This window comes from Strix aluco, chromosome 3 (assembly GCF_031877795.1).
Source record: "Strix aluco isolate bStrAlu1 chromosome 3, bStrAlu1.hap1, whole genome shotgun sequence".
In the NCBI taxonomy this organism is placed as follows: Eukaryota; Metazoa; Chordata; class Aves; order Strigiformes; family Strigidae; genus Strix; species Strix aluco.
Window position 1 is genome coordinate 116599274 of NC_133933.1, and position 71688 is coordinate 116670961.

General features: G+C 42.9%; 2 protein-coding genes across 3 annotated transcripts; one reads left to right on the forward strand and one right to left on the reverse strand.

Annotated features, from left to right (window-relative positions):
• Nucleotides 1–924: 924 nt before the first annotated feature.
• ATP6V1C2 (ATPase H+ transporting V1 subunit C2) lies at nt 925–21780 on the forward strand. Of its 2 annotated transcripts, none has more exons than XM_074820063.1 (13): nt 925–1028; nt 1934–2092; nt 3663–3730; nt 8894–8979; nt 13745–13839; nt 14533–14624; nt 16868–16966; nt 18052–18120; nt 19036–19128; nt 19554–19647; nt 19957–20054; nt 20441–20570; nt 21393–21780. In XM_074820063.1, exons 2-13 carry the CDS (start codon nt 1964–1966, stop codon nt 21486–21488), a joined length of 1149 nt encoding a protein of 382 aa, XP_074676164.1. In that variant the 5' UTR covers nt 925–1028; nt 1934–1963; the 3' UTR covers nt 21489–21780. The 2 variants fall into 2 exon arrangements, with proteins under 2 accessions (XP_074676164.1, XP_074676165.1); XM_074820064.1 differs by lacking the exon at nt 925–1028 and adding an exon at nt 1761–1779.
• Nucleotides 21781–22796: 1016 nt separating this feature from the next.
• On the reverse strand, nt 22797–37786 carry PDIA6 (protein disulfide isomerase family A member 6). Its single transcript, XM_074820062.1, has 13 exons — nt 37714–37786; nt 34713–34854; nt 33490–33547; nt 32649–32775; nt 31846–31952; nt 30430–30563; nt 29903–30017; nt 28812–28952; nt 27570–27654; nt 27405–27477; nt 26171–26329; nt 23973–24069; nt 22797–23271 (listed from the first exon to the last, which is right to left on the reverse strand). The coding sequence occupies exons 1-13, from the start codon at nt 37745–37747 to the stop codon at nt 23203–23205; spliced, it is 1341 nt and encodes a 446-aa protein (XP_074676163.1). The 5' UTR covers nt 37748–37786; the 3' UTR covers nt 22797–23202.
• Nucleotides 37787–71688: the final 33902 nt, after the last annotated feature.

Genomic DNA, 71688 nt, shown 5'->3' on the forward strand with positions numbered 1-71688 from the left:
CTATGATTCAGGGCGTCTTCCATCAGCTGCTTCTACCTAGTGCTGGAAATATTTAAACCCATTAGGGGTCTTCGTTTAAGGTTCTTGGAAGTGTCAAGATCTCTGCTTCTGTGCATGACCAGACCTGCCTGGCCCCAGCATCTCAAACCCTCTCAATTTAGGACAGATCATGTGGAAAACCAAGAGCATCCTTCTGTTTAATTTCATGCTGGGCTTCATTTACATTTGATACATAGAAACATGAGCAAAAATGCACTGCCTTTTGAAGAAAATAAAACACCAGTAATAGGAGAGATTGCCCAAGTGCTGTATGACAGCACAGTGATTAGACCACTCAATTGGAAAAGCAGAACTGGATGCACCATGTACTCTGGGGGGGTTAAATTCCTGCGCGCAGAGATGCCACTCAAAGACATGTGCTTAGACCCCTGTTTCCTTCAGAGCTTGTCTGGTTCAGAAGCCTCTGGGCAACATTACTCCCCACTCCCGATATCTTATAGCCAGGCTTAAGGCAGCCTGATCCAACTCAAGACTTAGTAAGGACTAAAAGCCCCAGCTATATTCTACCAAGGAAGCCGCATGGCCAGGGGAGGAGGCATCGCTCCCTTGCAGACTCCTGCACCGCGTCAGTATTTGTTAAATCCAGCACCCAGGGAAGTCCCAGAAACAAGAGTTTCCTAAAAGTTTCTTTAAAGAGCCCAAAACTTCCACACTTGCTAGAGGCAGTGGCTGTTTAATAAAAACAAATGTCCTCTGCGTTACTTTTGCTAGTTTACAAGACGGCAACAGGATGAAAAGCCGCAAGTCAGAGCTGCTCTGGCGTTAGGGACGGGGTGGTGCCACCAGGCGGCACAGCCCCCCCCTAAGCCGGGAGGGACCCGCGGCCCCGCTCCCCCCGCGCCTCTTCGCCGGGGCTGCAGCGGCCGCCCCGCCCCGGCCCGCCCCGGCCGCCTCACCGAGCATGTCCGCGCCGCCCCGCCGGGAGCCGCCGCCGCCGCCGGGCGGGCAGCGACAGGCAGCTCGCGCAGGTGAGGGAGGCAGCGGGCAGGGAGCGGGCAGGGCCGCCGCGCTGGCAGCATCCCGGCGCGTAGCGAGTAGGGGGCAGCGGCCGACCCGCGCCCCGCTCGGCGCCGCTGGGGGCGGAGGAGGGGCCGGGGCGGGCAGCGCCGGGCGCCGCGGGGTGCGGGAGGGGCGAGGGTCAAATCTTCCCCGTCGCACGTGCCTGGGGGCAAAGGCGGAGGGGCTCCGGGGGGGCTGCGGAGAGGAATGGGGGAGTTCTGGGTGGCTGCTACTGCCGCCCCCTGCCCTGCCCGGCTCGGCCGGCGCCAGCGCGGTTGCCCCGCGTGGATCCTCGCGGCGGTTGTATCGCTGTTGTTCTGGTACCGTCTCCGAGCACCGCGCCTCGCCCTCCTCCAGCTCCTGCCAATCCAGCCCGGGAAGAAAACCACAGGGGAAAGCAATATTCCATCTTGCCAGTGGCATCTTTTGCTGCCTATGCGTTCCGCAGAGGTCTTTTTACATCTTGCTTTCCCTTTTGCCCGCAAGTGTCCCAAAATTTGAGAGATGGTATTTATTAAACAGAAATCCTTAATTACGTTTGGCTGGTTTGGTGAAGTCCCCATACTCCCCAACGGGGACTGGATGTACAGTGCAAGGCGAACGGAACAGGCTGGGAGGGAGAAGGGGAGGAGGAAGTTTCGTTTTTTCATTCAGAAACTGGATGGAACGACCCTGAGAGAGGAGGAACGCCCGCACTCTTTCTGTGTCATTCGGGAGAAGGTCATGTTCCACTTCAGTCTGAGACACAGGACTGACTCACTCTCCTGGTGTTTCTGAAAAAAACCTGGTGATCGGTTCTAACTCGGTGTTCTTAGGGAAGAGCACATTTTGTGCTGTGCTCATTGAGCCACTTACCTGCTTTGTGTTTTTACAGTGACCAGGAGCGAAGGGAAAATATTAGATCATGTCGGAGTTCTGGCTAATTTCTGCTCCGGGAGATAAAACAAATCTGCAGGCATGGGAGAGAATGAACACGGTGACGTGCAAATCCAACCTGTCCAGCAACAGCAAATTCCATATTCCAGACTTAAAGGTAAATGAAGAAGGGGTTTGTGTATGGGTGATACAGCAGCATTAACTAGTGCTAAAGACTTTTGGGATAAATGTGGGATTTATCTTTTGGGATTATATGCAGAAAGTAGCAGAAGGTTGCAGCTGGGGGATGAGTTGTGTTCAGCCAACTGAAAATTGATCAAAGAGAAAAGAAGGCATTGTGCTTGAAGCTGACCTTCACATTGGAAGGATATATGTATAAGGAGCGAAGATGAGTGAGATAAGTTAAATAATCTGTTGCATTCAATGTACTATTTGCTCCCACTCATGGAAGTCATACAACACTGTACATCTTGGATTGCTGATGCAAAGGCAGTAGCTAAGTATCTAGAACCATGCCAGTAAGACTGCTGACAGAGAAAACAGTGCTCTAATGTACATTACTCCTTGGGATATGGATGTGTGTGTATATTCAGCTATATTATCCAGCTTCATATCATCATGTAAATGGGAAGAGTATTAATCCATGATTTTTTAAATATCTTTGCATTATTTAATCCTTATTTTATAAGATCTGCACCTTATTTTTATTTCACTTGTGGCTATGAAAAATCCAAATAGACTGCATTAAAGTCAATGGAGCTACCACAGATGTAGAACTGGGTTCCTTGGGGAGTTGCCATCACCCATCACTTAAGGAAGTTACACTTAGTGCATCCAGGATCTGGCTTTAATCCAAAAAGATTGTTAACAGTTACAACTTGAGCTATTCCAGTTACATAAGGATGCAAGTAAAAGGGGAGTGTGGCCTGTTCTGGAGTAATAACCTACTGAATCATTGCATGAATGTTTCAGACTGGGAATGTTGCTTTTTGCATGTGAACCTGAGATTGGTATGATTTTTACCATCTATGGGCCTTACCCAGCCGGTGTTGGTGTGAGTCTGCTAATGTTAAAGGAAATAAACCATTTGCAGTATCTGAAGATGCAACCAGTCCATTAATATTCTGCTAATTGTTCTATGTAAAATTTGTTTCTTCTCCTTCAGCTTGACCCTTCATAAAGCTGAGCTGACAACCTTACAAGAAAAGGTTAGGCAATATATTGCAATACCATAAACATGGGATTATGACTGTGACAGTCATACAAAAAGCAGATGTTGGTTTTGGAGGAAATGGCTTTGTGAGAGGCTTAGTCTTTGGTAATGGCAAAGAATGCAGACAGAGACCCCCTTTTGAATAAGTGCTACTTCCCTTGGTTCTCTCAGTACATCCGATTTGTTTATATGTATATTGTGTGCATGTCTAGTCACTATTTTATCAGGTTAAAGACTAGTCTATGAAATTTGATGATACAAGAATAAAAACAGGAAGGAAGACACTGACATGTAATCTTGAGACTACACATACTTTTTTCCTTTATTGGAAAAGACTTTTTATGCCCAAGGTCTTTGGTAAAGGAACTGCTACTATTTTCCACCAAGTAAATAAAGTTCTGCCAAACTGTTGAATACACAAGTGCTAAACACAAGTCAATGTCCCTAAGACTCTGCCAACAGAAGCCTTAGACAGAATTGTACATCTTTCACCTACTTCTCATCTTTTGCACAGGTGGGGACACTGGATGCTCTTGTTGGTCTGTCAGATGACTTGGGAAAACTTGATAGCTTTGCTGAAAGGTAAAATAGATCTTATTTACTACCTACAAATGAGAAGCAGACATTGTTTTTATGGGACGGTATGTCCTTGTGTTCACCTCAGTCTGACTCAGTTCAGCCTGGGCTACAACTGGACTAAAGTGGATAGGCTTTGTTTAGCCCTTGTGTTGATTGTCATGGAGTCTTCATGAAGAAAGAATCATTCCTTAAAATTCAGCTGAATTAAGTCCATGATAGTTTGGTCTGCACAGCAATCCCTCTGAGTGGCAGTGCTAGGGAAGGTGTTTCTTGAAAGGAAACTGCTTTTTTTTTTTTTTTTAAAGAACATCCTGCCACCCCATCCAGAAACTTAAATTAATAAAAAAGCATTTAGAGAATATGAAGCCCTCCCTGATCTTGTTTTCCCACAATATTTCTGTTGACACTCTGCCCCTTTTCAACCAGATATAGCAGTTCTGAGGAATAAGTTCTCCTGATTGAAATCTGGAGCTCTCCCTCTCAGGGTTTTAAACTCCCTGAAAACCAGAATATTGACTCAGATTGTATCAAACCTACTCACATGATCTCCTTGCTGATCATTGCCCAGTTTGCCTTTTGGGCCAAACTGACGTGGGTGTGCAAAGAATAATACAGTACAGCAAGGTGAGAAAACGACAGCTTGTAAGATACTTCATGGCACAAAGTAGACTTTGTTGTAGAGGCAATGAAAGTATAAGCTGCTGGGGTTTTTTGGGGGCTGCTGCTTTGCTTTGGAAGCATACCTCACTTAGAGTTGTGGCCTTGGTCACAGAGGCATGTGTTAGCTCTGGGGGCTTTTTGCCTTATTTTCCCCCAGCCAGGACTGATAAGGATTTCCTTGGCTAAATATGCTTGATACTTTCACAGATTTGGCTGGCAGTTGCAAACCCATACAAGAACACTGATATAAACTGTTTACATCTATGCTAGGCAGTTGAGGTAAAACTAAGACTGCTAGAATACATTTCTCAGTAGGATTTTTTTTTTTTTACTTGTCCTACATCAGGGCTGTGTTAGGATGATTACATTGATCACTCTGAGTTGCACACAACATTGATGTTTTTAGAATCATAGAATACCTCAAGTTGGAAGGGACCCATAAGGATCATTGAGGCCAACTCCCTGCTCCCCACAGGACTACCTAAAACTAAACCATATAACACTTGTCAGGATTTTTAGCAGGACAGAGCAATTTATTTCATCAAGAAAACCTTCTCCATTGTGACCCTGCCAAAAAAACTGCCCAAATTCTTTGTAAACATGTTCAGGCCTCTGGTTCATACTGCAGAGATTCTTCATGAAGTGAGAATGGGGCAAATTTGGGGAGAGACAGTGCCAATACCTGCTGTCTGTTGTACTGGAAGGTATCTCTAGTCAGGGCAGCAGATAGATAGGCAAGCAACTGTGTCATCTGGGTTTGAGGGCTGCCAAAAATCATGCAGAACTGATTTTCAGAAGGGCTTAACTAATTCCCAGCTTTGTGAAGAATTAGGACTTCTGAAAAGCTGAGTGTAGGATTCATGTAGGATCACAGAGGATAGTTTTAAGTGAAATGTCAGTATGAGCTCCCTAGGCTCACTGGCTCCTCCTGTTACCTTTGTCTTAACTCAGCAACATGGTACAGCTCCTTGTTCAGGCTGAAGGCCACTTTACTCCACTAATTGTCCCTTTAATGCCAGTAATGACTCTTACTGTATGACAAGCTATAGGCACCGAGCAAAGGGGTCAGTGAGGCCCTTCCACTGTAACCTGCTAGGGTAAGGACTCTTCCTATTTGTCTCATTTGTCTATCGAGCTAGGTAACCAAGAAGGATCAACAAGATTTAAAAATAAGAAAAATGTGTTGAAAAATAAGAAAAATGCATCGGAGTAGAGTAATAACAGATATAATCAACACAAATGCATTAGATCAAGTCTCACAAGGACATACAACAGCATTTTGTGTTAAATAAATGGGTTTTGAGTCTAAATTGTGATTCAAGGGTTAAAATGCCAAGCACTTGCACTTCGTTGAAGTAAATGCCAGCCAGAGGGTTACAAGCCTGTTCAAGTGACCAGAGCATTTAGTTCCTGCTCCTCTGAAACAGCTACCTGCTGAACTGTTGCTAGATAAACACAACTGCCAGTGAAGCCAGGCAGTGCAAACCTGTCAGCGCTGCCTCCTGCCAGGACAGCAGAGAAGGGGCAAGAGTTTGCAGGATCTATTGTTTCCACATACTTTTATTATTTATTTACACAGGGAGGTGGAGTGTTTTTCTGTGTCACCGTGTGGTAGCGTGGAGCTCCCTCAAGCTGACAGTCCCCTCGGTCACTCTTACCCAGGGGTTCTCCTGGGTCCTCGGTCGGTGGAGCATTCTGCAGTGGCCTCAGATGGCAGGGCTTCTGCTCCCCACGGTATTTTGGAGACCTAGCTGTTAGCACCCTTTAGTACACAGTATCATTTAGAGAGTGTTAGACTCTTTTTTGGGTTTTTTTGAAAGTAATGATATTGCAGCAATTTCAGAAGCAAAATGTGAGAGTCTTTCAAGCCATAATAATAGGCTAAATGGAGTTATTCTCTTTACAGGCTTTTATTACTACTTCTCTCCTTTTATAATGCATCATTTGAGCATGGTACTTGCTCAAGGTGGGATTCATCTCATCTAAAGGCAGAGTTATAAGGGTTAGATGTGAAAGCTGCTCACTGTTGGATGTTACTATAGTTGATAGGGCTCCCCTGGGGCTCTGATTCCTCTTGCCTGCCTCGGACATCAGTGGTGCGCAGGATACGTGTTCTGTCTTTGCATGGGGAAGGTATTGGATGAGTGAATCCCACTTGCATTTCACAGGATGGAAGGCACAGAGACTAAGCCAGGACTGGAAAACATTTCTTTGGCCCAGTGTGTATACATACATTCTGGCTGTATCCTGCCACAGGGACCGTGGGGTGTGTGGGCTGGAAGGGAGCCAAGCCTTGCCTGGGCAGCTAGGACTGTCGGGTGCATAAGAGCACATACCTGTCCCACCGTCTATACCCGTGGAGTTAACTGTCTCCCAGCTATCAGGTTAGCTGCCAGTTGCACTCAACAGTAATGAAAGCAGCTCAGGCTTCTTGGAAAAGCTACTGTTTTGTACATGTTGTCTGCTTTCTTTGTAATGTCTTTAGCATCCTGCTATACTGTTCTTATCAACTGTGCTGGAGTCCTGTCTTGTTCCTTTGGGCTCCCTAAGCATTGTGAAGCTGAAAATTGCAGAACTACTTGACAAGGTCACAGCTGACAGGGAACCACTGTGTGGACCCCTGCACCCTCCCCACAGCACGAGTGTCGGCAACACGCACCGTCCTCCAGCAATGCTCGGCTGTCACCGGGTCCCTAAGCGGCTGCAGCCAGATGGTGAAAATCTGCGGCAGCCCTGAGAGAGGGATGTGAACTAGGGCAAAATGGTGTACATTCCTCCTACAGGCACTCTGAACTGCACCTGTCCAGGGTCATGAGAAGAATGGTTTGGGTTGGAAAGATACCTTTAAAGATCATCTAGTTCCAACCCCCTGCCATGGGCAGGGACACCTTCCACTAGCCCAGGTTGCTCAAAGCCCCGTCCAACCTGGCCTTGAACACTTCCAGGGAGGGGACATCCACAGCTTCTCTGGGTAACCTGTTCCAATGCCTCACCACCCTCACAATAAAGAATTTCTTCCTTATGTCCAGTCTAAATCTACCCTCTTTCAGTTTAAAACTGTTGCCTCTTGTCCTGTCACTATGGGCCCTGGTAAAAAGTCTCTCTCCATCTTTCTTATAAGCCCCCTTTTTATACTGAAAGGCTGCAATAAGGTCTTATCTTGTCCAGGCTGAATGACCCCAGCCAGCAGAAATTCTGACTCCTGCATTCTTGGTAGCATCAGCAATCTCAGATTTCTTTCTCCCTATCACAAGACTGGAAAACCTTTCCTAAGACTGTTTCTTCACAGGGATGGCGATAGAGGGAATCTTTACCTCTATGAATTACTGCTTTTAAATGGCCCATATAACTGCTTTGCAGCACATCAAAGAAAATCCTTTTCTTTGATGCTTTTATGGTATCTGTACCTGACCTGAAGTCCCTTTCCTAAACTCTTGAAAGCCACAGGATGTCGGAAGACTCATTGTCCAAACACTGTAGGTGCCCTTTCAGTCTCCAGCTCATCTGCACCTGTAGTAGTCTCCTCTCTGTAAGGAAAGAAAGGGAGAAGCAGCCTACCATTATGCTCTACTCCCTGTCACCATGCCAAGGATTAGGTCCAGTTCATGTCTCTGCCAATTTCACTATCAGGCAGTTACTTTTTAGCTGTTGCTTTTTTTTGCAAGGTGTAGTCAGTCTGGAATGGTTAGGGAACTGAAGGTCAAATTCTGTGAATATTTCTGAGTACAGAAGTATACTAGAACAACCAGAAAGGCTCTTAAGGCTCTTGGCCTGTATGAGATAGGTACTTTGAGTAGAGCCAGGGGGATCTACTGCTGGAGGGACCTGATGAATCCATTTTTTAAAATAAGCAAAGAATAAGTAACTGTGAAGAGACAATGTTGTCCAGGAGGGGCTCTGTTCAAACCACTGCCCTGAATTAGGCAGAAGGAAGATTTGAATCTAGTTCTCCCACACCTGAAAGCAGTGTCTTGTCCACCATGCTAAAGAGAAGAGTTCCCTAAAGAAGAGGAATAAGAAGAAAATAAGGAAATTTTCCCTGTCAAACAAGAGAACACTGACATTTTTCTCCTAAGTACTTTGTAAGAACCTTATCTCAGCAAGCCCTAAGGGTTTATTTAGCATCCCATGGAACAGATTTTCAGGCAGTGTTGTCTGTATGTAGCCTCCTTGTTCCTCCATCACCTTTGGAGATTTAGACGTGAGTTTTTTGCCTTCTGGTTTCTGCTGTGAGTATCATGAGTGTACAGAAGACTGAATCTTGATTTTCTGGAAGTCTAGAGCACTAGGGAGATGGTACTACCTATGTGTTTGTGGAGATCAGTGTATTTAGAAATAAGGCATTATCATGGAGATGATTGTTTATCATTATTTGAATTGCGAATTAACCTGCCTTGTTTCAGAAGTGTTTTGTTTGGGCATCTCCATGTTTATCAGATCGTTGTGGCAACTGTTTTATATTAATTTTGTTTCTTCACTAACAAAGCTTCTCTTGTTACACCTAAGCGTAATAAAGAAAATAGCCCAGTACATAGGAGAAGTTATGGAGGACTCAAAAGATAAAGTCCAGGAAAATCTTCTGGCCAATGGAGGTAGGTACTGTGAATATTTTTTTTTAATGCATTGATGCCGCCTTTGCTTCAGAATATGAACATGTGGAGTTGAAACACTCACACATCAGAAAGGACAACCATCAGCAACATTTTTTAAGAGCACATCTAGCCTGCTTCCATTTTTCTCAGAGTTAACAGAAGCTTTATCCAGTGCCAACTTTGCTTCCAGGACAGTATTCAGCATCTAGTACTGAACCAGTTTCTAACACCAGATCTGAGGAGTGAAGAGGAAAGCAGGAGACATCCTTCTTCCCTCCTAACATGACCTAGCACCTTTCTGTGCCCTCTTAGGGGCAGCTAAATCTCATTCTGTATGGCTGCATGTGATCTGTCAGAGATTTGCCTTCCCTCCTATGGTGCTGGGGTAGATCGTGTTGTTAACTGTGGGTTTCTGACATCACAGGTGAATGTGTGAGGCAGCAGCTCCAAAACATGGAGCCGGGGCTGCACTCACAAGGTCGTGCCGGGGGCCAGCAGGACATGCACATGCTAATCCTGTTGGGAGAAAATTCCCTCCAGTGGGGTCCTGCCCTGGCTGGCAGCGGTTGTGTGGCAGAGAAGAAGAGCGGGCAGTGACAGCAGGGACACTTCTGACATGCCAAAGGGCTGTGGGAGCCCACTACCTTACTGTATGCTCCCCCACATCATCTCTAGTGTTTTTGTAACCTCCATGAACTATTTTTCCCCCTTCATTACCTAGTATGTTACTCAGGGCCCTAGAGGGAATCACAGAATCACAGAAGTGTCTAGGTTGGAAAAGACCTTGAAGACCATCCGGTCCAACCATCAACCCAACATTAACAGTTCCCAACTACACTATATCCCTCAGCGCTACGTCGAAGGACAAAACATTTAGAAACTGATGACTCCTAGATCTCCACATGTTTCATTAGACTCTGAGTGTGTTTCATAGCAAATTCCTCCCCAGCTGTCCTGGAAAAGTACAAAAAAATAGATGTGTTACACATGCTAATTACAGGCTTGTAGAATGATGCTTTTAAATAGACTGAGAGCGCACACTCCATCACCCTTTGACTGTCTGCAATGTTGTACTTCAGATCTGTATGAGTAAAGGATGGGGATAGAAATGTCCTCCTTGCATGTCATAGGACTGACATTTGATAAGTGCAACTGTTTGACAAGTACAATAATCCCACTTATTGTGTTTCAGGGCTAAAGGATAAAATGAAATGTCTCAAAAGTATGTTGAGGATTGATGATTGCAGTGTTGTTACAAGCATGCATTTGTGTGTATTAGTGCTAGAGACAAGTCTTGTTCTGGTTGTAGAGATACAGTGATCAGGTTACGATGGATTTCTCAAGTAACAACCTCGTAGCTTGATCACGATATCCCTATGACTTGAGAAACAACAGGTTTCACTTATTTCCTTCGTTTCCTCTTTTTACACCATTTTCCTTTCCGATCAGCTCTGTCTGTGTTGGAATAGAAGGATGTGGAAATTACTTGTATGTGTTACTACTTTCTGACCTCTGTCTGGATTTAGTCATCCAAACAAATCATATTGAACCAAGACATTAACCTTTCCAAGATTATTCACTGCATCTTAAAAAATTGAGTCAGCTTTAGTATATGAGGATTCCCCTAATATATTCCAGTGCCATTCTTCATAAGCAACAGCAGCTTCGCTGTACGAATTCTTCCTCCTCCCCTTTCTTGTTAGCAAAAGGACCCTAAAGTTGAAGAATTCCTCAAGGTCGTGAAATCAGAAACAAAATTATAAGCCATTACTTCTTGGTCCCATTTCAGACTATTAGAGCATCCCAACTCAATTTTTTTTTTTACATTACACTATACCAAGATTTCTGATTTTAGCTCGGTTGCATATAATCCTGACAACAGTTTGGTCCACAAACTGATGAAGGTGGTGGCTGTGTTTAACAATTGTTTGGTTAGATTTGAGTGAAGAAAAACATGAAGTACTAGAAAATACAGCACTTTTAGTTAAGTGAACACACACACTACTTTCCCATGGGCAACAGTTGGAAGCAGCCACATGGAGATGTCTCTTTTATAGAGGGAAACGTGTGCTTGTGTAATAAAGGGAAGTTTAGTATATCACAACAGCAGGAAATGGTTTCTTGCTTATGACAGAATAAAAAATGTGAAATTTAAGTAAAGTTTTACTTCAAAGATTCGGACCAAATTCTTTTCCATTTATAGTAATGTTAAACCCAAGTGAATTTTAAAATTTGTTAAGTGGTGGAATAACTCCATGATCTCAAAACAAAGCAAAATGGGAAGCATAACAATTTTGAAAATTAAGTGTTTTGAAGGGAGAGTATTTAACATTGCCTCTTAGAACTGGGTGAGTAAATTAGAGTTATGAGAGATTCAGTCTGTGGGGTTCCTGGGCAGCTGTAAGCACGTTGGGGTAGGTAGGAAGCATCTTTCCTGGGTGGGCAGCTATGTGAAGTCTTTTAGAAGTGACCTGACAGTTGCATAAATGAGGGGTGTCATTCTAGGAGCATCAGGGTGCTTGGACTGCTTGGCATTTTAAGCTCAGTTCTGCTAGTGTGTTCACAGTAGTTTGTGCCATCCCCAAGATCAGGCTGCTTAACTAAACTGCACCAGTGCCAGAGCACTGCTCAGGAGGGAACTTGTAAAATTGGCTGAGAACTCATGCTGTACTTAACTCTAACATTTGAATTCTGCTGTGATTCAATGCATATGAGGATAGAAAGGGCACGTGTAGGTCTTCAGGGAACTTTCATATCTCCTCAGCTACAAATAGGTCGGTGTCTGTCTTTAAAGAGCCCGTGAATACACTGTTCCTCTGCACAGCCCAGTAATATCATGCTCTTTTCAGGTTTCATTCGCACTGAATTTAGCAAGGCCTGAGCAAGAAAGCTTGCAAGAGAGGCAGCAGGATGAAATCCTTGTGTTGCATACCCTGTGCTGAAAATTCTCCGTGAACTTTGTTACTCAAGTAGTTTTGACCTCCCTGCTGTCCCCCCAGAGACCATGAGCAAGCACTGCCGGAGAACTGCGCACGCAGGAGCTGCGTGATAGCTCTCCCTGCCTTCTGCAGTTTTGCCTCCTTTCCACACCCTCCCTGCGCAGGAGAATTTGCTGATTCCCGATCAGACCTTAGTAGGAAAGGTTGGATCTTTTCCTCATGACTCCTGTCCGTTGGATGTGGGAGAGGTTTACATAGCTGTGGTTTTAGAAGGTGGGGGAGAACACCATTATGCCAGTGCTCTCTGCCTCCCAGGCAGTTTATCCCTTGATAAGAAGTCTGTTTCCTCCTAACATAGGACTTTCCATGCTTTGGAAATCTAATAGGGTAAACTGACGCTGTTGTGGGGTGAGAGAAGCCCACGGAAAGGATAGTGCTCTCCTGCCAAGGGTATTCGGTATCACACAAGACAGGGTAGTACCCTCAGCCTGGTAGTATGGCAATTACACAACTTTTCACATTCCTTCTTATGCATCTCGGTTCATAAATTTTTCCCCACACCCTGGAAGTCCAGCCCACAAGAAATTGTGCTCAAACCTCACTATGGGACTGAATTAACTCTGGACAAGGCAGCAAAGAGCACCCAGCGTGCCCCTCCTTTTACTTGGCACCTTGAGCTTGTTTTGCTCCCCATCTCCCCAGAGCATCTTCCCAGATATTCTCCATGTTTATCCTCCTGGTCTGGAAGAAAGTCTGCCCTGCAGGTGACAGTGCCTCTTGCTGCCTTCTTCTAGCCTCCCTAACTGCAGGGGACAGTCGCAGCCCCTCTGTTTGTTGTGGCAGGATTTGTGACTTTATCCCATCCCATAAAGTTGCCCAAGAACACTATGTAGAGGTGTCTTTGGTATCCTAAGGCCTCTCAGGACTCAGGCAAAGAGCTGTCTGATTTCATGAGCCCCTAGAGAATTCCTTATTTTGTACCATTATGTACCGAGCTTTAAAGTTTTCTAATGTTAAGGAGCTTTACTCTTCAGAGTGGAACAGCATGATCCTGTTCTAGGAGCTGGGTGTCATATGCGTCTTCTTCCCTCGATTATGGGAAGAAACCACGGCTCCCTGTGGTCTGAGGGTGCCTGGTTTTGAGGGGCTGCATGCACCAGGCCTTGCTGTGAATTTCTGTTGTTGAATGCTGTGGCTAGTTTTATCCATTTAGAGAAATACCATATAGCTTTGTGCGAGATGGGGAGCTCTGTGTGCAAAGTCAACGAGGATTTCCTTGTTGCACCTGAATTTGTTCTCTAGTGAGTGCTTGACTGAATCACAGAGAAGTAACATCAGCTATTATTTTAATACCTTTGGTCAAACTCTCAACAACCCTGAATATTACTGCTGGTGCTGGGCACCAAGTATTTTTCTGATAGCTCTTGCTGGGATTAAATTCAGGCATATTTCAATAGTCAAGATTGAGTTTACATGAAGTTGTTTCTACTGTGAAGAAGAGTGGCTGCACGTTGCTGTGTCCTGCTGACACAGCTAATTTTACAGTAATGCTTGTTCTGTACTGTTAACTGTAATGCAGAAAATATTACTGGTTCAACTTCTAACTCTGGGGATGTTTAGAAAGATGATTAGATTGGGCATATGATCTGTGTGGATTTGATCTAGATCAAATTTCTGTGAGGATTCAGAGGTGGGTTTCTGGTTTACTCCCATCAACATTAATGTTAATCAAAGTTATGCCTAGGCTGTAGCTGGGGACTACTACCCAAACTTTGACCTGCCATCTGGTAAGCTATCTGCTTTCATGCACCTCTTTGCATTTTCAGTTGACCTAATTAGCTACCTGACACGGTTTGAGTGGGACATGGCCAAATATCCCATAAAGCAGCCGCTGAAGAATATATCAGAAGCCTTAACAAAGGTAAATTGTACTCCAAATTTTAAGATGTCAGCATGGGGAATCATGTCTTTTGGTAGTTTTTGGTCCCTCCTCTCATCACATCAGTGAGAGCTTTGCCTTTCCTTTGGGCAGGAACAGGCTCAGAAGCCCACACTTTGTACTGAAGCATTGATATTATTTTAATTTCTATTGTAATAATAATGGTATGTATATTTAAACTTAGCAAGTCTGTAAGTATATGGCACTTTATCTGATTTACTAGAGTACATTGTCATGCTTTCTGCACTTTAATCCCCCCTAACTGTAATTTGTTATTGTTTTTATATACTGCCGTATTATTCTCCATTTTGGAGTCCTTTTGTGAAATTGTTGGCCTGACATTAAATCAAAGACATTGCAGGCTGGATGAATTATTTACACTGTCAGTCCATTCAGAAAGGCGTGATACATTGTTCAATACAGATAACAAATGAAACCATGAACTTGCTCCTTAGGTACAGCTGTAACACACAGAGCAACAGCTAACTGAATCATACTTTCTGCAGCAGCCTTTGCCACAGGGGAGCTCTGATTCCGACTCCCTCTTGGCCACAGTCAAGTGGTTTTATGAGGGGCTGACAGCTGTGTCCTTGCATTAAGGTGCAGAGGTAGTGGGAGGGGGGAGGACAATGCCTCAAGCACTGAATTGACTCACTGTTTTTTACTTTGTTTTAGCAAGTGACTCAAATAGAAACAGACCTAAAGACCCGATCAGCTGCATACAACAACATTAAAGGAAATTTGCAAAGCCTGGAGAAAAAAACTGTGTAAGTATAGGATGTGCCTGTTCGCATCTGGAACGCTGCATGGCTGAACTGAGGGCAGTGCACTCTCACACCCATTGCGGTGCAGTGGACCATGTGTGTTCTGGTGGGAACAAATTTTTCTGGCTTTGGGGCATGATGAGCATCCGCAGACCCAGCGAAAGCTGGGGAGGGAGCTGGTGTGATCAGCATGTCTCAAAATCAGCTTGGGGAGACTGCAGTTCCTAACAGAATTTTATTGGCAGTGTGAGCAGTCAGTCTTGGAAAGAGTCAAAACCAAAGGCACTGTATTGTTCTGATGAGATTTCAGGGAGTCAGAAATTAGATGAGCTGGATCAACTGGTGGATTCCTTTGCTAGACAGAGCTGTTTTCTGTGTTCTGAACAGCATTCACAGAGCTCCCATAGGAAACAGCTCTGTCTTGCTTGTTCCCACACCTCACCAGCATCCCACTTACATTTTTCTTTTCTTTGTTTCATTCTGTTGGTCCAGGTAATGCCCTGTCATGGCTTCCCAAATGTTCTCTCTCCTGTCTTCAGCTGCTTATGGTCTTTACCTATGTCAGTGCTGTTACCTGAATTTTTTTCCAGGGTATCACTGGGGAGAATAGTAAATTCCAGTAAGTAGTATATGTAAAGCAACTTAGATGATGCTGTGCAAGCCCTTGCCCAGCACGTGCCACTCTTTATGATTCATACCCCTTGCTCTGGGTGCAGGACACAGGTCCTTGCTTTCCTGGTGCTACAACCAGCCAGGCTGGCAGCCTGCCTAGAAACCAGCCTTTACTCAAGGAAGATACTCACAGAGGCTCAAACCAAACTCCAGGGTGGTTGGAATTTTGTTCTGAATGTGGAGCTAAAATGAGTATGCCTGGCACCAACTCCACTGAATGCAACCAGAAACCAGAGAAAAAAATACTTCTAGGTGGTGGTTCAGAATGAGTTTGTCAAAAAAACTGCTGTCCGCTACAGACACCTGCTCAACATGAGAATTGCAGGGTGCATGAGAGTCAGCAGAGCCATATTACAGTTACATCTCCCTCTCTCTCTCCTGTGTTCCTGTGTCCATGCCTCACTACTGCCAGCCTGCACCACTGGCCTGTGCTTCCAGCTTGGTAGACACATTTGTCTCAGGCTTCGTGCACGTGGATAATCATGGGCGGGAGGGACAAAGGGACATTAGCTCCCATTTCCCTTTTCTTGGCACTGTTTGTATTCCCAGCCCACTCCTGCAGCATCTCTCCGGTTCCACATCAGCTTTAAGCATGTAGAGAGAGGCAGAAGCTCTTTCTAGGGAACATGATCAGTGCCAGGCCTCTAGCAAGGTGATGAGGGAGAAGAACAGAGACCTCGTGGTCCAGGCCTATCTTCCTCTCAGCATCCCATCCACCTTTAAATGCTGGCATCTCTGGCTAGCTTGAGTTGAACAAACATCTAATAAGACATTACTGGGCAGTTAATTAAAGTTTAGACTGGCACAGCAAACCTCAAACCAAAAACTGCTGGATTAGGTCCTTCTTTAGTCCTGGCCAGTGACAGGGAGGGCAGCTGCTCTCTTCCCATACACACCTAGTGCCTACCAGCCATGCCTGTCCAGCCCCAGCCATCCACACTTCCTAGGTGTGCAGCACTAGTGGGACTTAATGTGATCAAGTGGGCTTAGACTGTGAAGAGACCCCCTTCTGCAGGTCCCACCTGTGCACGAGACTGCTGCTCCCACTGTCCTTCAGCTGGAGGTATCGCTGTGTGCTTGTCCACGGCAGTCCAGTATGCCAGGGTTGCTTTGATGGCTTAGGTCCATACTAACATTGCTTACTCTGACTGAAGCATGGTCAGGCAGGCAGCTCAACGGGCAGCCTGAGAAAGCAGGTGCCTCCCGCAAGATGTAGCAATAACGGGAACGGGGTGGTAACTTCAGATGTGCACTTCCCAACATCTACACCCTTACTGTAGAAACAATAGCAGCAGAATGGTGTACTTTAACATAAAGGGCATAAACTAGCCTAGTGCTAGTCACCAATATTCTGCCATTAGTATCTGATGCTTTTGTATTCTTTTTAGTTGCAGTAAAAATAACTAAATGTCCATTTTAGAAGTGTAGATGTGTCCTTCAACCACCTCCTTCCTGGCTGCCTTCTACCCTAGCATACACTGTTAGCAACTATACCCACAGCACAATACCTCCAGTGTGCTGCTGCTGGGTTCCTGCTAGTGTTATTTTTTCATTCTTTGTCTTCTTCACCCTAGGGGAAATCTGCTGACTCGGACCCTAGCAGACATTGTGCATAAAGAAGACTTTGTTCTGAATTCCGAGTATCTTATCACGCTGCTCGTCGTGGTGCCAAAGTAAGGCAGTAGTGCGTGCACACACTCAATGTGGCATTGAGTTTCAGGCCTAAGTACCGGATCCAGGCCATACTGGGTCAGGTTGGGGCAGCTCATCAGCGCTGTGGCTGGGGCACGAGTGGAGCTGTTAGCAAAGAGGAAAGAACAGTTTCTGCCAAGGGTGGTGCCGTCACAAAACAAAGAGACAAAGGCTGCTTCAAACTTGGAGCAGGACAGGATTGGGATGTAGGTTTTTAATGATTACAGAGTGGGTTCTCAAACAGCCTTCTGGTAGGAACAGTACAGGTGAAAAAAAGAAAACCAGATTCTTACTGGAGCTTAGCGAGTTTATAAAGGAATTAGACCTGTCAAACTCACAAGGACTCTGCTGGCTGTGTATTCATAAGTGCCTGCACACAGGATGAGTGCCATCACCATCAGTTGTGAAGTTACATGATGTCCTTCTCAGAAGCCTACACAAAACTTTTCTTCTCTGTATAACCCTGTTCCAACACACACACAGTACCATCACTTTTCTGTCTGTGAAAACCATGTTACAAAAAGCTATCTAAGTTTGTTGAGTTTATTATCTGCATATTCTTTCAGATTCCCCCCATAAACAGACTTCTCGCTTTCCAAACTCTTACCATCCCCTTGACACCCTTCTCCCAGTGCTGGCGCTTGCCACATTTGCAGCATAGCACCAGATCAGCTCTGGGATCACACACAGCAGATGTACCACACCTACCCATGGATCAGGGGCAGCTTGTGCAGGGGTCCTGGAGCATGGGATGCTGTGTGGCAGTCTGGGAGTACGTGCCAAAAGCCACGTTCTTCCCACCATCAGCTTCCTGTTCTGGGCCCTTCCTCGTGCCAAGACCCAAAGTGAGGATTGAGGGTGCAGCATTGAGGGAAACATCTCCCTAGCTGGTGACTAGGAGAGGAAAGGATAGGAGAGGCTTAAGGTATCTTAATCACACAACCCAGCACAACAATCTCCAACCCTTCTACCCTAAGCCATTAGTTTAATTAACTATATTTATCAACACATTTGCTGTCTAGTATATAGTATTTATTTACTGCCCTTTGTTTTGTGTTGCTCAAAGGTCAAGCTATGTGCAGTGGCAGAAGACCTATGAATCCCTCTCCGATATGGTAGTGCCTCGCTCCACCAAGTAAGTGAAATTCCAAATTAAGGTCCCTGTTTGTTTCAGAGATCCCTGACATATTTCAGCCCCTTAAGCTGCTGGATCCTGAAAGGAATCGCTTGTCTAATGCATGGGCTCTGTGTTAACATATAGATTTGCCCAATCTCATTCTCAATTGAAATCAGAAATTACTCTGTTGAAAGAAAGCGTAGATGAAAGAAAAAAAAAATCATCACTTTTTTTTTTTACAATTAGCTTGTTGTTCCTCTTTCTAGTAATGTAGCTCTTTCTACTTTCATTCAGGGCCTTTGCTTTTTGTATAAAACAGACAAACAATTTGTTACAGTAATGCAGACATAATTCAGACACATGAAATCACATACAACTTTATGGAAACTATCTTTGCATCTTTAATTGATTCCTGCTGTACAATAGGATAATTCAGTGTATTGTCATTTGCATTAGCAAATGCCATAGTAACTTACCCTTTCACTTGGAGTAAAAAATCCTTTCTAGGAATTAAATACTCCACCGCTCAGCTCACACAGACCATGAGATCCCACCCAGGGCGCAAGAGGTGTCAGTGCTACTATCTGAAATGCAAGGAGAAGCACAGAGAAAGGAGAAAGCTGTTTGCTACTGCCTGTCTCAAAAACACAAGTGCATGGAAAGTGGGGGAACATCACCAGGAGACAGAAAAATCAGGCAGGCAGAATGTGTGTACTACGATGGGTTCAGGAACTTAACTCATGGGAGTTTTACATTGGAGATAGCATGGCCAGTGCTAGAAAAGTCTTTGTTCCATATTTCAATCACAGCAGTTCTTGAAAAGCAGGGTGTTGTTCAGTATCACAAATGAAGAAAGAACTGTAAAAGAGGAGGGTAAAGAAGGCATGAGGGATTTGCCACGTCGAATCACAGCAGTGGATTTCCCTCCCACAGAATGATTGCTGAGGATGCAGAGGGAGGACTCTTCACTGTGACCCTATTTAGAAAAGTGATGGATGACTTCAAGGCTAAAGCCAGGGAAAACAGGTAAGAGGCACTGATTGCTAGGCAGGGCAGGCTAGCAAGCAGGTAATGAGGATAAGGTGAGGCTTGTTTCATGTGCAGTACAGCTGAATCCATCACTGGTTTTAGGACTTCACTGTCTGGGCTGCTGCTGGCCCTAAAGCCACTGGGAAGGCAAGGTGGGAAGGAGCTGTGGCATCAGATACAGTGATGCTGCACTTCAAGCACCAAACTATAGATCCTGGAATTGCCCTTCCTGCTCTCATGGTACTGACAGCAGGAAGCTTGCTTTCTGAGGGTGACTTCAACTCTCACCCTCCGCATACTTTAACTGGTTAAATGGCTAGCAACTTTGAAACATCCCATACCTGCTTCACCAAAGGCAAAAGAAATGAGCGTGCATGTTGCTTGGACTATGGCTTGTGAGAGCAAATGTCATTCAATTGTAGGTTCATGGTTCGAGAATTTTATTTTGATGAGAAGGAACTGAAATGTGAGAAGGAAGAGTTGATGAAATTAGCTTCTGATAAGAAACAACAATACGTAAGTAACACATCAAGTCAATGGCCCACATAATGACAGTCTTTGCTACCGGTGTGCCTAAATACTTCTCACTCAGAAGTGTCTTTATGGTTCCAACAGACTCCTGTGAGCTCCATTTAGCCCAAAAAACTGAGGCATGGGATAGATAACATAATTTGCTCAGGGTCACTTGAGTTTCTGATAAACAGGGAGCCACTAGCAGCCTGCCTGAGAATTATCTCAGCAGCCCCCAATGGCTTCAATGGTGTTAGCTATGGAGCTGCTTCACACAGCAAGGGGATCACAATGCTGTTGTATCTGTTTTCATAGGGCCCGTTATTGCGCTGGCTGAAAGTGAATTTCAGTGAAGCATTTGTGGCTTGGATTCACGTGAAAGCCTTGAGAGTTTTTGTTGAATCTGTCCTGAGGTAAGTGGGTAAACATGCAGTGCTGGCAATGATTCCTGTAGAAGTCAAAGGTCTCTTCCTGGGGCAGCTCCTTTGTGGGATGGAACATCCCTTACATACCTGGTTCCAGGAGCTCCCAGGAGACAATACAGATTGCCACATTTTTTGTGGCCAAGTTGGTGAAAAACAGTTCTTTGGGGGCTGTTACAGGGAAGTGGAAAACAGAAAGACACTGTTTAGTTGACTTTTGGCTTCGAAAAGAAAATGCTTTCAGACAAGGGGGCAGCACACCACCACTGAGATTGTTTTTGCCGTGCACCACCATCTAGTGTGCCAGGACACTGAGGAGGGAGAAGGGCAGGAGTGAAAAGGTGTGCCCCTTCCCGTGTGTGTTGATGTGTTTCCAGGTATGGCCTCCCAGTGAATTTCCAAGCAATGCTGCTGCAGCCAAATAGGAAGTCTGTGAAACGCCTCAGGGATGTCCTAAACGTGGTCTTCAAACACCTGGATGAAGTTGCAGCAGCAAGTATAATGGATGTATGTGTTTGGAGTGCAAGTGCACATGCTGTAGCTGTTCTCAGTTTAGCCAAATGAACACTGTCACCATCCAGGGGCTAGAGCACCTGTCACCTCCCACCTTGCAGTGCTATGAGCCCTGGGTGCAGCTGTAATCCCTGGAGGCTACAGATGGGATTAAGGTGACAGATAGGCTCAGATTATGGTGCAGATGCATAGAGATTGCTTAAATTTTCTGTTGAAGCACCAGATGTTTACAGCTACTAGACTGAAACAGGTCTGCTCAATTATGGAACTTCCTCTAGGTAAAAAGCTTCAAGTTTTATCTAAGCATTCAGATCAACACAAGCAGGAAAAATGAACTCAGAACTAAATGCTAGGACTGACACCTCTGTCCCCTGTAAAAGGCTGTCATTGACTAAATACCTCAAACCTAGGCCTTCAGCAAGCAGCAGGACTTGCTTTCTCCCTCCTGTATCTTGAGTGCACAAACAATTTAGGATAAACCAGTAGGCGTTAAAACAGCCTTAAAACGAACAAGAATGATTCCCAGTGCATGAAGGCAGGAGAAAGAAAGGATTTGCTCTAGAGCGAAAGCATGCAAAAATATTAGGTGTTCATAAAGTTGCAACCACGCATGAATTCTCACTGGTAACTGCCTTAGGCAGCCTGAAAACACCAAGCAACCACCAGATTCTCAGTGGTGAATTCCCCATCTTACACACAGCACATACAAAACTTCATTCCACCTGTGGAAGAGGAGTGCAAAAACAATCCACTGTAGCTTGGAACTGTGCAACAGTTTGGTTACTGGTACTGAAGTCATATTGTTTCCTTTTGCAGCCTGGCATGGACATCCCTGGTTTACAACTGAGTAATCAAGAATACTATCCTTATGTCTATTTCAAGATTGATCTCAGTCTTCTTGACTGCAGTTAAAGAAAAATTGCTCAAGCTTCATCTATTAACTTTCAAGACCCTAATGTTACAGTAAGACAATCTTTAGCTGCTGAAATTAAAACACAGATGCTGTAGCAGGATAATTGCTAAAGAACTTCCTACCACTTCCAGTAATTTTTACAGTGATTTCAATATAAGTATTCCTTGTTCATAGTTTTACAAAAACATATTTCAGAGGCAGGAGGTACTATAGTAGTATTTATTTTTTTTTTTTGTTAAGTTACAAAGATGGAATACCTATTGGACTTGAAATAAAGCAACTTTAAAGGTGTGGTGGCTAATGGATCTACTAGGTGTATACAGTCCTGTTTTTCTAACAAAAATACTTAAAAAACGCAGAAAAAGTAGAAAGCAGAGCAAAACTCAAAGTTTAATTTAAAAAAAGAAAAATCCTCAAAATTGCTGTGTACTGTAGTACAACTTACAGTCCCCAGTACTCATTAGTTTAGTTTATGCCAAGATATTTCAGTTAGAACAGTTCCATTAGATCTGATCTGCTGGAATGACTTAGGAGTTGGAACACACTTCCTGTACCAAATCAGCAGTCAAGTTACTGTTGGCCAACCAGTGGTTTTTATGCTGCCTTTCACAGGGATGAGCTATGGGTGATCTGTTACAGACACTATCTGACAAATACCCATATTATTTCCTTGAAGGGAAGGGAATCTTTCAGTTCTCACATTCCTTACTTATAAGCAAGCCCATAACATAAGGGTCACTTCACTAGACAGCAATACACAACATGGAGAGCAACAAAATAGTATTTTTATTAAAAAAGCAGCACTAACCATCCCCAGTCCTGATTCCCCTTCCAAGGAAATAGCAGTTTCAAATCAAAGCAATGCCAGATGGGAAGTGAAGAAATATTACCCAATTTGCTGGAGACAGCACCATGGTGTTTTTCTGTTAGCACCTGGAAATCCTCATGCCTTAAAACAGAGATTAGCTTCAGCACTAATCCTGGGGAAAAGACTAACAGCTGCTGGTGTCTCCCATGGCAGCAGCCACCATCTTCCACTGTATGAGTGATCTTAAGGAAGTCTGGCACAAAGAAAGAGAAAGCCCCTGAGAAGGAATAGGAAAAGGAAGACTAAAGAGCATTTAAACTAAGATTGTCAGTCTAATCAGGCTTTAGGCTAAACTGTCAAGATCATTCACAGCAAGCAGGTCATTTAGGAACTCCCCTCTGCACCAGCCTCTCTATCCTACAGCTCGTTTTTCAAGTCATCCAAAATGGGATAGCTTATCATGTGCACCTTTGTTACTCTATACAAGACTAACACTGTGTGTCAAAAATATTTTGGTTTATTCTTTAATTGAAACAGAAGCTGACCAGGTTTCACCTCCATGAAAAAAATATCACATTTAAAATTGGTTACACTAATAGCCTCCAGTAACATTCAAAACAGCACACTATCAACAAAACAAAACCCAAGATGTTCTAAAGAAATACCCATGTTGTCCTCAAAATATTTGTTACACAGAATACAATCAAGTTTACTGGTTATGACAATTCATAGAATTTCTGCAATGTTTTCTTGAGATGTGTACAGTTCACTGCTGCAGTGCATCAAATAGCACAGTGTGGCACGTGCTATTTCTCCATAAAAAGGCCACTGGAATATCCATCTGACTGTGAACCAGGTTAAACTGCTGTGCAAACTCTCTCAAGAAAAGAAGTTTCCTGAAGATCTCACAGCTCATCTTTATCCCAGTCATCCAGATCCACATCGCTGAGATCAATATCATCTTCAACTGGAAGCTGTGAAAAAGAGAAAGTTTTGAGCAGGTGTTACTTAACCCTTATGGTAAAGCTCCCCCCTGTCATCTCTTTTATTCACAAAAACTCAAAGTATTATATAAAGTATATAAACAAGACAAGTGGTCAGAGTTTAGACTAGAAGGTTGTTTTCTACTAATAAAAATACTCCAGATAAAGGCAAATACAGATAAACTCTGTAACAAAACTACTATCATATTCTGTATTTTAATTCCATCTGAAGTAGATCAAAGGATTGTAGCGACTTTTGTTTTTTACAGCAATGTTGAACCTTAAGAACACGCTTAATCACCATGTTATTTATGACACAGGCTCTCCCTTACAAAACTTTCTGACATTAAGACTTTAATGGTAAGGTCAGGGTATCACACAACCGAAGTCTCCACATTTGGGTCCTGAATGCATACACTACCACCTCCCTTGGGTAATAACACATTTCAGCCTCAGGATATAATCTGAAAATTGAATCCCTGAACAGCTAGGCAGGAGTATCTGTCCCCAGTGTCAGACAATGAATCCGGTGTTTGGTCTGGTGGCAGGATTTAGATAGCGGGAAATCATCAACACAGCTTGCCACAATCTTTGAAGAACAAGAAATTCCACATTGCCAGTTCTTAGTTACTCTACCCAGTCACTTCTGAAGCTAGCAAATCATCAGCACTTAGAGATGGAGCACCTCTTACCTCACCATCTTTGCCATCCCAAGGTTCAACTGAATGAATTTTAGGGAAAGCTCCACCACCCACTGGTGCTGTAGAGCCACGACCAACAGATAGTTCCCTGAGGAAAAAAAAGTAGAAGTTAAATTTAAGAAATTTCTCTAGTCTCCATCCACCTGGAACAACGCCTGCTTCAGATAAAAGGAAGTCAACTTTGAGATCTCCTCTCTTGAAGCAAGTCTAAACTGTCTGGAAGCAAAAGCTTTTCAAATTGAGAAGGAGAAAGTGATAAGAGCCCTTAAAGCAGCATTGCAAATTTACAATTGGATCCAAAGAGACCAACTACGTGAGCTACACTATTTTGTATTTCAGCAGTGTAACAGTCACGGACAAATACAGCCCCTTTAACAGTAATGTTGTTTATCACTTAAGGCAACTCCAAGAGGAGTCTATAATTCTAGTTTTGGAAGTCACCTGCAACTGTTACTTGAAATTGCTAGTGATCTTTTTTTTAGTGGAGACTAAGCCTCCACAGGTTACAATGGGTCAGAGGTAACCAGCTTCTGCTTTGACTCTCCATTTTGTACTTGCTAGTTAGGCTTGCTCAAAAAGCCTAACATTAAAATCCTGAAGAGCTAATTGCTTTGCATTCTTTCAGAGGCAAGTAAGACTGTATTCCTCCCTAGGTGGAGTCTACAATTTTTATGGTCTTCTCCGTGTTGATTTCCTTACTTCTGTCAACATGGCTGAGACTGCCTATTAGATTAAAAAAGCTGCATACAGCAAGCTGAGTTAACAGCCAGCTACACCAAATGTGATTGTACTGCTTTCTCTAGGCATAGCTGAGCTGAAGTCTCAAGTAAGAGATTATTCTAGCAAGTAACTGCTCTGTAGTTAGGCAATACCAAACCAATTATCTAATGCAGTATAAGCTGTTAAATTAGCTGTTGTGTCCTGGAAGCACCATCCACCCTCACCAGGAGAGACTTCACCAAGATGAATTTTATAGACTAAGAGAGTTTGCCATGTCAGAGAAAGGCAGGCATTTCTCTCACATGAATTACTATAGACTGCCTGGTATTACTCTTATCTGAATCCTAAATTTTATCTGATGCTCTGAAAATGTTCCCTTTCTGGCATTAAGAAGAAATTCTCATCACTTGCACAGTTAAGAGAATATAGCACTGTTTCCATTAATCCAGCAGAAACAGAGTTCAATTAACGTGCTTCTTACAGCAAGGTGAGGAGAGACTGTTGTGTTTGCTTTTGCAGTTCTGACTGTCCTCACAGAATCATCAAGGTTGGAGAAGACCTTGAAGATCATCTAGTCAAACCATTAATCTGACAGTTCCCAACTACACCATATTCCTAAGCACTACATCAACCCAACTCTTAAACACCTCCAGGGACGGGGACTCCACCACTGCCCCAGGCAGCCCATGCCTCTGCCATCCTCTAAGCAAGGACATGGAAATAACACTGCTAGCATAAGCTCTCAAAGGCTCTTACATACCTTATACCAGTTGGTGTTCTACCCAGAAACAGAGTTGCAACTTCACTTTGACCATGCTTAAATAAAAGCTTAAGTTTAGCTGCTCCATTTCAGTGCTGCTGCTGCCTTCTGTCCTCCTCTCCATTTCCTTTCCCCATTCAATTTTTCACAGCACTGACTCTTGCCAAACTGCACAAAAGGCAGTTTCAGGGAACTTGAGCTGAGCAGAGAGCTACTGACTTTTTGGATGGATTGCTTCAGCTCCCCCAATTAGTTTATCACATGCCAGGAGAATGGGAAGACAGGACTAGACCAAACCAGAAAGATCAACACACAGAACCTCAAGAACCTCAATAACACCCATTTAGATTCCCAAACTGGGAACTTCCCAATCAGAATGCACCATGTGAATTAAATAGTATTGATTACCAAGTCCCATTAATTCCTTGGGTTACCAGAGAACTAGAAGTGAGCTTTGATCTTGAAAAATTCAAGAGCTGTGTTAAAACTACCATTTAAGTCTAAACAGCCAACTTCTTAATTCTGTCCACCACAAAAAGGTAGTGAGTGCTTTATTAGTGTCAATCCCCACTCAAATCATTCCCTTACTCCAGGGAATGCTCTTTGTCTTAACTGTGCAAGTCTCATCTGATCCAGGAGAGCCTGATTTTCATCTAAAGAGTCACAGCCCCAGTTACAGAAAGATTTAAGTCACTTAAGGATTTCATACCTGAGAAACTCATTAATCCCTTGCTCACTGAATGATCCTTTCAGAAGGGCAAATTTCATCTTCCGAGCATTAACAGCTGCCATTGCTGGGTACCCAAAGCCTCCAATCCCTAAAGAGCTCTCAAGATCTGACTGGGAACCTGCTTCTGTCCACAGCCACCTTGAGAAAAAGATAAAATAGAAAATTAATAGTTAGGATAGGCACTACAATCATTTTGAAGTCACACATATCCTGCAACCCTGCAGAGTTCAAGCCAGGCTCTGAACTGCCCTTGACAGTGTCAACTGTTACTGAAGTCAGCAGGGAATAGCAGGGTCCCAATCTTGAACCATGTAACTGAAGAAAGCCCCTCCTCAACAGCACCTCTATGCCAGCCAGCCCCATGCTCACAGACACTGAAAGCCAGATCAGAACAGTCACAAAAGGAAGTCCAGGGAAAGAACTATGTTACCAATCTGAACAAATAAATTGCTATACTTGAGCTTATATTAAGGAAGGCTTAAGATGGCTCAAGTCACAGATTTAAACATGGCAAAGTACTGTCCAAATCCGGCTGTAGAGGATTTCTGACCAAAGACTGCAAGCCCAGTATTTCACTCAGTGTTAGTTCCTCACTGGTGAGGTCTCTGTTCCTCTAATGCTTAGCAAGTCCCCTGAGGAACCTCTGGAATCAGCCAATCTCAGCATTTTGCCCCAGGCTTTCATGCCATTCAGCTCTCTTCACAGCAGTCAGTGTGCCAGAACAATGCTCACTTCCTAGAGAAGCCCCAGAGACCCTAACCTCCACTTGAGAGGAGGAGGAGAAAAGGCAAAGCCTGCCAGCCTGCTTCTTTGAAAGCATCAAACTTGTTAATAAAACTGCACTTTTTTTTGAGACTTCAGCAGTCGTAGTGGCAGACTCACTGACTAGCAAAAGACTCTAAAAGAAACTAGGTAAATACTGCCCTAAAATATTTTAGATTCAGGACAAGAGATGCTTAACCTGATCTTATCAATGCTTAGATATCACTTGTAAAGGCAGGATTTGAGAGGTGGACAAAAAGAAAAAAAAAATCAGCAGTTTTAGAATAAAGCCACAGCATCCCCTCCCACATTAGTGAAATACCAAGGTATGCAATCCTGAACAAGGAGCAACTCTTATCTGCAGATAAATTGCTATCATACAAATTCTATCCTGTTACCTCTAAAAATACTCACATCTTTTCCTAGACAACCAGTCTACAATGACACTTACCCCCACATTTTCTTTTTGTATTTTTCAGCCATTTTTAACATGACATCCAGGTAAGAATTCCTCCCTGAAGCTCCTGTTTGTTAGACAGAATTGGACAAGTTAAAAAACACAACTGCATGTTTGAGTGACAAATTCATACAGAAATCTGCTTGCTTGCATGTCTACCTGTGTCAAGAATATGAGGCAGGACAGAAATGATGCAGAGCTGATGAGCATCACAGGTACTCTTCAGAACATCTTCACTAATTATCTAGAAGAAAGTGGCAGAAAGTCAATGAGTGTAAGAGTTGGTTACCCAGCTGTGACTGCACTTCCCTCCAACAGCATATTAGCTCCACCCCACAAGGTAATAAGCACTGAAACAACCTGACACAAAAGCTTACAAGCCTCTCCTACTTCACTGGTCCCCCAGCACAAGACTAATTACAAAGAGTTCAGGAAGTCTTACTGAGACTTGCAGCAACAGGAAAGTAAGCAGTACCAAATAAGGCTTGCAGAAAGCACAGCAAGATGTCATTTCTTGCTCAAAAATCACTGTCCTTCGACCAAGGAACAGCACACCCAGACCTATGCATATGCCTGTAGGTTTCATTCATGGTACTGCTAGCATAAGGAGAGCCAGCAGGCTGCAGCACTTGAAGATGAGGACATTTAATCGACATTAACAAAAGCAATACCAGTTTTGTGCCATCTACCTTAAAAAGGAATCAGCCAACTTATCTACATCAGTGGTCTGCAAATTTTGACTATGCACCCCTACCAGTAAAAAATGTCTAATCATACAGCCCCAGTTATATACATGTACTACTGTACTAACATTATGTACATTGTAAAGCATACACAAAAATAGAAATTTTAAAAGGATGACAAAGATGAAATTAACACAGTTTAGAAGTATCTTTTCAAAAAAATGTATTAATGGTAGAAATGGTTTTTCCCTCCTGCACCCCCATGGATTGTCTTGCATTCACCCCAGTTTCAAATCTACCAACATCAGCTGAAACTGGAAGTCACCATACAGAGGGTAGAGTTTTTCTGGAAAAGCAAGATTAGTCATCATGCATCTCAACCGACAAAATGAGAAGTGACAAAACCCCGTCCTCTTGTTGTAAGAGAAAAGATGGGGCACAGAACCCAAACTTTTCACTTGTTCCTCAAGAGAGGATTCAGACACCCTGGTATCATCCTGTCACTGTATCAATTCTGATAATCTTTCAGTCAACAACAATTTCATAGTAAAAATTAAATAACAGAAAGCTGAACAATTAGACTTATCTTCCTTGACCTTCTGCTGCAAAACAGTGCCCAAGCAGCGCACTTAAGCTGTTTTATTTACAGTTAATACAGTCCTGTAAAAACTGCTGCAAAGAATATAATGGAAAAGCAATTTGAGCAATGTAGAAGTACCTCCAGGAGCTCAGGTGGTGGTGCATTATCAGAAAACAGATCCAGAGCACGAGCAATGATATCAGATCTAGTTCTCCCACCATCATAATCAACAGGATCTTCTCCTTTCTGGAAGATTTTAATGGTAGGAAATCCACGAATCTGCAAGACAAATTTAAGCCATCAGCTCAAATCTGAGTATTTATGGTGGAAGTTATCTGCTACTCTGATATGTTCTAGATTAAAGGAAGAGATTTAACATCTATGTGAATCAAATCCCACAGCATGTTATGATGTGATTCTGTGACTGAACTTGAACAATTTTGTAGCTTTCTAGTGTGCCATAATTCAAAAAGTTAACATACACCGAAACACTGTTTCAAGTTCAGGCCTGATGAATCAGCAATGGCTTCATCTCAGTTCAGCTGCACCAAGCACTGCAGGTTTCAGTACCATGATGACTATCTGAACTCTTCATATTTATTAGACATTAGTTTCCTGATTTGTCTGTGGGGGGGATAACACTGTGCCTACAGGGCAACAAGTGGACCTTAAGCTCCCTCTGCTACACTTCCAGTAAAACTTGTTCAGTGTTCCTGCTGACTGTCAGCCATGTGCACTAACAGGGAAAACAAGCAGCACACTGTAAGCTCCCTGTACCGTATTAAAAATTAAATAATATCAGTTTACTTTGGGGGCACAGCATAGCTGATCTGGGCAACTAATATTGTGGGAGTGATTCCTGATAACTGGCTTCAGGCTGTACAGATACAAGGGTGGGTTCTGAAGATGCCCAGCCAGCATACAACCAGTCTGACAGGAGAGACCTCTCACTTCAGATGACAATGCTATACAAGATCTTATGGAAATAAACAGCCTTTATCATCACCAACATCCAGATTTATTCCTTTTCTCTCACCCCATTTATTTATATTGTTACTGACATTCAGGAATTAATTATTTGTCAAAAAATGGTATGTGTCACTTAACGTTATCTTCAGCACAAAACATTTGAGTGGTACCAGACCAAGGAACAATTCAGTAAGCATTAAGGGGAAATCTGACTTACTAGATATGGAAAGGAAGTTGTAACCACTGCAGAGCACACTCACCCCATATCGGCCTGCCAGCATCTGATTGACTGTTGCATCTACTGCAGCCAGCTTTACTTTTCCCTTTGTTTGCTCCTTCACCTCGGTGGCAGCAGCTGCCCATTCTGGCTCCAGGCTGAAAAACAATGAGTACAAGTACTTTAAGCTCTCAGAGCTAGCAAAGGTTACCACATTCCAACATTATGTAACGTACTCGGGGGGAAAAAATAAAAGTCTCTGCAGAAAATGACAGCTAGGAGGGTTGTTCCAAGTGAGACTGAAGTCCTGCATCTGAAGGAATGAAAAGGTTAGTGTAACTTCTGGATCTTACTTCCCCAATAACTGGGAATTTTACTGCCGAGGAGCACAGCCAGGACAGCACCAAGGTGTCCTGAGCAGGAGAAGCCCACACACTTTTGTTAAAGCACCTTACAGAAAACCCCACTTCTGATATGCCAGAGATGCAAGGTCTCTTTTAGGGGATTAAGGGTATCACACAAAAACGAGCACTAATGGGAAGCGAATTGTCAAAGAAAAACCTCATTTACTTTTTGCAGTGCCCACACCACGGGGCATAAAACTCCACCATCCACACATTGTCACTATTTATGACGTTCTTATCAAAGCTGTCATCAGTCAGCTCAATCACATCCTTCTTATCTCCACCTCCACTCTCCCGGCTCTGTAAGAAACAAACAGACCCTCACATAAGTAACCAAAATTGGTTTCCCACACAAGCCTTCTCCTGTGTGTCATGTCGTACCAAACGGTCTTTATTTGAATGAGATATAAACCAGGCAGTGTTAGGTCATACAACTCTCCCATTTTAGAGCTGATAATACACACAGCCTACTCCCACAGCACTTTCAAAAAAACCAGCAAGCGAACCTTCTCTTCAAAAAAAAAAAAAAAGAGAGAAAAATCAGGTCAAACAAGAATATGTGGGAACGCTTCCACACTTCATGCTCTGATCTGTCCAAGAACACAGTGCTCTCCAGCCCCCTCACCCCACTGTGCCCTGGTTTCCAGGCAAAACAAATGTGTGAGTGCAATACACACTATGGAGTACAGTCCATCCAGGTCTTCTATCCAGCCAACTCGAGGATGTTGGAGTGTACTTGATCCATAATTTAGAAACAGTAGTAGGAGACAAACTTTTCAATTTACCTTCAGGGAGAAATCCAGCAAGCCAACTTCAGAACACTACCAAATTAAAAAAAACTCAGGGAACTGGGGGTCCTGGTAGACAAGAGGAACATGAGCCAGCACTGCACCCCTGTGGCAAAGGTGGCCAGCAGCCTCCTGAACTGCACTAGGCAGAGTTGCCAGCAGGACTTGGGGAGGTGATCCTTCCCTCTGCTCAGCACTGTGTGAGACACCCAGAGTGCTGGGTCTAGTACTGAGCTCCCCAGTATAAGAGATGTGCACACACTGGAGCAAGTCCAGCCAAAGGTCAAAGCTAGTTAAGGGCTTTGAGCATCTGACACATGATGAGAGGTTGAGAAAGCTGGGATCGTTCAGCTGGAAAAAGAGAAGGCTCACCATGAATCCTGTGAATGTATATAAATATCTGAGTGGAGGGGAATAAAGAAAACAAAGGCAGACTTCTTTCTCTGCAGTGCCCAGTGAAAGAACAAAAAGGGTCTAAGTTGAAACACAAGAATTTAATTTCAACATGAGAGAAAACTTTTCTACTGTGATGGTGATTAAACACTGGGACAGGTTACCCAACGAGTGCAGTCTGTGGGGAGCCTCAGGCCTTGAGGATACTCACAGATTGATGGGACAAAGCCCTGAGCAATCTGCTCTAGCTGACCCTGCACTGGGCAGCTGAACTGGACTAGACAACCTCCAGAGGTCCCTTCCAACTTCAACTATTCTGTGAACTGAGTCAGGACCACAAGCTCTGATCTCCTGTACAGGATAGTCTCCAGTTGAAAACAAACATACATTCCCTCAAATACCTGTTTCCCAGAGCTATATCCTCCACTTCTGCCACTAAGACGCTCTTTCACCAAGGACCGAAGAGCACTTAGAGCAGCATCAACAATAGCATCGCTTGTCCTGCCACCTGTAATGCAGCAAAATGAGTGATTAAAGCATTAAAAATCCAGTTTAAGGTAGGCCCTGACTTAATTACAAACTTAATATTCTCTTACCCTTAGGATTTTTCAGGAAAAGCAAGACTGGGCTATGACTGATATGGTACTAGTGGTGGGACATCACTGACTTAAACACAAACAGCAGGATTGACTTCACTCCGCTTTTCAACTACCCACCTTATCTGATGGGGGCTGACTGTGGCAAGCTCCCAGTAAACAGGAAGAAAGGAATAACATGAGGGTGGTGAGGCACTGGAACAGGTTGCCCAGAGAAGTTGTGGATGCCCCATCGCTGGAAAAGTTCAAGGCCAGGCTGGATGGAGCTTTGAGCAACCTGGTCTAGTGGAAGGTGTCCCTGGCCACAGCAGGGGGGTTGGACTGGATGATCATTAAGATCCTTTCCAACTCAAACCATTGTATGATTCTACAAATAATTCTTTGGATCTGCCTATCAACCCCCATCAGCTACAAACTGCAGGTGGGACTGTTAGCCCATGCTAAGACATGCACAGTTTGGTCAAACAAGTCCCACCCATCTGTCTCTGAGTTACTACAAGCACTAGACAGGAAGGAAATACTACACAAGACAGCATTAACAGCTACCATAATTACTGTATTCAGGGAAGTTTTTAAACATGCAACACGCGAAAGAGCACCACATTTACCCTGGTAATCTTCTGCTTTGTTTTTATTGGCCCCAAATATCTTGATAGTTGGAAACCCTCTGACTCCATACTGTCCACCCAAGGACTGATGTTTGTCTGCATCTACTGCACCTACTTTCACTACACCCTGTGGAAATAAAAACAAAAATTAAGACAAGCCTTCTACAGGGATTTAACACATTTTTATATACTGTGTATGCTGGAGAGAGTTATTAGGAGAGCAAGAAAACAGTCACCAGAAGAGAGGTGTTATGCCCCTAAAAGCACTAAACTACAGAACATCATACATGCTCGTTTCTTTCTTCATCCTCACACACTAGATTTAAAATTGTTTGGAGGTTTTTTTTGTTGTTTTTATTTGTTTTAAAAAGAAGGGGAATATATTTTACATAGGCAAGAGTTCAGCAAATCATGACCAAATTTTCTGTAATTGAAGAAATACTCATCACCAACAGCTTACAAAACTGTTTTCAAATATTCAGTTCATGCTGTTCCTGTACTTCAGAGGCAGGTGACAGGACAGTGAGGAATAAAAGAGAAACATGCTATTTTGGGGGATTGCTGGATTCTAATGTCTTCTGGTGCTGTTGAAAGCAGCCCTGGAAAACAGTAATGGGAATTCAGAGGGACAGAATTGACTTGCTTCCTCTATAATACAATGACTTCTTTTAAAAAAAAGAAAAAACCCACAAAAATCCTGACTGAAGTGCCTCTGACAAGTATGATTAAAAAGTGATATGGTTTTGGGGACCAAACCCCATCTCCATGTTTCCAAGCTATATGACAAACAGCCAAACTCTCCTCAATCCACTGCCACAAGCACATTGGAAAGGTTACTTACTTTTAATGCTGTTGCTGCTTTCTTCCACTCAGGCGTTAGTCTTTGACAATGACCACACCTTTTAGAAAAAAAAATCCCACCAGTAATTGTCATTCAGAACTGACAACTATTTCATAAAGTACAGAGTGGTCTTGCTGGGTTTGCAATTACAGAACAGTAACTCACAGCAAACTGTAGGGGACTTAAGATCTACTCCTAAAGAGGGGAAGAGGCTATGCCACATCACATCATCACTCAGACTTCTGAAGAAAAACCTCCACATGTATTATGTAAGTGCATACACACACACATCTCAAAAGCTACCTGGCTTTCCTAACACAGATGCAAAGATTCGCACACTAGTCTGCTTGTTGCAAGCCAAAATGGACCTGTAATGAGGCCTGAAAAATTATTCTAGAGGTAACTTCTTAAGGAGCAAGAATTTGTGGCAAATTTCCTGTAGGTGCTTGAGGGAGAAGATCAACAGCTGACCTGCAACTAGTGTATAATCACAACATCACAAGTCTGTGGGGAAAGAGGAGCTGCCAATCTACCTGTTCTACACTTTATTGTCATTGTTCAGTAAAGCTTCCTGTTGCCTGTAAAGCTGCAGCAATACTAGAAGAGACACAGCAAGCTTCCCCTAAACCTCTGTCCAAACAGTCAGGCCATTGCAATGAAAGGCCCCTTTCTCCAGAATATAGAGCTTGGGATAGCAGTAGCACAGAGGACTTGTGCAAAGATGGAATATACATCACCAGAATTTACATGGAAGAGACTCCATGCTCTGGACATGAGCAGGATGGGAGATAGAGGTGCTAAATTAAGACACACAAAGGCAGTATTTTTCAATGGAAACTGGAAATTCTAAGTGCAAACTCCAATATGTGTTTTCACATCAGATTCAGGTTCAGAAAGACAGAAGTGAGGGGACTCACTTACCTACTGCACTTTGATCAGCCACTTCTAATACTAATTTTTGCAGAAAAAAATTGAATAGTAGAGTGGCATATAAGGTTCTGCTATTAAATCCTAATTGCCAATTTGAAACCAAATCCTGCCTTTTTCCCTTGTGAGGATATTTAAAATAGGAATCCCAACTACAGCAATTTTGCTAGTCAGGAGGCCGTCGAGCTGATAACTGTACTGCCAACAACCAAATGAAACCCTGGACTGATCAGCAGCAGATTCCTAGGCTGCTCCTCCATGATAAGAGCAAGCAAGTACACAGCTGTAATTCTTACCATGGGGCGTAGAACTCCACGAGCCACAGGCTCTCACTCTGAATGACTTCCTTGTTGAAGTTAGTTGGTGTTAGCTCTATCACGTCATCACTGGCCGAATATAAACCGTTAACTGCCAGGAATAACGTGCAGCTCACTGTGCCTACAAAAAAAAGCAAAGCAATCAGCATTCCTGCAGAACGTTTATGATTCTCTTGTTGCCATGGCTAAATCATCTCTCCGTTCCCTGCAAATTAGCAGGGGGAAAAAAGAAGGGGGGGTGGGGAGGGAAGGGATTCCAGTTTGACCAGGAAAAAAAAGGAAGTTAAGGTGAGATATATGCTTTCCCTCCTCACTTAAATCATGATTCCACAAGATCATATAATATATTATCTGTGCCTAAAGCGAGCTGGAGTTACGCTACTCCTCCTGCGGCTATCCGGAGAGCATTCTGTCAAAGCTACTACCCTAACTATTACTGGTACCAGACCAGAACTTCCACAGGGATCTCCATGATCAGCTACGGTTTTCTTCAGGTCTTTCTCATACAAACTCCTAAGGTAACTGCCCACACCTCTTGCACAGCAGGCACTCAAACACATCTTTCACAGGATCACACATAATGCAGGACTGTCCCAACTAGTCTTAGTACAGTTACACTGATTTTAGGACCACCACTTGATGGACTGGTAGTGTAAGAAGCTCCTTCATTTTTGCTCATGAGGATCTTAGACTACCATTGATTTATCTCTCTAGCAACAGACTGGAAAACAAGAGCTAAATCTCTCTGGTTAACAACTCAAGCACCCTTAGAATGCTAAAAAAAAAAAATCATTAAAAGGTATAAGGAAATTGCTTTCTCTTGAGAAAGACTTCATACTTCTGGTTACTTATGGATCTTATTGCTTGAGACTCTGCACATAAAACCTCGTAATCCTTCCTTCTACCTAGTCAGGGAGATTAAGAGATGACTTGATGAAAGATGACAAGCATCTCTGTAGCAAAACCCACACAGCAAAAGACTTTTCTTAATCCACCGAAGACTGGAGGGAGTAAGAGCTCAGACACTGAAGTTAGAACTGGGCAAAAAATAGTTACCTTTGCTGCAAGTGGTTAATAACTTGCATAGGAAACCACATATTCTCTCTCAATACTGAACATGAGAAAGATACAGTTCAGTGATGCAGAAACTCTACAGCACATGGTACACACTGCACAGCATCACCTACGCATTATCAGTTCTGCTCAAGAAAAGCCAGTTTCATTACACCTATTCTGCAGGTGAGAAAATCTGACAGAAATAACATCTTTCAGGTTACTCAACCAGAGATCAGGACTGAACTGCCACACTGCAACCCAGCACCCCATCCATTGCACCACTCCCCCACTTAACAGCTTCTTCTAGCCTTAGGACCCAACCCTTTTCTTTTGGGGTGATCCTAGTTGGTTTCTACCAACAGATTTACACATTAGATTGGCTCTCTCCCTTCAGAAAGCCCACACACAAGCAGCACTTCATCAGCACTGGAGAACTGACTTCCAAGGCAATCTGTGGCTGTCACAGCATGTTACGGTGACCTACAGTAGCAGCTGCCATTGGGGTAGAGCAAGAAAATAAGGATGGAAAAAGCTATTTGAGTGCTACAGTCACTCTCAAGAGAGAAATTCTCCTCTAGATGGAGTGAGGCCATTAAATTGAAATCAGCCTATTTTGGCATCACTTGAATAGATCTCTGGAAGATTACATTCACAAGCTGAACAGTGTTCACTCGGCCCTTTCTGTCACTTCAAATAAGTAAGTTCTAGTTTATGCAAAATCACCTGCTAAAGAGAACTTATGACAGAAAGCACATGGTGAAATTCACCTAGTCACATATTACTGCCTTTTTTTTAAACTCATGGACTGGTGGCATAATTTTCCTTTCTATAGTGAAATATTCAAGGTTTAATTCATCTTCAGCAAACAAAAAGGCCATTTTCCTACAAACATCTAAGCCAGGAAAATGCAAATCCGTCCTTGATATTAAGGCAAAAAAAAAATCTCAGATAATCTGATTTCAAAAGTTGTTTTCTAATGCAACCAAATTACATAGACAGGAGTATTGTAAAACCAACTAAGGCAGCTCCATGCTGGTAGTACTAGTCCCCATCAAAAAGCTAAGTTGTAACTCTCAGGATCTGCGAAAAAAAGCTTTTGCTACACGATGATGATGATTCTGTGAACCTTCCCCTCGACATACCCACCCCTCCTGCAGCAGAGCTCGGTGTGCTGAAGTTCACACACCCCTGCACATGAGCCTTCCCCTTTCAGCCCCGTGCAGTGTCAGTGCACCTTCAGTATTTCTATAAAAAGGTCCGAGCGGGACTACTTAACAGGTTTACCGATTTATTCAGCACAGAAGACTCAGCAGCAGGGGGAGGGGAAGAGGAAGTACAGTTCCCCACGGACTCCTCCTTTTGTCTTCAGCCATTACTTTCTTACTGCCCTTACAGCACTAGATTCCAGGACAGGGCCGCCAGGCAAGTAAAACATCACCGCTTACTGGAAATCAATGCGGGTTTTTTTTATTAGGGCGACAGACAAGCACTGTTTCCTGCTGTTGTTGCCGGGATCTTTAGGCTGCCTACCTGCGCTCCGGTACCTCACCGAGCACCGTGGGCGGTGCGCCCCGCGGCCCCTCGCCGGCACAGCGGCTCGGACCGGCAACGGCCGGACCGCGACTGCGGGCGCTGCCCCCGCTCCACGAGTGACCCGCCCCACCGCCGGCCACCCCGGAGCGCGGCCCGCACGGCCGACAGCCCTCGCCCCTCCCCGAGCGGCAGACGGGCGCACGGCGGCTCCGAGCCCGTCCCCAGCTCCCACCCGCCGCCACCGGCCCACACCCCCGGCGGGGCCCAGGAGGAGGGAAGCCGCGGCCCGCTGCTGCTGCTGCTGCTGCTGCTGCTGCTGCTGCTGCTGCCGCCGCCGCCCCCCCCACCCCCACCCCCGCAGGCTGCCCCCGCGCCCCTCTGCGGCTCCTACCCCACCAGAGACGGCCCACGGCACGCGCCCCCATGGCTGCCCCCCGCTCCCTCCGCTTGCCGCTACTAGAGCCCGTCCGCCCCGCCCCCCACCCACGCGCCGCGCGTTTCCCGTCGTGGCCGTCGCCCATTGGCCGTGCCGGCGCTCGCGCACTGGGGCAGCCAATGGAGGGCGGCCGCGTCAGGCCGCGGCGGGGCGCGGGCGGGCGGAAGAGGCGCTGAGTGGCGGGGGGGGCCGGGCCGGTCCTGCCCGGGAGCTGCCAGGGGCAGGAGGGCGGCAGAGGTGCGGTGCCTGGTGAGCGCCCTCAGCAGGTTGCCCCGGGGAAGGGGCGCTCCGCTTGCCTCCAGCAGCTTCTCACAGCCAGAATGCCCTCAGCCACTCCCCGCCTCGCAGCGCTGGGGGCGGGTGTCTGGGCCTGGGCTGAAACCCACCCAGGCCTTGAATGGGAAGGAGGGAGGCCAGTGTTTTGTTGGATTGGTGCCCGGGCTGCTTTTGTACGGCCTGGAAATGCGAAACAGAAGTCTCAAGGTCTTAACAGTCTAAAGGGTGTCACTGTGAAAAAGCGACGCAGGCATCTAGATCTGAAAAAAAACCTGTTTGCAAATCACAAGGTTGTATGTAAAAGTAGACATTAGCCCGGCTGCATCTGCTGTAGGCCGGGGAAATAAAAGTAGGGGGAGGGGAGAACTGGTGCATGCTGATACAAGTGCTGTTAAAACCTGGATAACCTGCTTGCATCCAACAGAGACTTGGAAAATTTGGGTCCAGCAGCACAACATGTATTACATAGGCAATTTTGTATGAAAAAATCGGCATCCCAGTTCAAAAGCTCCGGGAGCAACTGACTCAAAAAGCTGGTGGTTTTGTCCCCCTCTTGTAATGGTCACACATTGCAGGAGGGTACTAAGAGCTTGGGGCTGTGTTGTTGGTGGGCATATATCCAGGCAAAGGCTTTTGCAGAGATAAGATTCCATGATTGAGCTGTGAATTTTTTAGTGTACTATTAGTACTAATAGTGTACTACTATTTTTTAGTAGTAGCTGGACTTAATGTACCATTGAAATAGAATTTTTCAGCAGTTGGATTTGAAGTGGTCTAAATTTTACCCCCATTCACACACTCTTTGCTTCATGCTCACAAGTAGCACTTATCAGTATAATTGTCCTGCTTTTTAAGAGTATGAAATGGTTAACATGGTAGTGAGAATAAGCAGCCATTTTCACCCTCAATTTGTTTCAGAAATGGAGGCCCAGGAATGCATGAAATAAAAGTTTTGATCAGAATGGCTACAAAATGCTGACACCTTGGCATTTCCATCCATTAAAATGCAGCCTGCTGAGCAGGCAGGTTCAAGTTTTGTGGCAATTCCTAGATCTTAATATAAAACATACCTCTTATTTTACTGACTCCTAAAGCAAACAGGAGGTGCTTTGCAGACCATTCTTCCTAAGGGAAGGAGTATTTCTCTTAAGTTGCTTTTATGTTCCACCAGTATGATGCATACAGTAAATATGACACCTTGGGGCACTACTGAGTGGTTAGTATGACATTAGCTCCAGGTAAAATCCTCAAAACCAGAAATAATTAAAGGATAGTTTTATGGCATGTACATTGATAAAGGGGAGGAGTGGCTAATAGAAGGAACTGCATAGAGGTAGTGTGTTTTATTTTTCATCAGTGTCATGCAACACTAAGTTGAATGGCAGTGTTTAACGTTTCTATAGCACCAAGAAGCATGTGTTAAAGTACTTATTGCCCAATAAGAAGCTTTTAACACAGATGTTTACTGACTTCCTAGTGACTTTCTACAGGAAGCAATTCTACACCAGGAGCAATTCAACATTTTTATGTGTGTTCTGGAAATACACATAAGATAGTGCTGATAAAACCCACACCAAGACAAATATTAGTGGAGTGATAAATAATGATGAAAACAGGGCAACGATACAGGATATTTGATAAATGAGCTGCCTTCAGACAAAACGCATTCAGGGTTTGAATGAGTTCGCATGGGGCTTTACTACCTCAGTGAAGACAGTACTTGAATGGAGCCTCTGAAAGAGATTTAGATGCTGTTTGTCCATTGCGGCATGAACTTCTGTGATTTTACTGGCAAAAAATCTCATGTGACTCATGGCTACATAAAACGGGAAATAATGGAAAGATACTTTGTCTGTAGAGGTCAGGGAGACAGGTTATTGAGTCTGTATTTAAAAATGCATAGGTAATTGCAGGGACAGGATTAGAAGGGACTTTTCAGATTTCCACGGTCAGCACACTGATACAGCAGACATCGTTCCATGTACGAGTCTGTGGGACCTCATGGATGTGTGCAGGGAGCCGTCTGATACAAAATCTGAAATCAGTTACCAGAGAAAGGAAATACAGTGTTTGAAGAACACTTGTACAGAACAGGCAGCAAGAGGATTAATGTTATAAATGCGAGGAATATTCTTGTATTGCAGGGATAGTGCCTGGTTCCTGCCCTGGCAGATGAGTAGGAGGAGTATGACGGACAGGGATTCTGGCTTTACAAGTTCTGGGTACTTTCTGACACCAAAACTGAGACATGGTTGAGTGTTCCTGGAATGCAGTTCACAGTAAAGCAAGCTTCACCTGAAGGAGCATTTGTCATTTGTGTTATTAACATGCATTTAATCTTAGTGGCTTGTAATTACCAGAAGGCAATGGACAGAAGCTTTTTCTGGAGACAGAAAAAACAGGGGAAGCCTTAGAGCTAGTAAAAAGTGGTGGGGATAAGGATTGCTGCCTGGAACAACTGGCTTTGTTGCTAGCAGAGGGGACCCAGCTGCTGCACGGCCTCAGAAGGAACAATGAATGGAGTTTAAGACAAGCTATTCTCTGCTTAGTGAGTCTTATTATCTGTTTAGGATGAGACTGAGGTGAAGGTTTGGAAGCTGTAAAAAGGCCTTTTGCTGGGCTCATTTCATACACATGACCAGAACTGACCATGTTTGAAGAAGGAGGGGAAGACTTGGAGGCAGCAGAAATTGAGGGGCCTTCACTAACTGGCAGGTGTAGCGCTACAAATATTCCAGGCTCCAGCATCTGCTATTCAGAGATGCAACAGACATCGTCAGCTTCAGAGCCCATTTACCTTGATCAGGATGAGGCTGTCACAAGGAGTGAACTCAGTGTTATCCTAAACTAGATATAATTGTTTTAGCCTTATCCCCACCACAGCTGTAATCAGCTACCTTTCCTCTTCTATTACTTAAATGGAGCATTCCCCTATTCAGGGGAGCCTTTCTCTCCCAAGTCTTTACTGTCATGGTCATTCAGGTCCCCAACATTCCCCTTTTCTGTATCATAAATTATTTGGGATTAGCTTGTTACACAGTCATTTTATAATCACTTCTGGACTCTCAAAATGTCATTGAAAAAACAGTAGTTTTAGATGCACCTAGTCTGACCTGCTCATGTAGCCACATCATGTGGTGCACCAATACGAAGTTTACTCTTTATGCATAACAGCAGAAGGCATTCTGTTTTCCAGTACCAGATGTCTCATTTCTTAAGTTATGTCTTGGTAACAAATGAGCTGGGTAGCAAATGACATACACTGCTGTAGAAAGTGACCTGCCATTCAGCTGGACCACACAAGAGGCAGCATGATTGCAGTATGCTTCAGAAGGATTTTCAGAAGTGGCCTTTTATAAATACTTGTTGGCTGCAGTATACCTTAGAGGTCCCTCCCTTGAGCTGTGAAGCCTCTGTTACTCAGGTGTTCCAGAACACAGGCACACCTTTGAAACAACAGCAAGGGTCTATTTTCTTAGTGCTTACAACCTTAATAGCTGCCAGACCAGTGTTAGCGTTGCCAGTGTAGAAGTTTGGGAGGAGTGGCCAGTGCTGACGGAGACAAAGTTACTAGTCTGGCATCATTTCATTCCGGTGCCTCTGGAAGCAGTGACAGCAGGAATGTGGGGACACCCAGCTGAAAGCTAATTGCTTTATTTTCAACAGTGTTCATTTTCACCTATCTCAATTCCCTGAGCCATTTGCATAAGGGCAGGTGCAGGTTCAGAGGCAGGAGTCTGGCAGGACCCCAAAAGTCCTGACTTTTAGGAGCTTAAGATACCATAGACTGAAGCCTCATATTTCATCATCAAAAGGAAAATGGGTAATAAGGATCTAGTTTGTTGAGGTTGCCTCTGTGCTGACTGGAAACTTGTGAGCAGCAAGAGAGCAGATGATGCAGGAGAGAATCTCTCAGACCAGATACCAGGAGATCAGAGAGGGCACAACCCTTCTCAGGTAACATTATTGATGATCTAGGTGAGGGGATCAAGTGCACCCTCAGTAAGTTTGCAGACAACACCAAGTTGGGTGGGAGTGTTGATCGGCTCGAGGATAGTGAGGCTCTACAGAGGGATCTGGACAGGCTGGAGCGATGGGCTAAAGCCAGCTGCATGAGTTTCAATAAGGCCAAATGCCAGGTTCTGCGCTTTGGCCACAACAACCCCCAGCAGTGCTACAGCCTTGGGGAGGAGTGGCTGGAGAGCTGCCAGTCAGAGAGGGACCTGGGGGTGTTGATTGACAGCCGGCTGAACAGGAGCCAGCAGTGTGCCCAGGTGACCAAGAAGGCCAATGGCATCCTGGCTTGTATCAGAAATAGTACAGCCAGCAGGGACAGGGAAGAGATCTTACCCCTGTACTGGGCACTGGTGAGGCCGCACCTCGATTACTGTGTTCAGTTTTGGGCCCCTCACTACAAAAAGGACATTGAGCGTGTCCAGAGAAGGGCAACGAAGCTGGTGCAGGGTCTGGAGCACTGGGATTGTTTAGTTTGGAGAAGAGGAGGCTGAGGGGAGAGCTCATCGCCCTCTACAACTACCTGAAAGGAGGTTGCAGAGAACTGGGGACGAGTCTCTTTAATGAAGTAACAAGCAATAGGCCAAGAGGGAATGGCCTCAAGTTGCGCCAGGGAAGGTTTAGACTGAATATTAGGAAGCATTTCTTTACAGAACGGGTTGTTAGGCGTTGGAATGGGCTGCCCAGGGAGGTGGTGGAGTCCCCATCCCTGGAGGTGTTTAAGAGCAGGGTCGACATAGCACTTAGGGATATGGTGTAGTTGGGAACGGTCAGTGTTAGGTTAATGGTTGAACTAGATGATCTTCAAGGTCTTTTCCAACCTTGATGATTCTGTGATTCTGTATTGCAAATTCCTTATGGGAGGAAGAGGATTATAGAACATGAGCATCCAGTTTGGAATATCAGAGGCACAAAAGCTTTTCAAAATCACTTAGTTAATGCATGAGAGTATTTCCAAAATTTGTCCAGATGAGTATATGATGACAATACCTCCTGTGCCCAAGTTCCAAACAGGGAGTAGTAACAGAATGGAAAAATTAATTCTTGTTTTGCTGATAAAGATTGAACGTCCTCGTGGGTCCATTTCTCTTGTTTTCTTGAGCTTGACCAAGCTACTTGCAAGCACAGCTAATCTCAAACCTTCTAGCTTGAAGTATCTAACAAGGTTTGGCAGCAAAGAAACAGTATTTTCCGCAGCTAAATAAAATATTTAGCCTCTTCCTGACAGATACACCGGAACATTCTGGATTAAAAGAAAAAATTACACAAAACCATTTCAACTAAACCAATAACTTTTTCAGGAAGCAACATGATGCCTGGTGAGGAGACCATACCCCAGACCACAGGATCCTTTAGGATCCAGGTGATTAACATTACTGCAGTTGGGCCTCACTTTTGTGCTAAATATGCAAGTTCAGTCTCCTCTTGAATCTCAGGGTTGTCTAAATCGTATATAGTTGTATAGAAGGCCAGACTGACTGTTGTTTTGCAAGTCACCTTGGGATTGTCAAGAAAAGACAAGTATAATAGATACCTAATATTATGGAAGGTAAGCTTCTTGTCATTTTTCAGTTTAATGGCTGGCTTGATTTATTTGACCATTATGGCCAAGAAAAAAATTTGTGGTGATAAAGTAAGCATAGCTATCATTTCTTAAGAAAAATAGGTTTGATTTGAGTGTATCACATATAGATTGACCTGTTATATAGAAGGGCCTTGGAGCTCATTGTGAATTTCCCTGAGCACAGCTTGTTCTCCTTGGTGAGGAGAACCTTAGTCCTGCAGCTTGAATTCTGACTATGCCTATCCTGAGAAAGAACCAGAGGAATTGTTGCAACCAAGGGAAATTTCAACAAGGGAAATTCTGGTTAGATGTTGGGAAAACATTTTTCACTTTGAGAGTGACTTGGAACATTGGAGCACAGAGAATTTAGAACCTTCATCCCTGGAGGTGTTAAAACTCAGCTAAGTATGACCCTGAGCAACCAGACTTAACTTTGGCTCTGAAGATCACCTCCAGTGGTCCTAATTAACCCTCAGAAGACCCATCCCTGCCATCTGCCTTATTCAGTGGACACAGCATTACTAGTATAGTTAAAGCTTTATTTTGCATGACAAACTATTTCTGTGCAAGGCTTTCTGATGAGGTAAGCTTTTACCACTCAAGGGGTTTTGCTTAGTAGCTGTGCATAATTCTACACATCTAATCACTGTAACTCTGCTAGACAAGCACTGCATGTATATGCACAGCATCTCTGTGGCCATTTAACATCTTCGCTCAATAAAATCAAAGCATCAGCCCATTGAAAATCTAAGGGCCGGCACCACAGACCTGAATTAAAATTCCTGTCAGATTCTATTACAGGGAATGTAAATAACAAAAAAAATCAGATGATTTCTAGTTGTCCCTGAAGGGCTGAAGCTACATATATCTTGTTACAAACAGGTATCTCTGCAGAAATCTGTGTTCTCAGACATCTCATGTGCATCTCATGAGTCTGCCTCAGCTCCCCCTCTTGGTGTCTTGCTTAATAAGTCATTGAATATAGAAATGCAGTTGCTTTAGCTCTTCCGGGCTATAGTGGTTCTCTTCTACCCCTGAACAGGAGAGTTTGCCTTAAACCACAGCACACATGTCTCATAAGGCCTGACTTTGCCTGTGTTATAGTGGAGCTTTCAGAAGTGTTTATTTTAAAGGTTAATCAAGAAGATTAAAGAATCATGTGGAACAAGACTAAGAGAAGTAGATATTGAGGGAGTTGAAAAATACAGCAGTGTATGTACACCCAGGGAAACTGTAAAAAGAAGGGGAAAATACCAAATGTGGCAGTGGAGTATTTCAGAGGTTTTATAGATGCAAATCTCTGCTAGGTTGTTTGTGTTGGATGGATGGAAGCCCAGTCTGGCTGGAAGAGGGAACCTGCACAACCAGCCAGCTCCAGTGGTCCCTGTGTCCCTGGGGGTGCTGGCTGATGGGGCAGGGTGCTGCAGCCCCATCCTGCTCCTCTCCTTTCACTTCGGTCAGTCCAGGATGGCAGTGCACTCCGCCAGAGTATTTCCATGCAATGGCAGGCTGTATTTTTGACTGGCCATCAGATTGCGTTTCTACTGTGATTGACTGCTCTGCCTTGTCCTAAAGGCACAGGTGTTTCCATGTGGCTCATCTACTGCACTGGTAGGAAAGCATATAGGACACTATAAAAAATGATAAAAGACAGTGAAGGGAAACTCAAGCTCAAAAAAATGGTATCAGGACTAAACTATGTGAGACATCATTTTGAAAGCATAGCCTGAATATTGCCTGTCAGGCTGTAGACAGTACAGGCAAGGTCACACTAAAATAGAAACGTATCCTGTTAGAACCAGGATCAGGAACCCAAGGAAGAAAATGCATCAATGAGATCCACAGACAGTATTATTCTGAAAGAAGTTGTTAAGTATAAAGAGGTAGATCAAAGACTTATGGGAACAATGAGCGAGATTGGTGAGATTGAGTCTGGGGAACTGCAGGCCAGTCTGCCTGGGAGACTGATTTGAACCTCTGGCACTCTGAGCCACTGAAGTCTAGAAATACCTGGAGGTGTAATCCTGACCCCCCTACAAACCATGGCAAGTTTTGCCTGGTTTCAATAGATTTTTGTTCAGTTAGTTCTGGTGAGCAGCAAACATAAAGCAAAGGTAAAGGCACTGTATGGATTGGAAAAGCTGAGCTAGTTTCTGCTTCCACATGACTCCAGGAGAAGGAGACATGACTTAGATGAAGTTATTAAAAATTGTAATTTACTGCCTCACTAGCAGCACATTGATACATTACAGGTTAATGTGGTGGTAAGAATCTGTTCTCTGTAACCTTGTGGAGATTTATTTTAACTTACAGTAAAAGTGAAGGAGTTGATTTGTGAGTGGCATGGAGACAGTGGATAGGGAACAGCTGCTTATTGTGTAATACGTGAACTAGAATTAGTCGTTAGGAAGCAACAAATGAAAACAAAAGGCATTTTGTTCAAATCCAGAAATGCAGATACTTTTTCCTGTGAGTAGTTAAACTATTGAACTCCTTGCTGCAGGATTTTTTGAATGTTAGAAATTTTAATGGATTAAAAAAATGACGGGACAGAGTCATGGAAAGAAAAGCCACTCATGGCTGGTTAGCCATGAACCCTGTCATGGAAAGTCCCTGAACCACAAAATAATGAGGGCTGAGACTGCTGGGAAAATGTAACTGTTTTTTGCTGTTATTAGCTTCTTCCAAGGTACAGTGCTGGATGACTCTTTGGCCTGCTTTCGTATTGCAGTTTTATGTTGTCAAATGCTTATCTTTTATTAAGAAGTTGATTATTTTGGGGATGGAGTTGAATGAAGCTTATATAGGACAGCTACCAGCAAGCTTGTTTGCTCTTCTGTAATTTCTAACCTGAGTTGCTAATGGGCAACAGAAATTTCCTCATTAGTTGAATAATATATAAGCCTGCATCTATTTGCACCATGACAAAAAAATTGAAACTGCTTTGCTAAAAAAAGAATCCAATAACTTAAAATTGTTTTAGAGAAGGGCATCAAGGTGACAGAGGTTTAGAAAGATGAACTGGAATGACCTATTTCACAGAATCACACAGAATCACAGAATCATTCAGGTTGGAAAAGACCCTTGGGATCATCGAGTCCAACCATCAGCCCTACTCTACAAAGTTCTCCCATACACCATATCCCCCAACATCTCATCCAAACGACCCTTAAACACATCCAGGGATGGTGACTCCACCACCTCCCTGGGCAGCCGATTCCACTGTCTGACCACTCTTTCTGTGAAAAATTTTTTCATAATGTCCGGTCTAAACCTCCCCTGTTGCAGTTTAAAACAATTCATTCTTGTTCTGTCGCTAATTACCTGTGAGAAGATACCAGCACCAACCTCTGAACAATGTCCTTTCAGGTAGCTGTAGAGAGTGATGAGGTCTCCCCTCAGCCTTCTCCTCCTCAAACTAAACAGTCCCTAAATAATGAGTACATGCTGAGTAGGTAGGTGAAAATAGATAACAAATATCTGTATAGTACAAATATCCAGGTGATCAAGGAAGTTTTTTACTAGAGTGTGTGGAAGAAGAAGGAGAGGTGGGAAGAAATGTAAGGACGAGTTCATGAAAGGTGTTTGTTGGAAGAGCTACTGATAACGGCCAAGCCTCGGGGGTGGCCCCTGATGCCAGGAGTTTTCTCTGCAGTGGAGAAGGAGGCAGAAGGGTAGACCGCCCAGTTTCCCCTGCCCTTTAGCTGTTTTTATACTCCTCTGTTTCAGCACTGGTGCAGGTTACCGCCCTAATGAATCCAGAATTATTGCTAGGTATCAGCTAATGCAATGAATACCCACTAGATGTCACTGTGCCATTTCTCAGTCTGTTTACGTGCCCTTCACAAAACGGAGCAGAATCTCTTCATTTCAATGGCACCTCTGATGCTTTTAGCTGATGGGAATCTTGGCAGAACATCTGAAGACGAGTGTCAGTAATTTTGTGTGCATATAACCCAACAGACACTTATGGCAACACTATGCTAGAAAACAACAGGATAGGTTATTCATTACTGAGGTAATGCTAAGAAGACTAGTTGCTATTCAACAGAGAGCATCAGTGGCCATTACTTTGTAAGAAGTTTGTAATATTTTCCTACAAGCTCTTCTTTGTGCTCAGCCTGAGTTGCCATGTGTCCGTGTCTGTGAGCTTGGAGACAGTCAGTAAAATCCTCACTCAGGGCTACTGAGTAGGGGCACAAACGCACAAGAGTTCTGTAAAGCACCTAAGCATTATTAAAAAAAATCCTATAGATGGCACCTTCTTCTGTGTTGCAACAAATTGTCACCTATTTAACACTGCTTCATGTTGCCTCCATTGTGACATGTTACCTCCTTGTGATTTTACTGGTGCTGTTGTATGCTACCTCTTTAACCACTATTGAATCAGAAGATTTTAGTGAAGTTTAGAAAGTTCTGATAGGGATAAACCACACTATCCCCAAGCTAAGAGCTTCCCCTGGGCTAATGTTGTGGCTTAACCCCATCTGGCAGCTAAGCCCCACACAGCTGTTTGCTCACTCCCCCACAGCAGGATGGGGGAGAGAATAAGAAAAGTGAGAAAACTCATGGGTTGAGGTAAAGATGGTTTAGTAGGTAAAGCAAAAGCTGTGCACGCAAGCAAAGCAAAACAAGAAATTCATTCACCACTTCCCATTGGCAGGCGGGTATTCAGCCATCTCCAGGAAAGCAGGGCTCCATCATGTGTGACAGTGACTTGGGAAGACAAAACACCATAACTCCGAATGTCCCACTCTTCCTTCTGCTTCTCCCAGCTTTATATATGCTGAGCATGATGTTGTATGGTCTGGGATATCCCTTTGGTCAGTTGGGGTCAGCTGTCCTGGCTGTGCCCCCTCCCAACTTCTTGTGCACCCCCAGCCCACTCGCTGGTGGGGTGATGTGAGAGGCAGAAAAGGCCTTGACTCTGTGTAAGCACTGTAACTAAAGCATCTCGCAGTTATCAACACTGTTTCCAGCACAAATCCAAAACATAGCCCCATACTAGCTACTCTGAAGAAAATTAACTCTACCCCAGCCCAAATCAACACAGCTAAATATTCCTTAGAGAAGATTTAGCGCATTAGCCCTTAGTTTGCTTTGGAATATACTTTTGTGTCCCCCTACAGCTGTAGTTTTGTGCTGACTTTCTCTCAACTTGACCCTAAACCTAATTCTAGAGTGTTCCTCGGACTGGGCACCCCAAACCTTCTCCCAGTTACACCATGTTCAAGTGAGGATACTTTTTGCAGCCCTCTCTGTCTTCTTCCAGCGCTGCTCCAACTGTGGTCTTGTTCTTGCTCTCAGACCTAATGCTGACCCTAGCAATAACCTAAACTGTAGACCAGACACCTTGCTGAATCCAGGGACTAATTATTCCTGGTAAGAGCTCTAGTAAAGCCAATGCTTTACTTCAGTGTTGGGTTGAGAGAAAGTCCAGAGCTGCAGAAGCAGGGCTGATGGCACTCTTCCAAAGTGACTTCTGGCATTAATCGTTAGTTTACTTGGAAAGAGACTTTCCAGCCCTTAATAGCTGTAGCTTTGAGTTTATCTCTTGGCTCTGAACTGAACTGTAACCCTTGGCTGGACCTTAGACAAGGTACCCAAGCTTTTTGTCCAGCTAAACAGTCCCCATGGGAGAGATCTTTCTTGCAGCCCTGAGCTTTCTTTGGCAGCCCTTTTCCAGCTCCACCCCAGCTGCAGCCCTGGGCTGTCTCTGTCTCTCAGCACCCAACACTAGGCTGAGCTGTTGACCAAAGACCACTTAGATATGGGGATGAAATCAGTGCCTCTAATTCACTTAAGCTGGTGGATCTCTGACAAGAAAACTTTGTGGGTGTGCATGTTTGGTGAGTTCCGGAGAATCTGCAAAACTTAGCAAACTTGCAAAAAAAACCCTCACCCAAAACCAAACGGTACAGGTTACTCATTATCAGGGTAATACTAAGAAGATAAGAATATGTAAGTGTTACATTGGAAAACAGAAAAAAAAAAAAAAGGCTTTTATCTTGTAAAGGATCTTGTGACTTTCTCCTATGCACTCAATTTTGCTCTGAGCCTTGTTTGCCACAGGCACATCTTTGTGAGTGTATGGATAGCGAGAGCAACAGTGCAGGCACAGGTCTGTATGGCAGCTCCGTGTATGTTTGATGGCATGACAAAGACAAGATGTGACAGATACAGAATTTTTCAGGAAGGATGCTAAAATGAAACAGCAGCCAGTTTCACTTGAGTCCTTCCAGTACAAAAACATTTAAATATAGTCAATCGGGTGTTAATAACATTGCAATTTGCAGAAGACCCATGGAAAGAGAGGCTGAGCATGAGCTATGCTGCAGCAGAACACAGAGCCACCATGAAAGCTACAGGGGTCCCTTTTGTCCTGCAGCTGGCCAGCCTAGCCAGGCCAGTCGTGTGATGAGCCAAAAGCTATATGACTAGAACCAGCTGGAGTCCTAACTCAGTGCTGCCTACACTTGTTGGTTTAACAGGTGGAATCCAGGCTCTCTCTGGAGTGATGCCCTTTGTTTTTCAAACATTGGTTCAGTTGCCTTGTGAGTTCTGCAGTTTTTCATTTGAGTGACAAATGAGTGACAAGCAAGAAATCAAAGCACCTTATCTCCAGACACCAGCTGGTACTCTGTCTGGACTCAACTGATGTCATTTAGAAGTATGTGAAATCTGTATTAAGCATCTGAAAAGGCATGTGTTTTCCGTTAATGTTTGGATCCTGCTGGATTCTAGTTCTTGCAATACCACAGGTTTTCTGTGCCAGAATTTACAAGTCTAACTTATCTTACAAGACTAACTTATCTTCCTCTCACTCAGTCTGCTATTGTCACTAATTAAAACATGTCATCCATGAGAAGACTAATTATCACTACTGTACTAAGAAGCAGGCTGAGGAAAGGGTGTTGCTAGGAGATCAGAGCTGTGGCACATGTTTATTCTTTGGAAGCTAAAGGTCTGGAGGACTATCTCATTTTTACCTTTTTTTTTTTTTTTTAATTGGGGAGAATGACTTGGATGAAGTCCTCAGAGGAGTCCTGGGGGCTGTTTTCCTAACTAACCTGCTTGTGTACTATCAGAAAATGGTTTGCTTAAGAATATTTGGAAAGTCTCTTGCCATCTGTGCCTGTGCAGGTAGGCATGTTCATTCAGATACTCACACATCTAGAAGGGGATGTGTTGGGGAAAATGGAGGGAGTGAAGGAATAGAAATGGATGGACTAGAGACCCCCGTGCTCTATTGTAGAAATTCTCTGGGAGAGAAATTAGAGGATCATTTGGGACAAGATAATATTGATTTTCTCTGAATGCCTGTGGTCAGGTGGAGGCAGGGTCTCTTACCAGATATCCATCTTGGACCTTAGAAAACTTTCCCCTGTAAGTCTTTAAGTTAAACTAACATATTACTTTGAATACTTTTTGTTGCAGAGAATCAAAATGTTCTGAAAATGTTGTAGTTTTGTGCATTTCAAAAATTCTTGATTAGTTTGAATCATGAACTGAATCGATGGCACATGAACAGATATCTTTACTATAGGACATTGTAGGGAATTGGGGAGTGTGTGGGAAATATGATCTTTCCTTTTCTCACCCACTGCTACCACAGGATTGCCCAAGTTCAGTCTGAGCCTGCTGCTCCTTGCAGTGCTCTTAAAAAGCTGGCAGATGGTGCTGCTTACCTTTGATATACAACATATTTTATCTTTGTACTGTTGGTACTTTCAAGACAGTTTGTTCATACAGGTGTTGTATGCTGGAGAATGGAGATCAAGGGAGGAGGAGAAGAGTAAAAAGGGGTGAACAGGAGTGAGTCTTACAATCCTTAAGATTTTGATCGAAGATAACATAAGTAAGCTAGTTGGAACTACTGCATTAACATGACCAGTTGCATTGTTTGCTAACGTTAAAATTGAAACTCATGCAAAATCAGACATACTGTGTCATATCTTTAACTGAGTACTCATAAATTGATGTAGCCATCAACTTTAGGGCAAGAAGGGTACATTCTTCTAGTCTAGGCTGACCTGGGTTAAAGTAAAGGTTCTTGGGTTTACCCAGATTAATTGCTGTCTGAACTAGTCCATATCTTTTAGACAAGCAGACAACTGCAGTTTAAAAATGAACAAAGGTCAAGAATTAGATCAGTATTAATTTATCCCAGCAGAGGAAATGATACATTACATTTTGTGTACTGAATTTTACAGTGCTTTTGTAGAAGAAAAAGATCACATTGCCTCATACTGCATTGCATCTTTGTAGGAAATAATGCTTCACTGTTGTAGAAATAATATTATAAAGCTCAAAACCAGATGTTATATGGAGAGAAAGGTTATTTTATTTACAAAAAAGCCAGTTTCTCCCATCCTCATGCCTACAAGCACCAAGAACATGTGTCCAAGTAGCCTGCCCAGCATTCAGGCATCTAGAAGGTGATCTGGTGGATCAGGTGGAAAGGTGGTCTGGTCCATATTTCTTGTGGTGAAAAAATGTACAAAGAACTCTGATTACTGAGTACTCATCATGTCTCCTGGGTTCTCCTTAGGTTGATGACCATTTAATAGTTTTGGATAAGCTTTTTTGAACCCATAGAAGCTGATGGTGACTTTGATCTTTTGTCTCACCATCCCACTGCATCTCACTCAGAATTTACGCATGGTCCTTTGTCTCCTTATGAGCATATTTTAAGGATCCAGCCTTGTTGGAATCCCAGAATGGTTGAAGTTGGAAGGGACCTCTGGAGATTGTCTAGTCCAATACCCCTGCTCAAAGCCAGGTTAACCAAAGCAGGTTGTTTAAGACTTTGTCAAGTTGGATTTTGAATATTTCCAAGAGCAGAGACTACTATTTTTAACCACTCCTTTCTTAGGTTTGAACGAAATTTCCTGTTCCTCATCTTCTCACCATCATCTTGTAATGTCTTGAGTCTTTGTTTTAGTCTTGATGTAGGCTGTTCTTTCTTTTCAGGCTCTTCTTTTTTTCCCCAACCTGAGTGTGAAGCATGCAGAAGCTGTTGGCAGATACGCTATGATCTTGATGACATGCTAATCTAGGTGCCATCAACACATGTTATTCTTACACCTCCACTTCTTCCATGCATTCTGGTGCATCCACATCTGGACATTTCCCTTCTTTCTCTGCTGGGACCCATCCTAAAGTTTATGTTACAAATCTATACATCATCAATGTCATATAGAAACACTCACTTTAAATCAGGCAAATGTTAGTGCAGAATCACAAGGTATAAGGGAAATGGATGTAGCAGAGTAAGACATTTTCCTTGTCACCCAACTTAGAGAAATAAGCTTAATTGCAGAGAACAGGGCAATGTTTCAAATTAAAAACCACGAATTCTCCTGTCAGCACAGCCTAAGACAGGGAAATAAGATCTTGAATGTTAATTTAGGAGACTGACAATCTGTTAATGAAGGGGAATGCAAGAACATGTCCTTGTAACATTGCTAAAAGTTGGAATAAGTGGTTTCTTGAATGTTGAAGGACATTTGTTTAATGAGTAGGATCCTGTATGGATGCTAAGACATTCAAAAGGAGGACTCATGAAACCGAGGAGTATATTTGTCAGTGACTGCTTCAGAACATCTTTGCTTTATTCAAAGGGAATAGTACCCATTTAGGAAGGTTCATGTACATGTAATTACCAAAATTGGTCTGTATTCCCATTGTGAAATGTGAAGTTTTAGGAACACAGGATTCTTCATCGCTTATGAGAGTTACTTGTGTGAGATGTAAAGACAATATTTATGTACTTAGCTGATTTTTCTCCAATAGTGATTGAAGCACAGTCTTGAAGGAAACTTACAGGATGTTTCACTACTTGAGACCTGAGTGCCACAGTTGCTCACAAAATGCTGATTTTGTGTTTATTGGCATGTATTCACCTTTGGGCTTCACAGCGCTTTGCAGCTACCACATTGGGCTCTCAGGTGAGCAGCCACCAATATGCTGCCCTTCAACAAGGCAGAAGAGAAAAAGCTGACTGCTTTTACGTGTCATCAGATCTACTGTGCTTGGGTCGAGGTGACTCAGATGCCAAGGAAAGGCCTGTTTTTCACAGCTCTTGCATAGCTAAATCTTCGGAAATCACACTGACAGGCCAGCAATACAATAGACAGATTGGATGGATTTAAATGTCTGCCTTTTATCATCTAAGTTTCAAATGTACATCCTTAGCCTCTGGAGGTGCCTCCTGAGAAATAAACAGTATGATCATACCAGCTGGCCACACATGGCACTGTGATTAGTGAAAGGTCAATATGCAAGTATGCATTACTAGGAGGCAAGGTGTAATTTGGGCAAGTATCACTATTGTTAGAACCTGTGTTTGAACCTCTGAGCCTGTGTAGGTCTGATGTTACATGCTGGCTCTTTGCTCTCACAGTAACCTGCCCAGAATATTTCTGGTAAACCCCTCAAAAAAGCCAGGTGCTTTCCTTACACTGCTGCACATGAAAACAGTAACACCAACAGTGAACGCAAAATACAGAGTCTAGATTTCACAAAGGGGAATAATTTATGGTTAATTTTATGTTATATTTTTAGTCTTAAACATATAAGGCAAATTTTCCTCTTTTTACCACCAAATTGATCAATTTCAATGTAATTACAGCAGAGCTGTTAGGAGAGAATATGACTCTCTTGGCTTCATTGTTTTGGGCAGTTGTACCGCTACTGGTAAACTAAGCAAAACCTGGATTCCTTTTTTGGCCTTGAGTCCAATTGGCCTGGTGTGGCCATTACCACGCTGTGGAGCTCTTTAGCTTCTGAAAAATGTTGTGTGCATCTGGATTGATCCCTGGCTTGCATTAACTCCAGAACTGTACCCGAGGATTGTGTACAAAAGTGCCAGTTGGTCTGGGACAAAATTGTACCATGGATTAGTCTAATGATGTAGCCACTCTAGAAAATCAAATGTCCAGGCCTACACCTCTAGCTTAGTTGATTAGTACAAACATAGCCTTATACGTTTCAGCATAGCTTGTTTTTTCACAGTAGACATAGTTCCTACCTGACTTCTAGAGCCAGGAGAAGAGATGCAAAGCAAAATTTCCATGTGATTCTTTTCCTTCCACAAAACTCAGTAACTTTTCTACTAAAAACACTTAATCCATATTTTTGAAGTGATATATTTGTTAAAGTGAGTTTCTTTCTGATTAGAAAAGCCCAGGGGACAAATGCAGAAAAAGAAGCACCTAGCACGGGAGTCGTCTGCTTGGCTTCCACGTCAAAGCATTACATAGATAATGAAGCAATCTTAGGCTGCCTTTGAGAGATAACTACTAATTTCATACCAAACCAGATATCTAGATAGGTCAGGTGAGTTGCATATTTCTATCCAGGGACTGTACTAAGAACCTGGGTGAATGCAATATCTAACCTTCAGGTAGATAAAACCTGAGCAAGTGGATTCCTGCCCATTATGGCTAGTATTAGTTCCTCCAGATACTTTGCCCACATATGACAAACTCCTCAGTTGTTTCAGAAACCTTCTGTTGCAGAAAACTCAAATGATTTTTGTGGCTGTGAAACATGCTTGTGGAAACATCTACCTCTGCTTCCTCGGGGGTGTTTTAGGCACCACCAGAGCTGTGTGAGACTGTCACTTTCCCCTTTGTTTTACATAAGCCGTGCAAAGAGAGCCCTTAAATTCACTTTAATCATCAGTGATTCATCTCCTCTAGTTTGTGTCAAAAAATAATTAACTTTGGTTTGCTAATCTGCATATCTCATTAATGCAAACTCTAAAGACAAGGAAATAAAGAGCTGTCATTCAAAGCCACTTCATCCTGTTCATGCTGTGAGGAGCTGGGGAACAGAGCTCTCCAGCTGGGACAGATGGGCAAAGGAAGCTGGGCATGGGAGTCAGCGTGGCAGCTTGGCTGCAACCACCACCTCCATCCTCCTACCCTACTCTTATTTTCTGTTCCTTGTTCATACCTCCTAAGACAGGTCAGTGCAAGTCTTGAAGGCTGGTACAGGCTGAGGCTGCACCTGGAATAAGCCACAGAAGCGTAAGAACAAGTTGTTTCTACCGAGGCAGAGGATAAATCCTGACTCTTTGCTCCAAAACCCCCTGAGGACAAGCAGGAGGGCAGCGCAGGACAACTTGTGGATAGAGAGGTCTCAGAATAACAAAGGCTATGAGCTTGCTGCTCTGTTCTGTCAGAAAGGGAATGATTCCCCAGTCTGAGCTTTTCCCTGCAGAGAAAAATTTGTCTAGGATTCATGTCAGGTAAGTATACAGAGGTCACATTCTTGTGGGTGAGTTTTAAGTTGATCTCTATTTGAAGAAGTGGTCTAAAAATGCATGTAGGCTGGGCTGCAGAAGATTAGAAGAAATCCTTAAAGCTGACACTAAAATCCACTATGGAGAGATTTAAATTGTTCCCTAGCAATAGTTGGGGAAAATTTTTCTAAAAATATGATACAGAGAATTTAATAGTCCCCTGAAGAGTTACTGCAGGAGTTATGGAGACAAAATTTAATCATAAAAATATGAACTAAAGGGATTTTAGCTCTGCTTTAATTACTAATTTCAGTGAAACATTTGCTGTGACATTGCTACCACCTCCTTTATCCTCAGCCATGACACCATTCATTCTTTCAGGGCCAAAGCACATCTATTAATTTAACAAAGTACTTCACATAATTTGGAGAGGAATATTACCTTTTCCTAGAACAGATAGCTTTGGGCTTTCATAGTAACAGCAATAAACACCAAATAATGCAATGAATAATTATCAGCTGCTCCTGGCCCAAGATGAGCTTACCTTTCTATGAGTATTGCACTTTGTTAGGACTGCAGGTCACCAACTGGACACTGTCCTGAAGTGAGGCTGCCTGAGTGGGATGTGAAAAACTACAGGATGTGACATGAGAAATAGCTGTATGTGGCAGTTGGCAATGTGAGGGAATGCCAAAAGTTACAGCTTCCACTGTGAGGGAAGGCTGGATTTCACAGGTTGTTACAGGGGAGCTATTTGAGAAATGGCCAAGCTTCACAGATAAATGGAAGGGCATTTTGGGGAGTATTGGGAAATTCTTGGGGAGCAGAATCTTGCAAGTCCAGCAGTGCCTGAAACAGCATGTCAACAACGCTATGTACATCCAAGGCAACCTAAGTGATAGTATCGAAATGCCAAATTTGGGTGCAGATGCAGCAAAACTGGGACAATGAGAAGAAAGCATTTAGGGATGTTTTGAGAAAAGACTGGAGTGAAGAAAGGGAGGTGCAAAGGTGGTGAAAAAGAGTGTCAAGAAATGGGGAAAGGAATAACAGGGGACACCAGTCTTGTGAGTGGAGCTGTCTGGGAGTGCCTGGTGGGCAGCCCTGTGCCTGATCACCACAGCTGGAGCAGAACAATAAACCAGGCATGTTGCTCTAACCACATCACACCAGCCAGTCCTGCCTCTGTGATCAGGGGGAGCAAGATGGGAGAGAGCAGGGTTACTCCCTTGGACAGCAAGAAAAGACCTGGATAGACGGATTGAGCATCCTGGTATCTCCATGTTCCAGACCTGATGGCTTTGACAGCTGTCTGCTGCTTCATAACACATTTACTGTGTTGTCTGGAAGGTGGCATAACTATAATACAGTCCCAACCATAGCAGGGTAAAAGTTGAGTAACTGCCCATTGAAACATGGGTGGGATTCACCTACTCTGAGTAAGAATGGAACATCTTTTAAAATATTTAATACAAGTTCATCATTTCCAGACAAAGCAAGGCAGTAAACCAAAACAGAAGTACAGTTTGTCCAGCCCTGCTTCACTCCTGAGTGTGATCTGGAGAATATGTCTTTCAGGTCAGCTGGTTCTGTTCTTAAATGCACAGTGAAGCTGCAGAAAGTATGTGCAAAGGTGATGGTGAATTTTGATGTCTCTGGCACCATTCCCATATTTCACTGCACTGACTGAGCATCTCCATTAGGATAAGAATGCATCTGGACTCTTGTCAAAAGAGTCTACATATTTTTGAAAGCATGGGAGATATCTCTTACTTTTTTCAACTGCAACCCAGGTTATGGTGCATGGTTACATGACTGGTTTTAATGAATGTTTTTGTTGCATCAGTGTTGCTCTAGAACATGTATGCAACAGTGACTTTTTCTTGAGGCCCTGGAGCCTAGGACTTACAGCAGTGAATTAACTTTACTAACTGTCTCTAAACTCAGGATTTAGCATCGTTTGAGGGGGAAGTATGTCTGCACTGCACATGGCAAATATATGTCATAAGTAGAAATTTGTTTAAAGGAAAATAGGAAAGCTTCTTTGTAGCATATAGCATGCTACTTGCACTAACCAACAAGTAAAGTATGAAGCATACATAAAAGAGAAAAAAAACCCTCAGACAAGAAGAGCCCACCAATAAAAAACATCACAATGACTTTATCTGTACAGAGCTCTGAGGGTACCAGGACACATACTGGTGACTGATACTTCACAACTGAGCCAAGAACCAGAGGTGTCAGTGTAGGTAGGAAGGTTTGAAAATTGAATGGTTTTGAATTAAGAGCACTGATTTTTTTTTTTCCAACCTTAAATATTTGCACCAAGATATCTGGTATGTTCAAATTATCTTGCTTGCAAACATCAAACTATATAAATTGAAAAATCATTGTAAAGATTATTCTAGCATGGGGCTTTCTAAGCAGTGGCCCAAGATCACCTCCACTCTCAAGACATAGCCAAGTAACTTGCTGGCAGGTGGAGACCCCACAGTTATGAATATACCTTTAAGGTTCAGAGTGTCCCTGTGGGCTTTGCACACCACCATGAGGAAACGACACTTCCTGTGTTGGGAAAATGACTTAGACCCTTGAACATGAAAACAACTTCAACTATATCTTGGGAACCAAAGACCTAAATCTTCAAAACTCCTATGTGGTTGCTACCAGAGATGCTTGAGCTCCATAGGCAACTCAGTTCTCTACGATAGTCCCACCAAGTGCTGGGACTTCTCCTTCTGTGCGTGCCAGAATAACCTGGGTTTGTACAGGGCTGTGCAGTTATTTATCTCATCCCCCTGGCCTGCCAAGACCCAGTAATTCTGTAGATTTGACAAATGTCCCACAGAGCTCAGTCCAACCAAAGCAGTAAAATAGGATATGGGGAGATTCTGTTATCTTCTTTGCCTGAGGAGCTTCAAACCTACATCTCATGTAGGGAAACTAAGCATTGAGCTATGTGGTTTTAGATGAAAGAGAGGGTGCTGAACCCCTTCTATTGAAGCTGTACTTCCTTGTAGGAAGGCTGGAAGGCTGGAAGGATTCATTGGTAAATGGGCAGGGTAACCAGGCAGGAAGTTAGCGTGGACAAGGAAGCTCTGGTTCCAGCCCTGGAGAACAGGTAGTATCTGCTGTGGATGGGAGATCTGTAAATGATTTGGTCTTGTATGGAAATATCATTACAGAATAATACATTTTGCCTATGTGTGTGTGTGGGCACGTCATTCCCTCCAGGCATAAATGAACATTTAATGACAGATGGAGACGTGTGTGCAGCCCTTTAAGTTACCAGGTGATCGTATGTGATGGTAAACTGTGATTTGTCTAACAGTAGAGCAGTTCAACAAAACAATACAGTCCGTGAGAAGGTGTTGATTTTGGAAATTCCTAGATGTCCTGAGAAAATAGAGAAATAATACATTTACCAAAATTTCCTGATTATAACTGTTTTAGCACTTAAAGGTGAGGGAGAAACACAATATCAGGATTCTGTTAAAGAGTAGCTATGGCACTCTGGGTACATACATTAAGTAAAGAGTGTCAAGATGTGGACCAAGGGCTGGGAACTTGATTGTTCACACTGTTAACTTGCTAGAAAAGTCCTTAATGTGGTTGTGGTCTTACTCAACTAGCACTCCCCTAAAGTGCTCGTGAGAAGAACTGAGGAATGATCCCAGACTAGGGACTTTTTCCAGTGGGCAGGTCACATATTGCCACCCTTTCTTGGAGGCTGAGAGAGCATTTATCTGGCCGGATACTGCTTACACCATTAGTATAGATGTTACCTCTACAGGGGTTTGATTGATTGAGTATAGATGCCTACAATATAAATTTAAATCACTGTCACTCTCAGCTCTGTGGTGAGAAACAGGCAGTTCTAAGATGTGATTCATGGCATCTTAATGTAGACATCTAAATAAATCAGATGAATCACAGCCTAAGACTTCTACATGCCTCTCCATTGACGATGGCAGCACAGGCGACTGATTCAGATGGAAGACTACCTGCATTAGTTCAGAGAAATTCCTCCCTTGATGAGCAGAGACCCACTGGCCATAGTGTTAAACTGTAAGTAGTGCCACTGAGGTCAAGGTGAAACACAGCACACCTGTGTGAGTATAAGTGGAGCTGGAATCTTGTCCCTACTGCAGAGAGACTCACTGACAGCCGTGAAGAGACTCCTGCTCACGTCAAAAGGTAAAGGTCCTACTTTTTAATGCCTAGATTTGTTTTTATAACCCAGCTGTCCAGTCTTCTTACCATTGACATCTTTTATTAATGTTTTTTCCAGACCTAATATATGAATGCTGCTATTTGCAAATGAGGTCAGACTAGAACCAAATAGGGTGTTATCCCGAAGTTATTAGAGCTGAAAAATTTTGGTAGCCTTCTCAGGCTGAGTGGAAAACACAATCAAATATCCTGTTATATATTGGACTTCAGAGACAATAAGCTGCTTCTCAAGGCTGTGGGCAGCATGGTAAAGTCAATCACAAGCTAATGGGATCGGGCTGTGACAAGATCAGCAGTTACGAGACTGGTTGTGGCTTAAACTATGCCAGATGAAGACAGCAGGCAGGAAGGGGAGTAAATCTGAGTGCTTGGCAGAGGGACATGGAGGATGAAAGCTGCAGGAAAGGTTCTGGTGGGTGCTGTATTGTGTTGTTTGCGGTGTGTTCCAGGAAAACATTAAAACAGACTGGGAAGACTAGGACAGCCTTTTGCACTGCTAACTCGTTAGAAGAAAGGAGTAGGAATATCTTAATTTGTGAATGCAGCATCCACAGCTAATCTTTCTGTAACAGGTAATTGAAGACAAATTCTTTCATTTTTAGTCCTTTAACTGTCCTGGCAAGATGAATGTTAACTTTTGGATAGCTTTGTACTAAATTGCTAATGCTAATTAGGCAGTCACAAAATCTAATATAAATTAAGGTGTTGCACTAATAATAAACCTTTGAAGTTCACTGATAATAAAGGAGAGGGGCAGTAACCAGGGAAAGTGTTGACAGTCCACAGAAGCTTTCAAAATCTTCCTTGTAGCCAAGTCTGGGAGAGGATGTAAAGGACTAAAAGACCAGTCCTTTGACCCATCTGCAGGCCAAAGAAAATGAAGGTTTGGATCTGAAGGCCAAGGGCACAGACTTAAATGACAGGTTAAGAGATGAATTAGCAAAAAGACCAATGCAGGTTTTAACAAGCACAGGAAAGGGAAAGGTTAATTAACAATCTGTTTCAGAAAAGAGCATCTTCAAGTGCTGTTTTAGCCATTTTTGGATCTGTCCTAAAATGAACCTCTGGAGCAAAGAAAAATGATAACCCTTAATTAATTGCAAGAAGTGTTGAATTGTGATGTGCTCAGATCTGCAATACAAAATGGTTCAGGACAGGGTTTTTTTAAATCTGTCTGCTATAAACCCCAAATATTGTGAAAGCCAGATACAAATATTGGTGCATTTCAGTGGTGCTGAAAAGTAAAGGAGAATCGAATGAAGTTCATTTCTGTCAAGTGCTGAGCTCCTGATTGAAGAGGGAGCCTGGAAAATAATTGTGCAGACTTGAAACCCAAACCTGTGATTTCTTACATACTGCAATTTATGTCAATACGTAATAGTATCTTTATGTCATGAATGATAGATGTAAGGTGGCATTCATCACTGCTTAACTATCTGTCTAAAAGGTGGCTAAATCAAAGCTAGTTAACTGAGACACTCTTTATAGTTAATGGACACAACCAGGCTTTTCCAGGAGGCAGTTTCTCTCAGACTAAGATAGCTGCATACATGGGTCATATGAATTGCCCTCTGCAACTGCCTCTTGACTGTGAAGTGACCATGGCTGAGCAGTTGACACAGAGGCAATTGATTTTCCAACATCTACAATTACATCAGTTAAATCCTACCATTTTTACTCTTGCATGGTTTGTCACACTGTGATCCTCTGTAATTGATTTCCTTAATGGTAGGAGACAGGGGAATGGATTTGAGAGGAAGACAGTTGTCATTAGTGTATTTTTAGATGCAAGCTCAAGTTTTGAACATCTTTTCCTAGGAATTACTTGAGTTAAGCCAAGGCAATGACAGGATTTGACAGAGACCACAAAACGTAACTTTTCCCCATTACCCACTTCAGATTTGCAAAGCTAGGTAGAAAAACTGGAAAAGCCACAGAAAAAAAAATCCATTGGATTCAGCTTGATTCAAGTCTTATTAAAAAAAGTGCCATTATAATCTATATTCTCTTGGTAAGGGTGATAAATGCAAACATAGCCTTCAGCTATTATCCCGAGGTTCACAAAGGCAGCATTTGCCTTAAAAATTTCATCATTCACAGGGAGAAACCACTGGCCTCAGTACAACCATGATAGGTGATTTTGAAATAACTAACTTGCTACCTAGGCAGAGAAATTTGATATCGATCTGCCTTTTGTATTTGATGAGTACGGCAGATAAGAGTTGCTCAAATTTGCTTTTGAACCCATCATGTAGAGCGGTAAATCATGAAACATCTACACAAAGCAACTCCTTTGGCTGTCAGAGGAGTCAAACCTGAGTCATGTGGGGAGATTTTGTCCTGTGAAGATAATTGTCCCTTATCATGTAAAGGAGTACAACGATACCCAGTGGAGTTACATCCCCTTGTTCAAGTGCTGAGTACTTTTCTGTCCTTATTTGTGACAGTAAGGAATGTGGTATGGAAATAATCCATGTTATTTTCGAGCAGTGAAGCCCCAGTTAATTAGCAATTACAAGATAAAGCCACCAGTAGATCTTTTGAGAAAATGACCATATACTTGTTCGATTGGACATCATTAGATTACAATTTGATTAGTAGATTATATTTCATCCTCTTTTGTTCATACCTGTTCATTAGAATGACAGGCAACTGCTTAATGAGAGACTGTGGTTAATAATTAGCAGGAACGTCTCTGCTCAATTTAAAGCTTCATTTCTACTTCCTACTGTTTAATGAATTAGGCACTGAGCAATTTTTTAATTGGTGCAAGCTTGACGTATATGTGTAAATCTCCTTTCAGCAGGTCCTTTGACAGTACTTGCTTTGATTACAGGATAATGACAGGCCCTGCTGTGTGGAGGGGGTTGTAGTTTGTTGTGGGGTTTGTTTTTTTTGGTTTTTTTTGGTTTTTTCCAGAAGCTGAGCAACAGGGTACCAGCACCTAGAATTGAAATTTGTGGAAATCCAGAAAGATATGACTATAGCAAACACTAGAGACAGTTCCCAAACCAGGAGGAAAATGGGTTTTGGAGCTGAAAAATTCCCATGAACCAGTGCCCATTGAGGATTATTAGTATAGGATTATGTTTCTACTAGTAAATCAAAAAATGGTATGGCATAGATCCTAACACTGCAACCCAGTCATCTATGCAGTTAAATTGTTAGCATGTCTCCTGATCCAGTTTAACACTGGGAACATTGCAATGCTATTCCAGACAGTTTTGGGGCCAGAGATTGGTCTCTGGCATTATTTAATTTATTAATGCATCCACGGCCATTGGGAGCAGCAGGGAAATGACTCTTTCAGCCATCCTGGCTAAATCTACCTGCAAATATGAGTCAGAGGCTCATGCATTGCTCATGCCTTACTGCTGAGAGAGCTGTCAGTGCTCTCATTGGGGCAAATCTCCTATGCAGTGGAAAAAAAACCCCAGAACATTCTTGGTAAATAATACCTCCCAGTGCACTTTAGAAGGGAAGAGTCTATTTTATCGGTAGTTAGAAATGTTGGGATCAGCCCAACACCAGTGGGTTTGGACTATTTCTGGCTGGCCTTTGAAGTTATGTTAATGCTACACAATCACTTCCAGTGTTCAGTCTGACAGCTCATCACAAGAATGAGTTCTCACCCCTAGCTATACTTTGGAAGGTGGATTTTTTACAATACTGGGAAAATAATCATGTTAAATTGAATAGCTGAAAAACAAGTTCTGGGCCAAAGTTGTCCTTACTGAAGTTGTGGGGCCAGTTTTTAACAAGTATTTAAGTACCTAACAAGGCAGATGGGTGCTGTGAAGCTTGTGTAGGAGCTGTTTGGTACCAAGAATGAACTCCTGACAATTTCAAGCACTTAGATGCTTTTGGAAATCCCAATGAACATCTAAATACCTTTGCATGTACACAATCCACACTCAAAATATGAAAACTGACTCTCATACTACAAGATAATTAAACCATATCCTGGGCGTAAAGCCCATAGTCTAAGGTATGGCTGAAACTCATTTATTCAGAGACTGCAGTGATCCTCTTCTCATAGCAGCATGGAGGGGACATAGGTAATTAGCAAGGACTTATTGCTGTTGAGCTGATGCAACAAGTTCTGGCTATAAATGAGAGAAAATATGGGTGAATATTATTTAAATGCATTTCTGTAGAAGCATCTGGAATAACTACTGCCCAGTTACTTTCCAGTCATTAACACTGGGACTCTATTATTGTGTGCTTTGAGTGTCCTGTATAATCTAGTAATTTAAGTTGCACCTAAAACATAGAAGTCGAGTGAAGTCCTCCAGAAAGTACTTAGTGGAGAGGAGGATGTCTCTGAAGACCTCCAGAGGAAGCCTGTCTGTCTAATTAAATTCAGGGAAGCAATTTCCTTAGATCTCCGGTCTTTTAGTTAGTTCAGCAAATTATTTAGGCGTAGTCAAATGAGATGTACATTAAAAGATTCAATAAAAATAGCTAGAATGTGCTGAAACTAGAGTTTTTTGATTTAAAAGTCTGAAATGAGTAATACTTAAACAAAATGGAAAAATTAAGGAAAAGTGATTTTTTTTTTTTTTTTTTCTGGAAAGAAGTCAAATTAGATTCTGAACAAAAGCAGCCTTTTTGCTTATTCTCATTTTGAACTTTTCTGTATAAATATTTCTATAATGTTATTTAGAATTACAGTCATATAAATTAATCATAATGAGATTAAAAATTTTAGAATGCTTAAATTCAGAGGAATAGAACAGTACTGTGGAAAATCAGAAAGCAGTGCATTACAGCACTGCACCTCTGACCAAAATGAAACCTACTCCTTCACTGTCAACCTCAAAAAGTAAACGAGAAATTCATACAGCACAGACAAATGCTTCTGCAAATGGAACCCTATATATTAAGTACATTATAGTTCTAGTCTTTTTATATTAAAATATGTACACAAAATTACCTTCTAAAGCTGTAACATAGATCAATTACCAAACATTATTCTGAGATCTAGTTAGTATTCCTGATACTTTTACATGCTATATAGGAAAACCCATTTACCAGTGGTCATCAAGACAAAAATGTAGTTAAATTCCTGTGGCTCACACTAAGTACATTTTTCTGTAACAAATGTTTTCTTATATATGGAAAGTATAAAGCTTATTTATGTACCTAGGTATGGGCTATGATCTGTTCACTATTAATTTCCTTGCCCAGAAGGGCCTGAATGCTGAACACTAATGATAGGAAAGTACATTGCCAGCACGAGCTATAAAGTGAAATGCTTTGTTTATAGACTGTGAATGTACACTATTTATAGGCTTGCTAATGCATGTGAGCATACATATAAGTATGCACAAACAGAGAGATGGTTAAATTTATTTTATTACGTTTTATGTCCCAGTGCCTATGCACTGTTAAATATCTGGTTGATCTCTCCATTTTCTTATTACTTCACAGAGACCTTAATAATTAAATAGAACCTGACTTCCACATGTAGAGCCTCTACCTTCTAAAGCCATCTTAAAAATTTAGTGCCATTACAGCTGCCAGAGTCTGTAGTTTCTGGGATTTATACTTGTTCACAGAAACATTTTATTTTTCTCATTCTGGTTCTGCTATGTACAGCATTATATCTTCCAGCATCAATTTTTAAAATAATTTAATTAACATGCAAAACAAAATTCATCTGGCTATTATTCTTTCTAGGGTGACTCAAAAATGCAACTGCTTTTGTATTTATTTCACTTCTTTGAAAGCTCCTAGGGCTCCTGCGTGATACGCTTGGCAGGATGTCACCTCCACGAGCCATTTGCCGGGTCGCAGGCATGGAGATTGCTTACAGCAACAAGGCATTGTTTGTAGTGTCAGTCAGAGACTCCGTGGAGCTGGTGCCCTCTGTATTGGATACAAGAGGGTTTTTTTCCAGAACTCTTTAACTTCTTGAGCAAATATGGACTTACTGAATGCTTCCTCTCTTGAGACCAGTATAAAATTTAAGCACTACTTAAGTGCCTCTTTAAGGCCTGTTTTAAGAACCTGAGAAGCATATGAAACATTGATCCTTTGTAGGGTGGAAAATTTCATCTCTGGTAAGAAAAAGGGATTTGAAAATTGTGCTACCAAGCAGGCAACTGAACAGCAGCTACTTCAGAGATGAAGTACTGTAAAGCACTGTACAATCATCCTACCATTTCTCTCATTTTCAACACTTCAGCTGACAAATTTGGTTTGTTTTCAACTTTAATATTTGATTTGGTGTCTAGACCTTTTTTGCAGTTAGGACTTCATGATCCTGACTGACCTGGTAAGAAAATGGCAGGTGAAATTCTGTGTCTGTGACTGCAAGTAATGCATGGTGTAGGAAATGGCCCTGGCTAAAAACACACACAGCCATGGACCCTGACTTAACTCAGGAAAGAGCTAATATTCAATTTCAAAGACTAAAGGAACATTAGGAATTACTAAGAAAAAAGCCTGAGAACAGAACAGAGATAATAATTTAGGTGTGTAGGATTTAGCAATGTCCCCACATCTCAAACACTAGTTGCACTGGGTGTCACCCAGTGGAGTCAAATGTTCCCTTAATCTCACAAGATACAGCAGAAGTAGAGAACAGAGAGATATAAATGGAGGTGAGAGGTATGCTACGAAAATTAGCAGTCACTTCAGCGACTTTGTCATATGGCTTGCACAGAGGTGTCTTCCTATAGCACAGAGTTGTGGAACTCATTGCTGTAGGACATCATGGGCAGAGCAAGTGGAAATGGGTTCAGAAAGAGATTATATGTATTAGTGGAGGACAGCTGCATCAGGAACTATTAAACATAGTTGTCTGAATGTAGCCTCTGGTGCAGGAAGTCCATAAATATCTGCCTGACAGATTCTGCAAGAATATCAAATGTATACACACCTCAATGCTGTCCACCCATCATCACTCTGGAGACAAGCTGCTGGATGACAGGGACATCTGACCCAGGCAGTCCTCTCATTTTTAAGGATTTAAATGTGATTGATTTTCCTCCCTTTTAAATAAGCTCTAGGTCAGGGAATCCCACTTAATTCCCTGGCTTTTTACAGTCAGTAGGGGCAGAGCAATGCGTTGCAAGGTTTGCACAAGCTTTCTGTGTCTGGAGGCAAATGGCTGCTTAAGTGGTTTTAGCTGTCACTGAGCCATCTCTTTTTCCAGACACACAATAACAACGTATACTTAAAAATCCATGAAAAGAATATTCAGAAATGGAGCATTAAAAATCGAGTGGTGACTGGATGCACTTTATATGCTGAGTTTGTTTGGTGTTTTATTTGGAGATAGAAAGTATTAGAAATACACAACCTCAAAGGAATGCACAGGCTACACAGGGGTTATTAGATAACTCAAGCTGTCCCACTTCCTGATAGAGTACCGAAGGGGAGAGACTTGTGTGTAAAAGGTTTACAGGAAAATAAATGCCTTTTCTTTTCTGCAGCATTTTTTTCTGGTGATTAATGTTGCTGCCATAGAAAGAAACCTATATATATGGGAATAAGACGTAAAACAAGACAATTGAAGTGTCAGAGACAAGTGTTTTCTCTGGACTTTCAAGTTTCCAATACAAGCAAAATCACATGAAGCCTCACTGGAACTGCAGTATGTTGTTTGCTCTTATGAAAAGAAGAATTTTTGGTAATTTCAGACAAAAATGTCCCAGTTTCATTTAGTTATGTTCTCTATACCTTGTGCAGACTTAGTCCCTAGGTCGGTAAGCCTCTCCTCTCTGAACCTTACCAACCAGAGCCTACACAACTCTAAAACATGCTTCTAATCTTCCCTCAGCCATCCATGCCACGCATGAGGGCTTTGAGCAGTATTTGGAGATGATCCCAGCGGCACCCCTCAGCTGGAGCAGTGCCAACTTGCATTTCAGCATATTACTTTCACAGAAATGCTGCCTTTCTTGCGGTAGCACACAAGGAAGCATAACACTGGCATTTCTCAAATGTCAAATAAGGTAACTCATTATCTGGCACATAATTATATCCTTTAAACATTACTGGAAAAGGAAGAATTGCTGGGACATAAGAGAGCCCATCTTTTTTGAGCTTGCTGCGGAGCTCTGCTCAAGGCAGCAGTACTATGCTGCATAACATGGCTGTGTTTAGTTCACTATTAAACAAATGCTTTAGACAATACTGCAATTAGAGATCTGAACAATAAAATCAGAGTAAATAATGAAGGGTAGGAGTGGCGAGAGAGAGAGAAAATAACATTGCATTGGCAGACACCTATGACAGTGGGTTTGTGCAGCAGTGTTTTTCTCTGTCTTTACCTTTGCCCTCCCTGTTTGCCTGTGGTATCCTGCCCAAATGCGGCAGTGTAGGGTATGGCCCTGCTTTATGTTACAGCTTGTTCAGGGGTGTCCATAGGCTCCTGATCCTTGGAGAGAGGAGCTGTCAGGGAGATGCAGGGTGGCTGCCACAGATGGGAGATGCTGCAGAGGAGAGGTGGTACCAGCAGGATAGTCAATGTGGAGAGGCCCTTCCCATGGATGGACCTTCACTTGTGCTCCTCCCTGACTGCAGTCCCATCTCTCTTTCTTCCCATACCCCTCCAGCCACCTTGGGGACCTGCCCCTCGCCTGCACTCCTGCTGAGCTTCTCACTGCTGGGAAGGTGCCCTCTGGGAGAGAGTGACTCATGGCAGACCGCAGTAATTCAAAGCATCTCCACTCAAATAACTATGCTGCTTATTTGTCCAAAGATACACAGCAAGAAGAGAAAAGAGGTTTAATGTCTAAAAGGCTGCCCATTTAAGTCTTTGTTAAAGTTTATCGTTTTTTGTCATGAAATATGGATGTATCTAAGTGCCTCAGACTGACCCCACAGGCTCAAAATCTCTCAGGCTTGGCTGTGAGAGCAGCTCCTTGGCAACTTAATTAAAAACCAAAACCTTTTTCTGTAGAGGAAGTTTGTGATCTTCTGCCTTAGGAAAATGAGTTGTTTAATTATAGCTGGCAGCTGAAAATAGTATCTTTCTAACCAATGGTTGGGTTGCTGTTCTCTGCCTCAGAGTGACTTATTTAGAGATGTCTTATACCTGTCTGGTTTTTTTCACTTCTATTTCTGACCAGGTCTTTGAGCCAGCCATGTGGTAGGATGACATATGAAACAAGCAAACCATACAGTGTATAGATCTCCTCTGTTATTCACAGATACATAGAAACAGAAGACCAAATCTTTTTCTTTGAATTTGAGCAAATGGCTTCCATTCAAGGCATACATGAGAGCAAGAACTTTGTTCCAAGGCATGAGGCCTGCACATCTGCACAGCTGTGCAAATGGAGAAATAGAGGAAGTGCCTCTCCTCCATCTTTGTGTGTAAACTTGGTAAAATCCCTCTGGCAGTACTTGCAGGTTGCCAGGCCTTCTCCTGGCTACCCTTTTGGTTATACCAAGCTCCTTGCAGGAGCTGCAGTGGCTGGGGTGGGACTGATAGCAAACACTCCTTTGAGAGCTGGGAGTGGTGGTTTCTGTGAAGGGTTTTACAGCATATTGCAGAGCATTATCAGATTGTCCCATGAATGAGATGTCTCCTAGATGCATGTAAGAACATTAGTTGTGTCCCGGGTGATCTAGGAACACATGTACCTCTAGTCACTTGAATCAACATCTCTGTCCCAAGGAATGTAGAAAAGTGGTTTTCCCATCTTGTGAGACGACATGATGTTCTGGCTGTGGTGACCCCCAGGGACAGCTTCTGCAGCTTCAAAGAACATGGGAGAAGGGACAAACCAGCCCAACTTTGTTCTCCCTACTTAATTCCCACTGTGCAGTGCCTTACACAACTGCCAGCACTTGGTGTGCCATTTTTAACAGCCAGTTGCTGTAAGGATCATGCACATCATACAATCTGCCTGGTTATCAGCATAGACAGTGCAATTTACTCTGAGCCTGTGAGTGTTTTGTTTTACATCCTAGCAGGTTTTAGGATCCTCATTTAAGCTCATGCGCAGTGAGCTCTTGTAGTGTCTCAGGAGCAAATTCCTTTGGTGGTAATTTCTTGCTGGACAGTCGAGGTGCCTGCAGCAGCTCACAGAAGTTGTTTAAAGCTGCTGTGATTGAGATGCTGAGATACCTGGGATTTCAGGCCAGAAGAAAGACACTACAAGGCACAGAAAATAAAATGGTTTTAATGACTCAGCCAGACATTAGTATTTTTTAGGTGTCCTAGAAATTTGTGCAATATAGTTACTTAACTGCATTTAAAAAAAAAAAGACTTGTTATGGGAAGAGCTAAAAGCTTTCAGATAAAATTGATGTCAAGAAACTGTGTTTTAGAAGTTGGTCTAGTCTAAATAAGGTGCAACACCAAACATTTATATGTGGTATTTCTTTGTTTGTATCATGTTTTACTGTCTGCTTCCATGCTTTATTATTCTTTCCAGAATATCTGCCAAAGATTCACTGCACGCTTAACACCATACGCTTTCCCATTTCTGTGAGTTGTAGAAGATGAATGTCTATAAGTTATTTGTTTTAACCACTCCCATCAGTCTGCTTTTCATTGATTAAACTGGACTGTTTGATTTTGATTTGACATAGAAATGCTAAGGTAAGATTTTATTTAATAGACTGAGATCTTTGTCCACAGTTTCCACAGTAAAGTAACGTTATTAAGACAATAAATTAAATGCAGACTTTGAAGTCTCAGATTTAGTTATTACATTGCTCTCTGTAATGGCTCCATTGAAGTTAGTGGAAACATTCCTATTAAATCAGAGGGACGTGGGTTAGGACATAAGTTGAGGAGATCATCACGGAAGACAAGAGGAGCATCACAGAAGTCATAGCTTTTCATGGTGCAAAATAAAGATGAGAGTAGAATCTAATCCTTGCAGGGTAACACTTCTACTTAATAAAAGTAGCACAAACACTGATAGGAGTTTTTTTCACTACCATTGTGCTCCTTTGCAAAATATTTTCCATTTGTGGCTGTGTATGAAAGCACTCCTGAAAATCAGAGGGTTGAGAGAACATTTAGATTCAAAACTTCTACAAACTTTGGCTCCTAGGCTGCCCCTTTCATACCTGCCAAATAGCCCCTCCCACACACCTCAGGGAAATGGGTTTTGAATGTTCAGACCTCTTGCTCAGCACAATAAGCATAGCTTTCCTAAGGACAAGCAGAGTCTCTAAATTGAGCTTGGCTGGATCTGAAGCAATGATCATGTGGCAAATCTAAATGCTCCCAACAAAGCCACATCCATCATTAGCTGGTACTAATGTAGCAGAGTTAAGAGTCAAGCCCCTTATAAACTCTGGTTAACATCAGCTGGCTCTAATACCACCTGCATGGGCAAAACCTGAAATCTCATTTGGTATCTAATCAACTTAAGCATACATCTTGTGCTTATGGGGGTCCAGTTTAAGCATAAAGCAAAGGAGAAGTGATCTACTAAAAAAAAAATATTTCCACTGGTCTGTCTGGTAATAGAAATGGCAAAGCTGACTCATGAAGTTAGAGACAAGAAAATCAAATCACATATGTGATTGCCCTTTATTGCATACTCTGAGTAAGAGCCTTTTCCTGCTGTTTAGTCCCAACGTCTACACTCCCTTTTTAAATATGGATAATTGCATG

Coding starts and splice junctions, on each gene's coding strand:
- ATP6V1C2 (XM_074820063.1), top strand. CDS start 1,964: ATGTCGGAGTTCTGGCTAATTTCTGCTCCGGGAGATAAAACAAATCTG. Junction 19,129..19,553: donor GCTAAAGCCAGGGAAAACAG/GTAAGAGGCACT, acceptor ATTCAATTGTAG/GTTCATGGTTCGAGAATTTT. Junction 20,571..21,392: donor CAGCAGCAAGTATAATGGAT/GTATGTGTTTGG, acceptor TTCCTTTTGCAG/CCTGGCATGGACATCCCTGG.
- PDIA6 (XM_074820062.1), bottom strand. CDS start 37,747: ATGGGGGCGCGTGCCGTGGGCCGTCTCTGGTGGG. Junction 28,953..29,902: donor TGCTGGCAGGCCGATATGGG/GTGAGTGTGCTC, acceptor TTTGTCTTGCAG/ATTCGTGGATTTCCTACCAT. Junction 26,330..27,404: donor TACAAAAAGAAAATGTGGGG/GTAAGTGTCATT, acceptor CTTTTTCTCAAG/GTGGCTGTGGACAGAAGCAG.